The sequence below is a fragment of the Scyliorhinus torazame genome, chromosome 8 (assembly GCF_047496885.1).
Source record: "Scyliorhinus torazame isolate Kashiwa2021f chromosome 8, sScyTor2.1, whole genome shotgun sequence".
Lineage (NCBI taxonomy): Eukaryota > Metazoa > Chordata > Chondrichthyes > Carcharhiniformes > Scyliorhinidae > Scyliorhinus > Scyliorhinus torazame.
The window spans coordinates 30458291-30530379 of NC_092714.1; the positions used below are offsets into that span (position 1 = coordinate 30458291).

A 72089-nucleotide genomic window follows, 5' to 3' on the forward strand; every position below is an offset into this window, starting at 1 on the left:
ATAAAGTATATGCTTTCAAAAATAAAACAAAGATATGGGGCAGAGGATAATCAACCATCTTCTATGGACAAGACCCAGTAGGAGCAGGATCAGATTAGGAGCAATGGGGCACCCATTGGCAAACTAGCCACGTGCTACTTGCTCATGATGCCCAGAATATCTTCATAGCTCAGGGGTTTAGCCAGATAGGGAAAAATAAAAAGTGCAATCCTCAGTTGCCCGACCCCTACCCCCTGACCCTCCACTTTACACAAAATAGCCTTTCAATCAAGCATACACCTATTTCACTTTCTCCAGTAGGTCTCATCTCTTACTCAGATTCATAATGGAACAATTGTAAAGGTGCCTTGGCAAACATTGTTATACAAGCCCAGGAAATGGTGCATATTAATACATTTTAAGCAGCATTATATAAAAAAGGAAACTTTGTAACATAACATTTTGACAAAAACCCACTTGGTGAATGACGTTTGGTTTCTCTCACACTATGAGGTGCGTCCTGTATGGTTTCAGCAGTGCTGGAGCCAGGCTGCCCATGATCCCTGCCTTGATGCTGAGGTGCTCTTTGTCTGGGATTTGGAGCCCTCAAGGACTCCACCAAAGACTGCTTCACCTACACCTGTACAGAGGCAGACTTGGCCACTGAGAATGGAGACAGCATGATAGGTACTGGCTGACGGAGGAGGTGTAATAATGGGTGAGAAGTGGGACTGCTTTGGATGAAGCAATTGCAGAGAGTGTGGACGGCACATGCGTCGCCACCTGGCTAATTTGCTGATGCGCACATAGATTATCATAGAATTTACAGTGCAGAAGGAGGCCATTCGGCCCGTCGAGTCTGCACCGGCTCTTGGAAAGAGCACCCTACCCAAGGTCAACACCTCCACCCTATCCCCATAACCCAGTAACCCCACCCAACACTAAGGGCAATTTTGGACACTAAGGGCAATTTATCATGGCCAATCCACCTAACCTTCACATCTTTGGACTGTGGGAGGAAACCGGAGCACCCGGAGGAAACCCACGCACACACGGGGAGGACGTGCAGACTCCGGACAGACAGTGACCCAAGCCGGAATCGAACCTGGGACCCTGGAGCTGTGAAGCAATTGTGCTATCCACACTTATAGAAGTCTCTTTCTCAACAACTGGCATTCTACATCTGTATCCAGCTCAGGAAAGCTTGGAGAGAATTGCAGACCACACTCTCTACATCAGTCCTTGCCACCAGTGTCTGCTGTCCTTGCTTTTGAATTGTGAGCCACAAGGAGAAAACCAAACCTACTGCCTAACTGGATGCACCAAAATGTTTGTATTTTGTACAGCTGCACATCCTGTGGCAATGCAACCAGGGTAAGAATGAGCTCACTGAGGAATCTTCATCGGGCAGATCTGCAGATTAGTACTCAGTCATGGATGCCCTGGAAGGCAGAAGCAATCAGTGTACTCAGGCTTCTCATACTTCAGTGATTTATGAAATAAATGTTTATAAAATAATATATATTTTAAATTCTGTCACCAGGCATCTGTGAGTTTCCAGTCTCTCAGCCTCCAATTATTAGGGATGCAGAGGTGCCACTTATCTCCATGGCCTCCTGCTCTGCATCTGTCAGCTGCACAATTCGGGGCAGACAACCTTCAGTCCTCTCCCTTGCTGTTTACACCCTTTCCTTCTACATGTGGTGAATAAACAAACCTAGGAGTGTAAACAAACTTATAAGTGTAAGTTACTTATTGAGTACATTTGGCGAGGGTGACCATTGGAAAAATACATCCAATTGCATAAGGATTGGGAAGAATGGCATTGGTGGATGGATAAATGGGGAGGCAAGGAAGTTAATAAAAAGTGAAGGATGGATTATTTTAATACTTAGATGTGAGGAATGATGCAATAGAGAACACTGGCAAGAAAAAGTGGGAGGGGTGGCCATTGGATGCATAGGGTATATCTGAAGCGGCAACTTTACTTACTTTTCCTGACTTGGGGAGGTCATTAATTTCATAGAATTTACAGTGCAGAAGGAGGCCATTCGGCCCATCGAGTCTGCACCGGCTCTTGGAAAGAGCACCCTACCCAAGGTCAACACCGCCACCCTATCCCCATAACCCAGTAACCCCACCCAACACTAAGGGCAATTTTGGACACTAAAGGCAATTTATCATGGCCAATCCACCTAACCTGCACATCTTTGGACTGTGGGAGGAAACCGGAGCACCCGGAGGAAACCCACGCACACACGGGGAGGATGTGCAGACTCCGCACAGACAGTGACCCAAGCCGGAATCGAACCTGGGACTCTGGAGTGCTTCAACATCCAGGAATGGGAAACAAAACTCCTGTTTTGTTTACCTCCTGCATTACCTCCCACCTCACCTCTTGGTGAGGCCAACAAGTTATTTTCCTCCCATTGCTGTGGTACTTCCTGACTGAATTCACCATCACAATTATGGGAGCATCATTAAATCTCGCTGCTGGCGTTGATTGTCTTGAATCCCATAAGGAATACATTTCACTATTTACCTTCAAATATTCCAACCACGGTTGCATTGGTCTTTTAATACTGCAGTTTAGATTGTGACATTACACATCATGCCCACTGATCCAAAACCAGGAAGTGAAATTATAGTTAGACAGCCATGTTGAAATCAGACACTCTGAGCTGCGAAATTTTCTTCCAAGATCCGCCTGTACAACAATTTCCACACCTCCATCTGCCAGCCCCCCCCCTCCCACCCCCCTCCCCTCCCCACCTCCACGACCCACCTTGGGCTCAGAACCTACCTCAGTGTTAATATCCAGACCCATAAAAAGCAAGGAAGTGACGTCAAGCCTCTATACATCACTAGTTAATTTCTGGACTTGACCAGCATTCTCACACAGATTGCAGAAGTGAAATACTTTGATACATCGTCAACAGTACCACATACTCAACATGTGGGAGTAAGAGTGAAAAATGCTGACTGGTTCAAACCTAACCCCACTGTGATGAAACCTGTCCTTGAAGCCAAGTGGTCCACTCTCAGTAATTACAAGAGAAATTTGAGCGAGAAGACTCAGAATGCATTAAGAGCTGCTCAATTTTATGTCCAACAGACTGCTAGGAGGTGTGCTAATGACTACTGGTTACAATTTTGCAAAAATATTGAGATGTCCTTCGACACAGGGAATGCTAGGAGTCTGTATGAGGGGATCTAAAAGGCACCAGGTGCATCAGTAAAGAAGACAGCTCCACTGAAATCAAAAGCAGGGGAGGGCATCACCAATTGCAATAGACAGTTGGAGAGATCACAGAATAATAGTGCAGAAGAGGCCCTTCAGCCCATCGAGTCTGCACCAACGCATGAAAAACACCTAACCTGTCTACCTAATCATATTTGCCAGCACTTGGCCCATAGCCTTGAATGTTAAGATGTGCCAAGTGCTCATCCAGGTACATTTTAAAGAATGTGAGACAACCCGCCTCTACCACCCTCCCAGGCAGTGCATTCCAGACCTTCAGCACCCTCTAGGTAAAAAAGCTTTTCCTCAATTCCCCCCTAAAGCCTTCAAATAAGAGGAACAGCTGCACCCTAACCACTCTGCCCATGTCCCTGATAGTCTTGTACACCTCGATCAGGACACACCTCAGTCTTCTCTGCTCCAGCAAAAACAACCCAAGCCTATCCAACCTTTCTTCATAATCTAAATGTTCCATCCCAGGCAACATGCTGGTGAATCGCCTCTGCACCCGTCCAATCACATCCTTCCTATGATGTGACGACCATAATTGCAGACAGTGCTCCAGCTGTGGCCTCACCAAGGCTCTATACAACTCCAACATGACCTCCCTGCTTTTGTAATCTATGCCTCAATTGATCAAGGCAAGTGTCAGATATGCCTTTTCACCACCCTATTAACCTGCCCTTCTGCCTTCAGAGGTCTATGGACAAACACACCAAGGTCTCTTTGTTCCTCAGAACTTCCCAGTGTCAGGCCATTCATTGAATACTTCCTTGTCACATGATGCCAGCCAGAGTGTATCACTTCACACTTTTCAGGGTTAAATTCCAACTGCCACTTTTCTGCCCATTTGACCATCCCATCTATATCTTTCTGTAACCCAAGACACTCAACCTCACTGTTAACCACCCAACCAATCTTTGTATCATCCGCAAACTTACTGAACCCGCCCCCACTTAGTCATCTATATCATTTATATAAATGACAAACAATAGGGACCCAGCACAGATCCCTGTGGTACGCCACTGGGCACTGGCTTCCAGTCACTAAAGCAGCCGTCTGTCATCATGGTATGTTGCCTGCCCGGTGCTAGGGTGCAGGACATCTCTCACCGGCTTGAAAGGATACTGGAGGGGGAGGGGGAGGATCCAGTTGTTGTGGTCCATGTCGGTACCAACATCATAGGCAAGTCTAGGAAAGAGGACCTGTTTAGAGATTATAAAGAGCTAGGATTCAAATTAAAAAACAGGTCCTCAAGGGTCATAATCTCCGGATTACTGCCCAAGCCACGTGCAAATTTGCAGAGGGAGGCAAGAATAAGGGAAGTTAACACGTGGCTGAAAGAGTGGTGTGGGAAAGAGGGGTTCCTTTTCATGGGACACTGGCATCAGGTTTGCACCAGTGGGGACCTATACCGTTGGGATGGTCTCCACCTGAACCGAGCTGGGACCAGTGTTCTGGCGAAAAGAGTAAATAGGTTGGTCAATAGGACTTTAAACTAGAGATTGGGGGGGGAAGGGAAAGTCAGGGAACCAAGAGGTGAAGTAATCAGTGGGAAGCGTATCTGCTTAGGAATACAAAAAAGCATGAAAAGACAGAACTCAGGAGAGGTTACGATAGTCCCCATCTCACAAAATGTGGCAGTGTATGGAAAGGCTCAGTAAACCAAGGTCCACCACGCTAAGAAAACAAAAAGGGACGGTCAATAGAGAATTAAAGGTACTATATTTAAATGCGCGTAGTGTACGGAACAAGGTAGATGAGCTTGTGGCTCAGATTGTGACTGGCAGGTATGATGTGGTACGCATCACAGAGACGTGGTTACAGGGGTTCAGGCCTGGCATTTAAACATCCAGGGATTCACAACCTATCGAAAAGACAGAGAGGTGGGCAGAGGGGTGGGGTTGCCTTGTTAACTAGGAATGAAATTAAATCAATAGCACTAAACGACATAGGGTCAGATGATGTGGAGTCTGTGTGGGTAGAGTTGAGGAACCACAAAGGCAAAAAAACCATAATGGGAGTTATGTACAGGCCTCCTAACAGTGGTCAGGACCAGGGTCACAAAATGCACCACGAAATAGAAAGGGCATGTCAGAAAGGCAAGGTCACAGTGATCATGGGGGACTTCAATATGCAGGTGGACTGCGTAAATAATGTTGCCAGTGGACCCAAAGAAAGGGAATTCATTGAATGTTTACAGGAGGGCTTTTTGGAGCAGCTTGTGATGGAGCCCACAAGGGAACAGGCCATTCTGGCCTTAGTGTTATGTAATGAGCCAGACTTGATAAAAGATCTTAAAGTAAGGGAACACTTAGGAGGCAGTGATCATAATATGGTAGAACTCAATCTGCAATTTGATAGAAAGAAGGTAGAATCAGATGTAAAGGTGTTACAGTTAAATAAAGGTAACTACAGGGGCATGAGGGAGGAATTGACGAAAATCGACTGGGAGCAGAGCCTCGTGGGAAAGACAGTAGAACAGCAATGGCAGGAGTTTCTGGGAGTAATTGAGGACATAGTACAGAGGTTCATCCCAAAGAAAAGAAAGGTAATCTGAGGGGGGATTAGGCAGCCATGACTGACAAAGGAAGTCAGGGAATGCATCAAAGCAAAAGAGAAAGCCTAAAATGTGGCAAAGAGTAGTGGGAACTCGGAAGATTGGGAAGGCTACAAAAACAAACAGAGGATAACAAAGAGAGAAATAAGGAAGGAGAGGATCAAATATGAATGTAGGCTAGCCAGTAACATTAGGAATGATAGTAAAAGTTTTTTAAAATACAGTAAAAACAAACGTGAGGCAAAAGTAGACATTGGGCCGCTCCAAATGACGCTGATAATCTAGTGATGGGAGACAAGGAAATAGCTGAGGAACTAAATAAGTACTTTGCGTCAGTCTTCACAGTAGAAGACATGAGTAATATCCCAACAATTCAGGAGAGTCAGGGGGCAGAGTTGAATATGGTAGCCATCACAAAGGAGAAAGTGCTAGAGAAACTAAGAGGTCTAAAAATTGATAAATCTCCGGGCCCAGATGGGCTACATCCTAGAGTTCTAAAGGAGATAGCTGAAGAAATAGTGGAGGTGTTAGTTATGATCTTTCAAAAGTCACTGGAGTCAGGGAAAGTTCCAGAGGATTGGAAAATCGCTGTTGTAACCCCTCTGTTCAAGAAGGGAACAAGAAAAAAGATGGAAAATTATAGGCTAATTAGCCTAACCTGGGTTGTTGGCAAGATTCTAGAATCCATCGTTAAGGATGAGATTTCTAAATTCTTGGAAGTGCAGGGTCGGATTAGGACAAGTCAGCATGGATTTAGTAAGGGGAGGTCGTGCCTGACAACCCTGTTAGAGTTCTTTGAAGAGATAACAAATAGGTTAGACCAAGGAGAGCCAATGGATGTTATCTATCTTGACTTCCAAAAGGCCTTTGATAAGGTGCCTCACGGGAGACTGCTGAGTAAAATAAGGGCCCATGGTATTCGAGGCAAGGTACTAACAAGGATTGACGATTGGCTGTCAGGCAGAAGGCAGAGAGTTGGGATAAAAGGTTCTTTTTCGGAATAGCAACCTGTGACGAGTGGTGTCCCGCAGGGTTCAGTGTTGGGGCCACAGCTGTTCTCTTTATATATTAACGATCTAGATGACGGGACTGGGGGCATTCTGGCTAAGTTTGCCGATGATACAAAGTTAGGTGGAGGGGCAGGTAGTATTGAGGAGGTGGGGAGGCTGCAGAAAGATTTAGACAGTTTAGGAGAGTGGTCCAAGAAATGGCTGATGAAATTCAACGTGGGCAAGTGCGAGGTCTTGCAGTTTGGAAAAAAGAATAGAGGCATGGACTATTTTCTAAACGGTGACAAAATTCATAATACTGAAGTGCAAAGAGACTTGGGAGTCCTAGTCCAGGATTCTCGAAAGGTAAACTTGCAGGTTGAGTCCGTAATTAAGAAAGCAAATGCAATGTTGTCATTTATCTCAAGAGGCTTGGAATATCCCGTACCAGCCTCCCCGAACAGGCGCCGGAATGTGGCGACTAGGGGCTTTTCACAGTAACTTCATTGAAGCCTACTTGTGACAATAAGCGATTTTCATTTCATTTCATATAAAAGCAGGGATGTACTTCTGAAGCTTTATAAAGCACTAGTTAGGCCCCATTTAGAATACTGTGAGCAAGTTTGGGCCCCACACCTCAGTCCTAGAACTTCTGCTTTTTCTGTTTTAAAGACGCAGCAACCAGCCTGCTACTCTGCCTGGTTTGTAGTGATATCATTGCACCAATATCTGTCCTGATACCCTGGCTGCAGCCATCCCAGTATACCTCGGGTAATTTCATCCGAACAAATCCGTGAACGTCCCGGTTGTGGAGACCGTGGCATTGCCATATTTCCAGCAGTTTTTTTCAAAACATTACATTAACATGTTTCGGTTTTAGTTGGGGTAATTTTTACAATAATTTCATAGTGTCACTGTGTGACAGGGACACATACATGGTTCTTAACTGCAATGGGAATCCCCTCAATCCCTTTGTCCTTGTGATGCTGATTGTCCATTTTGTATGGGTATGGCCGCTTGAGCTGTTCTGCCCGGTTGTCCAGACACCAATGACACATACTCAATTTTAATTGTGGCCATGGGATATGGGGCAGTGATTCCCGTTGTTCCTCACACTCAGTTGTCTGTTCTGTTAGGCCGTACTAATCCCCATCCCTGTGTATCGCAGAGCCATTGGTGGCAAACCTGACATGACATTTCTCGCCTATTCTAACTCTTAATTTTGACGTTTATCAGCCAACATTTTACTTATCTTCTTACTTAACTCTACAAGTTGTCTTAAAATTCGAATCAATGCTTTATCATCTTTGTCTTTTTTCTGATTGTCCCACCATTTTCTCTGATCAGCGGGTGAGTCAAATAGTTTCCAATTGATCTTTATAATTTTGTCTATCAGTTTCTTATTTCTGCCAACCAAATGCCATGTCAGGGACCCCTAAAGTCCCCATTTGAGTTCCTCACTACTGGCCATCTCTGAGTAAGACAGTCGGGATAGTGTTGTCATCAGCTGTACGGTTTTGCCTGGGTCTCCTTGGACTAAATGTATTACTTGTGACTAATGCCAAATGTAATTATCACAATATGTAATACAAATGTTTCTACCCCACAGTTACCACCCTTGAACCATTGCCCGGAATCTAGGTATCGAATATGCGGGGCACCTGACACTTGTTGGAGTGGGACGGAGTCGAATTTAGTATGAATAGTATGAACAGACATCTACTCACACAGTGACTCGTCACAGTTCCACATCGGTGTCCTGCGTCCGTGGTATCCTGACGGCTACACCAGTCGACAGTTCCAAGAAATGTCCTGTTGTAAACTTTCAACACTCAGAGTCCAGATGTAATGTTCAAATGATTTTGTTCCGCATACAGGGTGCAAATGGCCATCCAGGTGCTTCTCCACTGACATTCAAATGAGCAGTTTATATATGTTTTCATTATCAGTTACAACACACCGATATTAAGTAGACAAAGGCCACAGCACAATGGCCTCTGGTGGGCTGATAATTGTGTTCCTGACAGTAATTGCAATGCAGAGACTTGGTATTGTCCTTCTGGAAACAGTAAAGGATTACAGGTTTCCTGTAATGTGCTTTGAGAACAACAAATGATGTGACAATGACCTTCCCCATTTCTTGATTAGGTTATCCTGTACATTGTTTGTGTATCTCCCATTTCTTAATTGCAACTGCTCTCATGTAAGGCTGTGATGGTCTATGTATATTGCAGCACCCTAGCTGCTGGTCCTGACTGGCAAGATAAATGCAAATGAATAAATCCATAAATGTTGCACTTATGCTCTACGCTGATGCTGCTGCACTAATGTTCCCTGCAATGGTAAGTGAACAGACTCTTTGAGTCTGTACAGAATTTGGTTTCACTATCAACATTAGGAAGATAAATCTCATGGCACAGAGCGTTGCCATGCACCATCCATCAGCATTGACAATGTGACACTGGAGGTTGTTGATAGCTTTGCATATCTAGGCTCCACAATCACCAGCAATCTGTCACTTGATATTGAAATTAACACATGCATCACAAATGTTACAGCTCGTGTGCAAGCAGAGAGTCTGGAACAACGGCAACCTGACTGAAAATGTAATTCCATCATGCCTGTGTCCTCAGCACAGGGATCTGGACAACAACTTTGCTGATATATCCTAGGCATCACTTGGTAAGGCAAGATCACTAACTTACAGGTCCGTGAGCATGCTAATTCCACCAACCAACGATGCCTGCACTAGTTTGGCAATGTTCATAAGATGGATGACAGTCGTACACTTAAAGACCTATCATATGGTGAAGCAGTCGCTGGGTTATGATCTTGTGGGCATCCATGCCCCCATTACAAGGATGCCTGCAAACAACATATGAACATGGCGGATATTGACACTATCAGCGGGGAGACAGTGGCCATTGGCCGTGAACTCTGGAGGCTGACTGGGCACTGGAAGAGGCAAACTGAAACAGAAAGCTCAGCTAGCTAGAAAGAGAGCCCAAGAAAACAGAGACCAGTGAATCCTGCACCGTCTCAACACAATGCCTTCCTCTGCATGCAGAGACAGTCATGCCAGGGTGGAGTTCCTGAGGCAAGCCATCATCTTACAAGGTGAGGTATTGCCACTGCAAGGTTAGGCTTTAGCTGGGGTACTGTGCCCAATTCGGAGCACAGCACTTTAAAAAGGACAGCAGGGGCTTGAAGAAACTGCACAGGGAATATGCTAGATCAATATCAAGGATGGAGGGCAGCACGGTGGCACAGTGGTTAGCACTGCTGCCTCACAGCACCAGGTATCCCGGGTTTGATTCCGGCATTGAGTGACTGTCAGTGTGGAGTTTGCATGTTCTCCCTGTGTCTGCATGGGTTTCCTCCGGGTTCTCCGGTTTCGTCCCACAGTCGAAAGATGTGCAGGTTAGGTGGGGTCAAGGGGATAGGGCGGGGAATGGGTGTAAGTATGGTGCTCTTTCAAAGGGGTGGTGCAGACTCGATGGGCTGAATGGCCTCCTTCTGCACTGTCGGGTTTCAATGAGGGACTTGTGTACTTTGAGGAGACTAGAGAAGGTGGGAAGTTCACCCCAGAACAGAGAAAGTTGAGGAAAAACTCAATAGAGGTGTTCAAAATTCTGAGGGGTTTTGGAGAGTACATAGAAAGAATCTTCCCGCGCTAGTAGGAGTAAGCAGAGAACATCGATTTAAGATAGTTGGCAAAAGAACAAAAGTGTTTTTTGATGCAGTGTGTTGTGATCTGGAATGCACTGTCTGCAGGGTGGTGAAAGCAGTTGCAAAGGTAACTTTCAAAATAGAATTGGATAAATAATCGATGGGGAAAACAATCAAGGTAAAGAACTCGAGTGTGAGGCTGAGTCAAATAAGAGCCAGTACTGACACGATGGGCTGAAAGGTCTCTGTGTTGTACAATTCAACATATTTGAAGTATAGTTGGCATACAAAATATGCACAGCTCAAAATTCCAGTGAAAAACAAGTGTGTGAATTTGGCAACTGCATTGAAAATTCACCAAATGCAGTCTTTATTTTTCTGAGAGGCAATCTTATTCCCGGTGGATCGCTGTTGGGTGCAAACCAGTGAATGGTTATCTGAATCTCACAGGGTGGGGGTTGCCACAACAAGCAGAAGGCAAAACCAGACCGGCGAGATAACCTTGTTTGGTGATGATTATGTTCTCGGCTCCTCCTCCATCTGACTTGGTCCAATAAAGGGAAACATACGGGGGTCAGAGAAGTTGGTGCGATTTGATGTAAAAAGGCGAGGCTCTGATATTTGTGGAGCAGATTGCTTAAGAGTGTGACCTCATTAAAGTTGGGGAACTTTACAGTGAAATTCCACCGCGACACAGCACTTCGCCTGTAATTGATATTCGGACAAGTCTTTTCTCGCCCTCGGATCTATCCAACTCACTCACCGGTTAAAGGGCGGTACTGGATTTTAACCGACCGTTCCCCGGGAAGCGAGAACTACACAAACTTAACACAGAGAAGTTCCAGTAAGTACACAATTCTGCTTTTAGGTCTTTGAGATTGCAGTGTATCCATTGGGGACAATGAGGTGAGCGACCTCTATTGTTAACCAGGGGCTGGTCTGTATGTTCCAGCTTCAGCATTGTTATAAGAAAATATTTGATTATTTCCGCCATGGAGGAGGTGACGAGTCAGTTGCTGCTACATTCAGTATGTTACAGCCTTTCAGCTTTCTGGCCGAACAAAGCGCTTGATATCCCGAGTGCTTCATCGCGGTGCCGGGTCCAACACGTTCACTGTATTATCCCGCTTGTGGGTGATCGGTGATCTGGCACAGCTCCGCCAGACTCTAGGGGACATTTTAACATCTGTGAGTAACAGAGTGAATGCACTGTGCAATGGAAGGTCTGAGTCCTGGCCCCACAGAGGCTTTGTTACAATCTGATAGATAGAAGGCACTGTGGTTCAAAATGCCCATCTCTATTCAGTTAAAGCAGCAAATTGAGAGAGTGCCTGGAGAGGAAAGGAGACCCTAACTCCGGAGACTTTTCCGAATGCACCCCACGGCTTGAGAGGTGTTATCTTCTTTCGGAGGCCAACTCACTGCGGTTTGAGCCTACAATCCAGGCTGCAACCTGGTGTATATTTTAAGAGATTGCCATGGATTCAGTCTGGGGGGGAGGGGGGGCAGGTATGTTCTTGATCATATGGGTAGTTTCAAGCAGTACAGCAGTCACCTGTGTATGGAGTTTGGATGAGTCTCCCTGCGGTTTACCATAAACACTCTAAAACGGTTTGGTGGAAAATGCATTGTTTATCGAGCCTTTGGAGTGAGTGCGAACTATTAGGATAGCTCTGATTATTTCTCACATTTTTATGTAAACAAATATAGAAATAGCAAAGTGAAGCCAGGGCAATGTCAATGTGATCCTTTTTGCCCCTGAGTGTGGGTTTGACATTTTAGTAGCGATTGAGTAGGTGTGACAACAAGAAGGTTGAATTAGTTGATCCAGAGTTGCTATGTGAAGAGGGGTTGGGTTCTAGCAATGAACAAAATAATTAATTTGCATAGTGTAACTCATTTTGTGACCCCAGGGCTCACAAAATACTTTACATCCTATTTTTAAATAAATCAATCTTTATTTGTGGCACAAGTAGGCTTATATTAACACTGCAATGAAGTTACTGTGCCATTGCTGTTGGTGGTAGACCATGTTCACACATCAAATTACATTGATTAGATAAATGGTGATGTTTGAGAGCTGCATCTCGGCCAGGATAGAAAGCAGGTCTTTTTTGTTAACTGGTGCCACAGTATTTTTAATATTCATCTGAGAGAGCAATTTGATATCTCAAAGGTGGCAACTCTCAACAGTGGAGTACATTCTGCATTGCACTGAAGTGTGAGAGTGGATTTGTTATCAGGGGCGAAATTCTCCTACCCGCCCCGCCACATTTCTGCGCCGACCGGCCGGCGGGAGTCTCCGTAACACCGGCCGGTCAATGGGGTTTCCCATTGTGGGGCACCCCCACGCCGGCGGAGAATGACGCCCCAGGTCTCTGGAGTGGGGTTGAATCTATGACTTCCAGAGTGAAAGGCAAGTACCCTGCCAAGGCTGGCAAATAAGACTGTGCTATATTAGTGTCTTCCCTGGCATACCTGGATCACAACAGGCCTTGTGATTTAGATTATTTAATTTACCACATGTATTTAATGCGTTACCATTTGAAGCAATCTGTTTTAGCCATGAGGGCTTTGTTGAATCTAAAAACAAAGGTTTGCTTCAACCAATTGGGAGATATACTTGCTAATATGTGCCATAACTGGATATATTATCTAGAGGATTCTAGATAAATGTTTGTGTATTTGATAGATACTCATGGTTCAATTTTGCATTAGTTTCTTTTTGAAGGTTCATTTTGCTTCATAAACATTTTTGTCAGATAAAGCCATCAAAGGGTAGGTCCTGCGCACTCTGTTAAAGAGTAATCCTGTTAGAACTTTCTTTCAAAGTCATCATAGAAGTTGACTTCATAAGTAATCTGCTAAATTGTTGACCCTTTCCCCATACTTTTGGCTGTATTAAACATTAATCTGAGTAATTGCTTTAAAGAGGTTAACTTGACCGGGCACTTAAGTTGTGGTGGTATTCAATTTGTCACTGGCCATAAACTTGCGATCTCTGGCAAGTAGTATGTGAGCCATATAAATCTGATTAGTAACATTATTAACCTCAACTTTTATTGGGCTTCTGATCGTGCATTCACCCCAATCATGTACTGGAAGCAGAAGGATAAGCTAATAGAGTCTGAGAAGGGCTGGAGAGATAAAGGTGGCATCACTCTCCCTTGGTTATACCATCATTCTAGAAATGAATGGGATACTTTCATATAGATTTTACATATTAAATGTTAGATGACAGATATGACATTCCAGGAATTTTGGCTGTTTCCTTTCAATAACATTGAAAGCAGAAAAGGTACAATGCACCAACTGGATTGCCTTCACCGAAGCATGCAATCTCAAATAATGGACCATTTAGTATTTGCAATGATACATGTCAAAAAATAATCAGCAAAATCTGTTTCTTTTGTAACTGGGGCTGATCTCCCCTTCAACCCTCCACTAATACCTGGAATGGGCAGGTTACCTTGAGAGGAAAGGTTGGACAGGTTAGGTTTGTATCCACTAGAGTTTAGACTAAGAGGCGACTTGATCAAAACCGTTAAGATTCTGAGGGGGTATTGACAGGGTGGATGTGGGGTGGATGTTTCCTCTTGTTGGACAATCTAGAATTGATGGGCACTGCTTAAAAAGAAGGGGTTGTTCACTTAAGACTGGGTTGAGGAGATTTTTTTTCTGAGGGTCGTGTGTCTCTGCTACTCTTCCTCAAAAGGCAGTGGAAGCAGAGCCTTTGAATATTTTAAAGGCAGAGCTGGATAGATTCTTGATTAACAAGGGGGTGAAAGGTTATTGCGGGTAGGCAGCATTGTGGGGTTGAGGATACAATCAGATCTGCTACAATCTTATTGAATGGTGGAGCAGACTCAAGGGGCCCAGTGGCCTTCTTCTATATTCATATGTTTGTATGCCCTCTTCTGCAATGCTCATATACACCCTATGTTCATAACTTGTTTGTTCAAACTTTTGTTACTGTAAATATACATTTCTTGAGAAGCTAGATAAGAACATGAAGGAAGAAAGGACCAGTATATACTGGATGTGGTTAGGTGAAGTAGGTTGGGAAGAGGTTCATGTGGAGCATAGACCAGTTGGGCCAAATGACCTGTTTCTGTGCTATAAGTTTCATGTAAAATAATTGACATTTTCATGTAAAATAATTGACATTTTCATGTAAAATAATTGACATTTTCATGTAAAATAATTGACATTTTCATGTAAAATAATTGACATTTTCATGTAAAATAATTGACATTTTCATGTAAAATAATTGACATTTTCATGTAAAATAATTGACATTTTCATGTAAAATAATTGACATTTTCATGTAAAATAATTGACATTTCAAAGAAAAGAGGTAACACAAAGGGAATAGTATTTTTAACCATAGATTCTGATCTGAATGCAGTGACTGAAATGATAGTGGGAACACATTCAAAAGTAAGTTTCTAAAGAGAATTGGATATATACTGGACAATGAAAATGTTGCATTGACGGAGGAAAAAGTGGGGCTAATGTGATCGTTTTGTCAAAGAGCAGGCACAGAATTGATGGGCTGGATAACCATCTGTGCTATAAGACTCTGTGAAATCTGGTGCAATATTGGCAATAAATTGTTCCTAAATACTTGCAAATTTGTTTTCATTGCTTAACCAATTATGTTTTGTGCAAATTAATTGTCAGTCGATGTTGCAGAGCTATTTTTTGTGTGACTATAGAAAGAGTAGAGACCCATAATGCTGAACACCCAACCATGGTGGGAAAGAGTAAGATGTTTAACCAGGTAAATGGAAAAGTAATACAAGAGCCGGGTTTTAAATGTCTGCCGGTTTTAACAGAAAAGGGAGAATGGGAGCAGTAAGGAGTTCCAATTTTCTTTATTGGGGAAAGATGACGGCAAGCATTCATTCTGGGACAGTAAGCACATGGCAAGCAAGATGGAAATGTAGAATGATTTTCTTATTGCAAAGTCAAATTTCTACAGAAATTATTTCATGGAGATTTCTTAATCTTTATAAAGACTACAAGGTTGTTCTGGATAAGGCTCCACATGAAAATCTACAACAAATTTGTTCCTCGGCTTTGAAATATTGACTTTAGTAGCCAATAATTGAAGAATGAGAAACAAAAATTATACTGTGCTAGCCCCAAAATTTGAACTGATTAATAACAACATGCTGCTCATCTACCAGGGAAGAACACTATGATGGTAGTCCGATTCATGATTTTACTTTTTTAGATAAGTTGAGTGTTATTGCTGTGAATTATTATTTTGACCAGACACCATGAACTTTCCTTGTGTAGTTGTGAGTCATAGCCTGAGGCAACTTGTTAATGCTGCGATTTCTGGGTTCCAGCCAGCATTCACAACTATTGCTGTAATCCTGCACCCTCTGATTCATAACCACCTTGTACATTCACCAGGTGCAAATGGAGTAAAATATCTCCCTGTCTGGTGCAGTTCAGACTTGTCAAGATGAGCAGCTTATCGAAGAAAAAAACGTATTGGACAGGTTCTAACCTGATAAAATCTTGGCTTTGGCTTTCCAAGAAAGGACAGAGAGTCGATTGACAAAGGAATGCACTTTATATTACAGAGCAATCTTTCTCTGCCCTCAACATGACTTGATATAATATAAACTGATATGAAGTTCATTCTAATTTCTGAGGGCACAATGTTTGTTTCAGTCAGTTTAATTGTCTTTTCTCCTTGTCCCCCACAGGTCAACATGTGTGATTACTTGCGAGATCAAGAAGCCCCTGTGGCTTTGGAGACCCCACGAGTACTTAAGGTAAGGTTTAATATGATTTCTGTAATGCTTTGAAAACTTCAAAAGCATATAAATAGGCTTTTCAAGTTCTGGTGACTATTGCAGCTTGTGCATTTTCTGTGAGCTAGTTACACCTTCAGCTTGCAAACCCATACAAAGAAAATGGGTCAGTGCAGGTGTGAAATGCAGTTCCCCAGTGATATCGTGGGGAAATAAATCTAAATCAAATGTTTGTAGGCCCATCTCTAGTGACCTTTAAAGTTGGGATGTATTGCAAATGTTTTTGTGTTTAAAAAATAAATAAATAAATAAATAAACTTTCAAGATCTCTTGAAATTTTCCAAGTTTCCCCAGCTTTTTTTTAAGTGCTGGAAAGCTTTTGTAAAGTTTTGCATCTTAAAGACTAGTAAAGAATGAATGTTTGTAAAGCAAACAACTTGCTTTGCATTTCAGATCAGTGTGGAACATCATTCCCCTCTGGTGGGTTAAGGAGATTAATACTGCACTCCAGTTTAGTAACCTGTATGTGCTGAAATTACCAATATTATTTGATAATTGACAAATTTCTTGTAATTCTCTCCCAAAAGGAAACAATTTAAATTCATGAGCTGGATTCATGAGTACTTTTACTTTGTATTTTGTTCGATCTTCATAGACCCATACAGCACAGGAGGCCAATTAGCATGTCAAGCCTGGTCTGACACTTTGAAAGAGCTACCTAATTAGTCTTGGAACATAGTGTAGAAGGAGGCCATTCAGCCCATCGAGTCTGCACTTAAGCTCTCATCCCCATAACCCAACAACCCTGCCCAACCTTTTTGGTCACTTTAGTGCAATTTAGCATGGCCAATCCACCTAACCTGCATGTCTTTGGACAGTGGGAGGAAACCGGAGCACCCGGAGGAAACCCACGCAGACACGGGGAGAATGTGTGACCCAATGGCGAATCGAACCTGGGACCCTGGCGCTGTGAATCCACAGTGCTATCCACTTGTGTTACCATGCTGCCCACAAACCGCTCAACAGCTCGTTCTGCATCGCCCTTTTTTTTTAAAAAAAAAGGCAAATGCATATTCAATATCTTTTTGAAAGTTGATATTGAATTTGCATTCCAGATCATAGCAGCTCATGCTGCATGATGTTTACCATTCTACATCACAATAACCCATGAGGAATTACGCTATCTTGGTATGAAGGTCATTACACCATGAGCAAACATTTTCATTGATCAGAGACCGAATGGAAAAAACCTCCCCAATTATGATCGACAGACTTTACTGGATGAGTAAGCGTGTAAATGTTTCACACGTAACATACTTGACTTTCCAGTTTAACTAATGTGTAGATGTGTTTTCGTTAGTACAGACTGGCAAAACTTGGAGACAGTGCCAGATAAGCAACATTAATAAACTGGAATCTAGCCATCTTTCCAAGCAAATTTTGCTGATATGCAATGAGACATGAGAATATTCATTCCTGTGGAATAGTTTACATGTTTTGTTACTGTTTAGTCTTGCCCAACATTTGATTTGTGTTTTTTCTTCAATTTAACCTCTAATTCTCTGTCATTGTGTTTTGATGAGGGACCAGGTTCAAATCCAGTTCATAATAATAGGTTAAAGATTACAATTTACCAGTGACTGTTTAATTCTGTAAAAGTAAGTGAAAACAGTTTCCTCCCCGAAAGACGTGCTTGTTCGGTGAATTCAATTCTGAATTCTCCGTCAGTGTACCCAGATAAATGCTGGAATGTGGCGACTAGGGGATTTTCATAGTAACTTCATTGCAGTGTTAATGTAAACCTACCTGTGACACCAATAAAGATTATTATTATTATTATTATTATTAGAAGTAAAAATTTGGTAACATGACATTAGCTGAATAGCACAAAACCAGTTCTTGGAGGCGTCGCACCGTATCGCAAAATTGCCCTTAATTTTGTCCAATTGGTAGAAGAAAATGATTTCCTTTAGAGAGATCACAGGATAATAAAATGTTACCTGTCATGAAATAGAAGATGCCCAATGGAGATTGGATTAAGATACATGATTGTGTAATTGAGGGAGCTTTATTCTGTAATTGACTATGGGCAGCATTTTACATCCCCCCCCCCCCGACTTAATTTTGCGCTTGGATGTACAGGGCATTCACCTATTAAGCCACTTGCCTTATCCGCCCCAATGTTTAGGCTGGCTGGTGCAGGATGGGTGGGAAACAGACATTTCCACCTTTGCCCATCTCGGGTGGTTTGGGAGAGGTGGACGCCTCACTCTGAAGGCCTCCTTGGAGTTGGGGCACCCTCCCTCCCCGGGATGTTGGAACTCAGGGAAATGATGGCTAGCCATCCTTACAATTCTACTCCATGTTTTAATTTGACTTGGAAGTGCTTGATGGCACAGAAACTGTTCCATTTTCAGCACTACTATCCTTTACCTCAATGAGACAAACATTGAATATACTGGCAGCTCTACTGTACCATTTGATTCTCTGCCAATGTGTTGGAAAAATTGTGAAACTTGTTAAAGCTCCAATTGTTGAAATTGGGTTGGGCATGGGTTAGCAGAATGAATGGGCAAAGCATCCTACAATTTGTTTGCAACATTTAAATGTCTGAGTATCCCAAGCCAATGAGTTTCGGTATTGTCACAATATATTTTTGGGCAGTTCTACACAAGTGAATTAAACTACAAAAAAACCATGCCCAAGTTTTTCTTATTTTGTTTCATTTTTTTTTCCAATTAAGGGGCAATTTCGCATGGTCAATCCACCTACCCTGCACTTCTTTGGTTGTAGGGATGAGACCCATGCAAACACGGGAAGAATGTGCAAACTCCACACGGACAGTGACCCAGGGCCGGGATCGAACCCAGCTCCTCGGCGCCGTGAGGCAGCAGTGCTAACCATTGCGCCACCATGCTGCCCAACTATGCTCAAGTTGAGGTATTCTGTTGACTGTGACAGAAGAGTCTGAAGAACCATCCACTTGCACTCAGGCTTCCAGTAAAAAGTATTTTATTTGATCTTGGCAAATGGCTACATTGACATTTATTGTCCATCCTTAGCTGCCCAGTGAAAGTGGTGGTGGTTGGCTGCACCTTTTAAATAAGGCAATGCTTAAGGTGATGTTCCCATAAGGGAGTTCCAGAAGGGAGTTCAATGTCGAATCCTGGGATTTTGACCCAACAAGGAAGGTGATACGTACCAAATCAAGGTGCTGCATGACATTCCATCCCTAATTTCCAGCTTTAAAAGCAATTCCAATAATATATATTTTTGTGATGCTAATAGTTGGTAAATTTTACAATATTCTGAAATTATTTTGATTTCAGCGCCAGTCAGCTTTTGACATCTATGACTCTACAGGACTCGATAGATTATTGTCGCATTTGGATGAAGAACAGAGTGTGCAAGAGGTTCCAACTGGCATGTCCTCCTTTTTATATGGTAAAATACTTATTAACTGGGACACATTTATAGTTAAATATTCTGGCAATAGTACTGAAGGCTTGTGGTCCGAACTTGTCGCAACTCTAGCTACAATGCTGGCATCTACTGGCAATGTGGAAAATTTGGCAGATATGTCCTGTGCACAAAAAGCAGGACAAATCTAACCCAGCCAATTACCACCCTATCCGTTTACCCTCCATCAATAAAGCGATGGAAATGGTTATCAACAGTTCAATTAAGCGACACTTGTTTAGCAATAATCTGCTCACTGACCTTTAGTTCAGGTTCTACCAGGGCCACTCTGCTCTAAAGGTGAGAGTGACTGCCCTTGACATCAAGGCAGCATTTGACCAATTGTGGCATCAAGGAGCCCAAACAAAATTGAAGTCAATTGGAATTGGCGAGCAGGATTGCGGAGGAACTCTGCTGGTTGGAGTAATTCCTTGCCAAGAGGAAAATGGTTATGGTCGTTGGAGGTTAATCATCTCAACTCTGAGACATCACTGTAGGAGTTCCTCAGGATAGTGTCTGAGGCCCAACCATCTTCAGCTGCTTCTTCAATGTTCTTCCTTCCATCATAAAGTCAGAAGATTGTAATCCCCAATGTTCAGCACTATTTACAGTGACTCAGATACTGAAACAGTCCATATACAAATGCACCAAGGCTTGGCGAATACCCAGGTTTAGGCTGACAACTGGCAAGTGACATTCGCACCGCACAAGTGCCAGGCAGTGACCATCTCCAATAAGAGAGAATCTAATCATCGCCACTTGATATTGAATGGCATTACTATCACTGAATTCTTCACTAGCAACATCCTGGGGGTTACCATTGACCAGAAACTGAACTGGACTAGCCATATAAATGCTGGCTATGAGATCAGGTCAGAGGCTGGGAATTCTGCAGTAAGTAACTCCCAAGCCTGTCCACCACCTACGAGGCGCAAGTCGGGAGTGTGATGGAATACTTGCCTGGATGAGTGCAACTTCAACAACACTTAAGAAGCTCAACACTATCCAGGACAAAGCAGCCTGCTGAATTGGCACCCCTTCCACAAACATTCACTCTCCCTCTCACTGACACAGTGGCAGCTGTGTGTACCATCTACAAGATGCTCTGCAGGAACTCACCAAGCCTTCTTCGACAGCACCTTGCAAACCAATGACGACTGCCATATAGAAGGACAAGAGCAGTAGGTGCCTGCGAACCCACCATTTGGACATTCCCCACCAAGCCACTCACTATCCTGACTTGGAAATACATCACCATTCCTTCACTATCGCTAGGTCAAAATCCTTGCGCCCCCTCCCTAACAGCACTGTGAATGTAACTACACCACATTGACTCTGGGGGTTCTAGATGGCAGCTCACCACCAATTTCTGAGGGCAAGGGATGGGCAATAAAAATGCTGGCCTAACCAGCAACGCTCTCATCCCACGAATTAATTTTTTTTTAAAATTCCCCACAAGCTAAATCTTGTAATATTTCTTGATTACATCAGGGCATCCTGAAACATTGTAAAACTAGTGTGTGGAATTTCAGCTATCTCGTATGTCTGCCTTGACATATAGATGTATTTGAGGTCAGTCTAAACTATCCAGTATGTCAGTTAAGCTGAATAAATGGGTGTTGGAACATGGCACTGGAGAGAACGCCATCTTCTTTTGGCTACTGTTCCAAAGTTTGTCTTTAGAAGAGATTATTAGTGAGGAGAATTAGAATGGGGAACTGTTGACAGAAGTTTTACCCATGGTAGAAGGACTTTTTCACTGTTCTTTTTTGCCTCTTGTCTGCAGATGTTGGAACGAATGAGGTTCCACTCTTGACGCCCGGTAGCAAAGCAGTCATGAGCCAGGCTCTAAAGGAAAGCTTTAGTGGCTTTGTCAAAGAACGATGTCGTCTTAGCATTCCAAAAGGTAACCAACCGAATACGGTCACCGTAGTTATGTTTGTTTCCTGACTTTTCTCCCCAAATTATTACTCTTCACCACTGTTCCCTGGGATAAGGTAGATGGTGATTGTAATGAATGGAAAGTATTTTGAGATTGGAGAATGCAGTCCAAATCGAACATCGAGGGCGGGACTCATTTTTTTTCTTACGGCCGCTTGGCCCATCCGGGCCGGAGAATCGGCGGGGGGGCTGCGTAGAGCGGCCCGCGACCGCGCCAACCATGCTGGCAAGCGGAGAGTCGCAGGGCGGCATGGCCCTGTCGCGGCGATTCTCCGGCCTGGCCCAGCGCTGGGAGAATCCCGCCCAGAGACTCTGAACAACACCTGCAAACTGCAACACCATTTATTTTTTAAAAAAAAAAACACCCACCAGAAGCAGTGACTTGGGTTAAATGTAACACCTACAGCAGAAAGCAGGCAGACCAGAAGGAATGCAAGCATTACCTATGGTCCAGGCTGGAGAGATCTAGATACCATAAGGGTGGCACAGTGGTTAGCACTGCTGCCTCACAGCACCTGGGAGCTGGGTTCAATTCCGGTCTTGGGTGGCTGTCTGCGTGGGTTTCCTCTGGGTGCTCCAGTTTCCTCCCACAGTTCAAAGATGTGCAGATTAGGGGGATTAGGCTTGCTAAATTGCCCCTTTGTGTCCCAAGATGTGCAGGTTGGGTGAGGTTGCAGGGACGGGGCAAGGGACTGAGCCCAGTTAGGATACTCTTCAGATGGTTGTTGCAGACTCCAAATGCCTTCTTCTGCACTGCAGGAATTTTATGGTAACTTGACATGGAATTCTCCAGCCGTTGGGATTCTCTTTTCCCACCGGCAGTGCACCCCCACCCGTGGGTTTCCAGTGACCTGGCATCAAAGGGAAATCTGATTGACTAGTGTCGGGAGTAGAGGAACCTACTACTGAGAAACACTTGGCTGAGGGCAGGGGGGTGGGGGGGGGGGGGGGGGGGGGGGGGGGAAATCTCATCCCTGGACTCCGTTCTTCTCGGGAGGAGAATACTGAATTATGGTAACCACCCCTGATTGTTGCATAGTAACATCTGCTGCAAAATGTTTGATTGTTGGGCGAGCCCAGGATTCGGCTTCGCTCATTCATGAGTAATGAACACTTGGGTAATTTACCTGAGGGGGCTGCTGCTGAATTACCTTGCCCACATAGATAGTGTGACTCAGCAACTTGCTAACAAGAGTTAGGAAGAATGATTTGGATGAAGATCATTTAATTCACTTTTGGATACAACAAAAGTCCTTCCCTTGAAGTGAAGGTTATCACATACATGTTACATGTATGGAATCTAAATGTCTTCATCCAGGCACGCCCACCTCATAGAAACCTTGATCTGAGCTTAAATGTAATCCAAGCATTTTGTCTTGGGGAAACTGGATGAGAAACATTAACATGTCTTGAGGTCGATTTTGTTACAAGTTTTAAACATTTTTATTTCTTTCCAGATCCTCATATTTGGACCGAGCAACATGTCAACCAATGGCTGCACTGGGCTGTGAATGAGTTCAGTCTGGAGAATGTCAATTTCCAAAAATTCTACATGACCGGTCAGGTCCTTTGTGATCTTGGCAAGGAACGCTTTCTGGAGCTGGCACCTGATTTCATTGGAGACATTCTTTGGGAGCATTTGGAACAACTAATGAAAGGTATGGGAGTGTTCAGAATTACTTTCCTTTAAAAGCAAGAAACAAATAGACCTAATTAATGCAGCACCTCTTAATTTGGACAAGTTGAGTGAGCGGGCAAATGAATGGCAGATGCAGTATAATTTGGATGAATGTGAGGTTATCCACTTCGGTGGCAAAAGTGGGAAGGCAGACTATTATCTGAATGATCATAAATTAGGAGAGGGGAATGTGCAATGAGACCTGGGTGCACCAGTCACTGAAAGTAATCATGCAGGTACAGCAGGCGGTAAAGAAGGCAAATGGTATGCTGGCCTTCATTGCAAGAGGATTTGAGTACAGGAGCAGGGGTGTCTTAATAGCAGTTAGATATAGCACTTGGGGCGAAGGGAATCAAAGGGGGGGGGGGGGGGGGAAGGTGGGATTAAGCTATTGAGTTGGATGATCAGCCATGATCATAATGAATGACGAGAGTGAGCTCAAAGAGCCGAATGGAATCCACCTACTTCTATTTTCTATGTGTCAAAATCCTCGTATATCAATCTCTACAATATTTACAAGCATTCGTGAACGAGCCTCTTAGTTTTGGCCAATCAGTATTGTGTCAAGAAGGGCAGCATGGTGGCGCAGTGGGTTAGCTTTGCTGCCTCACGGCACTGAGTTCCCAGGTTCGATCCCGGCTCTGGATCGCTGTCCGTCTGGAGTTTGCACATTCTCCCCGTGTTTGCGTGGGTTTCGCCCCCACAACCCAAAGATGTGTAGGCTAGATGGATTGGCCATGCTAAATTGCCCCTTAATTGGAAAAAATTAATTGGGTACTCTAAAAAAAAATTTTTAAGTATTGTGTCAAGACCATCTGTCACCTCCCAGTAGCTCACCCAAATGGTATTACTATGAATCTTCACACTTAATGTAGGCGTGGCTGTTCAATTGCAAATTGCATTACAACTATCCTCCATCCAGCATTACCCATACTTGGCCCTCCAGTAACTGTCCCTGAATATGAATCTGGCAAATTTATGTTTGTCTCCACCCACCCACTCAGTCTAACTCAAAAGCCAAATTTTAAAATCCATGCAATGGCTTTGATAAAGATCAGCAAACGTTAATACACCCCAGTGATCAAACGTTGGGCCTCTGTAATTTGTACAATTCAGTTGCTGACTGGCCAGGCTTTTGTGGGTTCCATGTCGGAGTCTGGTAATCGACATTTAACGATTCTGCTGATTGATGTAGAGGGTACTACTAGTGGTTTGTTCAATATTTTCCAATCCAGTATATCACACAGGTGCAAAGTAAATCTCCTCTCTCTGCTGCTTTAACAATCTCGCCTTCCTGCTACCTCTGGGATGCTGCAGAAATTCAGTGCGGCCTACTTTATGCTTCTCCTAGCAATCACCCTTGAGGCCGCTTGTTATTGCAATTAATTGTTTTTGATCTGCACTCCAAATCTACAACAGCCAAGAACTGGGTTGAGAGTACACAAGCCCATTTAATATAGAAACCACTGACGCCTATCATTCTAAGCTGTAAGGGGAGATGCTAGAGGAATAACTCCGTTCACTGACCTGTTTGGAGTACTATTCAGTAAGAATGATCGGTTGAATTGGATTTCATTTTAATTCCATCAGACTGTCTCAGTCTTTAACTACAGTTGAACAGATTATGGTGGGATATTTCTTGAATGTGGGTGCAAAAAAAAAAACCCTTTTTTATCTTTCGCATCATATGTATAAGTTTTCAGTTGAAAAAAATAATTAGCCTGAGCAACCCATTTCCTGTCGATGTCTGTGATTTTCCCCCACTGCTCCCACAGACATCGATTGTGTATGAGAGTGAAAGGTTCAGAGACGACATAACACTGCCAATCCAAAATACTTTTAAGGCCCGTCTAATACCTATCCTCCTCCTGTTCTGAATTTTGTTGTTGATGCAATAAACGGTGCACAATTCCGTTGGATACCTGCATCTTGAAGTCTGCAGAATGGTAGCATGCCTAGCTATGCCTGTGATTTACCATGTGCAGATTTCCTGTGCAGATTTCCTGATCTCAAATGGTCAGTCCGAGATGGGTGTCAAGCAGGCATGATCTGATTTCTGGAAGAGAGACCTGGGGTGAGATTCTCCGACCCCCCGCCGGGTCGGAGAATCGCCGGGGGCTGGCGTGAATCCCGCCCCCGCCGGTTGCCGAAGTCTCCGGCACCGGAGATTCGGCGGCGGCGGGAATCACGCCACGCTGGTTGGCAGGACCCCCCGCGCGATTCTTCGGCCCAGATGGGCCGAAGTCCCGCTGCTAAAATGCCTGTCCCGCCGGCGTAAATTAAACCACCTACCTTACCGGCGGGACAAGGCGGCGCGGGCGGGGTCCTGGGGGGGGTGCGGGGCGATCTGGCCCCGGGGGGGTGCCCCCACGGTGGCCTGGCCTGCGATCGGGGCCCACCGATCCGCGGGCGGGCCTGTGCCGTGGGGGCACTCTTTCCCTTCTGCCTCCGCCACGGTCTCCACCATGGCGGAGGCAGAAGAGACTCCCTCCACTGCGCATGCGTGAGAAGCTGTCAGCGGCCGCTCACGCTCCCGCGCATGCGCCGCCCGGAGATGTCATTTCTGCGCCAGCTGGCGGGGCACTGAAGGCCTTTTCCGCCAGCTGGCGGGGCGGAAATTCGTCCGGCGCCGACCTAGCCCCTTGAGGTTGGGGTTCGGCCCCCAAAGGTGCGGAGCATTCCGCACCTTTGGGGCGGCACAATGCCCGTCTGATTTGCGCCGTTTTGGGCGCCAGTCGGCGGACATCGCGCCGTTTCTGGAGAATTTCTCCCCTGGAACCAGCCAACCCTGCCTGTTCCCACTCCAAAATATTTTAAGTAAAAGTTGTTTTTTATATAAGTAATTAATTTGGATTCCTCTTTATCATTCATAGATTGCCAGGAAGCACCACAGCTGAACTATCTGGGAACCTCTTCTCTCATCAATGCAAACTCCCTTTGGGGGAATAATAATTCATTTGGTATGTCTTTTCAAATCCATTTATCGTGGTATTTTCTGATAATGTCCTCTTGGGCTGAGTAACCCAATTTAATGCTGGAGATTCTATTTAATGTTGTTGGTGAAAATCTGACAGCCAGAAATAGCAGCTCTTTTTATGAGCTATTTGATACCATTGTCTACTTTTTGAAGATCTGAAGCACTTTTGATATTCTGTGAGAATGCAGTTTTTGTAATTTTTTTCCCTGCCCACTGATTATTCGCAGATTTTTGGAACAAAATTCCTATATGTTGCTGCTATTTTCACAGATCATCAAAGTGTACGGCATCACAAGCATCTGCCAAAACATCCCGTTAACAAAACAACATCATGCGATTTTATTGTTCTCTTTGGTCTGAAATACTAGTTGATTTATTTTTACCCCTGTGGCAGTACACCCGAAGTCAAAAGCCTAGGGTTTTAAGGTGGAGGCAATTTGACCAAGGAATGCAGATGTAATTCAGCCCTGACTGTAAAGTCATGAAAGAGTGGGGGGTAAATTTCATCAGGGATTCTCTACTTAGTAGCTTTGGAAGAGAAATTGCAGAAGCCCCATGAAAACGGGGTAAACTTGGAAGGTACAGTACGCAAACAGTTGCCCCCATGAGATCTGTCATCCATCTTTTCATATCATATCCTGCCTTCACCCTGATTCCATGATGGCCTTCCAACCCCCTTGCTAAATAAGGCCCTTAAGTAGGAAATTTGTGCCCCATTAAGGGCCGCTTCCTGTCACGACTTTTATTCAACCAGCAGCCTCCAGCCCTCAATTAGTTACCTTTGGCCTGGATTATGCTGTGATCCTGGACTGCTATTGGGTGTCATTCTGGCAATAGCCATTGCCTCCCTGGTGGCGCTACTGAGCAGAAAAGACTGATTGGTCAACTGCTCTCAGCAGGTGTAACCAACTGCCCCAGGGATCCTGATCTCATAGAAGGTCGGTTGGTGACTCCTCAGCTGCCTGATTGGCTTGTAATTTGGCAGACCTTCCCTGAAAGAGGCCTGGCTCTCCAGCCGGTGTCCAAGACCTCTTGTCGACTGCATAAAATTCCCTGCTTGGTTTACATAGGCACATTCTGAGGTAAATCAGAATATGTTGCTGTCAGGAATTTTCCTAGCTTGGCGCTCCTTTAGACAGAGTTACCACTCAGAAAATAGGAATTACTGCCTTTTGAGTTGTGAAATACAGCAGACACTAGTCAAAACATTTAGTTTGTCAATGTAGAAGATGTGTTTATTTAGCGAAGTCTCAAAGATGATTGCAAATTCAAAGATGATTGCAAATTCAATCTAGTTTGTTTAGATTTGACCTGAATTAGTATCCTGGGCCCAAAATAAAACTCCTGGAGATTGTCTTTTTTTATCCTCCTTCCTACTTGGAAATTTGGAGCCAAGCCGGTTTTCACTTTATCCTTGATGAGAAAATTGAGGGTTTCCTCCCTTGACCCTGACTCCAGGTTTGATGGGCACGAGGTCAATGCAGGTAGAGTCAATCCAACTTTCCAGGCAGTGGTTAGTTGGTTGTCTGATTGACAATCAGTTGCAGGAAGCATGTAGCTCATAGATCATAGAATTTACAGTGCAGGAGGAGGCCATTCGGCCCATCGAGTCTGCACCGGCTCTTGGAAAGAGCACCCTACCCAAGGTCAACACCTCCACCCTATCCCCATAACCCAGTAACCCCACCCAACACTAAGGGCAATTTTGGACACTAAGGGCAATTTATAATGGCCAATCCACCTACCCTGCACATCTTTGGACTGTGGGAGGAAACCGGAGCACCCGGAGGAAACCCACGCACACCCGGGGAGGATGTGCAGACTCCGCAGACAGTGACCCAAGCCGGAATCAAACCTAGGACCCTGGAGCTGTGAAGCAATTGTGCTATCCACAATGCTATTGTGCTGCCATATGAACACGGCATTTTTGTGTGAGATATACAGGAGGCAAGTGGTGATGGTCATTATTGAACATCAAATAACTCCAGTACCAACCACTGTTTAAAATTTGATGTGACGGATAGGGGATGTGATTCTCCGTCCCATTCTCCGTCCCACCGCACCCATTTTATGGGCTGACAGCAGGATCCTCCATCTAGACAGCCGGCCCATGGGGTTTCCCATTTTGGGCACCCCCACGCCATCGGGAAATCTGCGGGCGTGAGTGCGCTGCCGGCAAAATGGAGGATCCCACCGACAGAGAATCCAGCCCAAGATCTTTGGATCCTATTGGCTGTATCCCAGTCAAAGGAAGTGGAGGAAGAGGTTTGAATAACATTCCTAATTTTTCTTTTTAAATATACTTTCAGAATTGCGCTCCAGTCAGTCCCAGTGTGGAGGACAGCTCGCTGATTTTACTGGAAGTTTCCTGTCAGAGCTTTGGCAGATCTCATCGGATTTAAGTAACCAGGATTTTCTCCGTTTGAACCAAGGCTTGCCAATTCTTGCGAACTCGCAGTCGAATAACGTGGAAGTGGGCTACTATTCCATGCAGCCAAAGCAAATAAAAACCAACACCCTGCACATTGGCATAATTGACCAGGGTAAGTGTGTGAGAGAGGGACTAGGGGCTGAGGTTGGGAAGCAAAATGCCCAATGTTGGTGGATGGGTGGAGGGCAACAACTGTTGGCCTTGCTGAAATATGGAGCCTGACTTTCCTAAGTGAATGCGTTTGAGTGAGTTAAAATCCTGTCACATGGCAGCACGGTGGCGCAGTCGATCGCACTGCTGCCTCACGGTGCCGAGGTCCCAGGTTCGATCCTGGCTCTGGGTCACTGTCCGTGTGGAGTTTGCACATTGTCCCCGTGTTTTTGTGGGTTTCGCCCCCACAACCCAAAGATGTGCAGGGTAGGTGGCTTGGCCATGCTAAATTCCCCCTTAATTGAAAAAAAAAATGAATTGGGCACTCTAAATTTATAAAAAATCCTGTCACATTCTGGTACCTCACACACCCCAAACCAAAACCACTCCAAGTCACTCACCACCCTGACTTGGAAATATATCGCCGTGCCTTCACTGTTGCTGGGAGAAAATCCTGGAACTCTCTCCCTAACAGCACTGTGGGTGTATCTACACCTGAAGGACTGCAACGGTTCAAGAAGGCAACTCACCACCACCTTCTGAAGGGCAACTAGGGATGGGCAATAAATGCTGGGCCTAACCAGCGACGCCCACATCCCGTAAATGAATTTTTGTTTTAAATGGAATGAGGTAGCAAAATAAATAAAATTAAGTTCAAGGGCGATGCTAGGTGATCAGCTTTTAAAGAAGACCGGAATAAGAAACTGTTATCATTTCCATTGTGTACTCTTCCAAACTTACCATTGTTTCCGTTTCATTTTCTTGTCAGTAGAAACCAGGAAGCAAGGATCTCTTGAAAGCATTGACAGCTTTGAAAGCACAGGTCCGCAGTTGGAATCCTGGAACAGTCAGTCATCTTTATGTGACATGCAGCGAGTTCCTTCGCAGGATAGTTGTGATGACGATTGGACCCAGCCCCTCTGTCCAAACAAACCAAATATCTCATTCAAAGATTACATGAGAAAAGAGCCACCGGAACAAGGGAAACCAGTCATCCCAGCAGCAGTCCTTGCCGGATTCACGGGTAAGGATTCCTTTTGGATCATCATCCCAGTCAAAAGGGGGAAAATGTATCTGTACTCGCCTTGCACCTGCTCGTCAAAGGGTTAACACATTCATAAAGAAATCTTGTGGTAAATGTTAGCTGGTTAGATTGACAAACTTTTAAAAGAAAGTCTCTGGGAGGATGCCCTGGAAAAAAAAGAAAATCGCTTATTGTCACAAGTACGCTTCAAATGAAGTTACTGTGAAAAGCCCCTAGTCGCCACATTCCGGTGCCTGTTCGGGGAGGCTGGTCCGTGCTGCTGGCCTGTCTGGGTCTGCTTTCAAAGCCAGCAATTTAGCCCTGTGCTAAACAGCCCCTGCCCTCTGTCAAAAGAAGCCACATAGGTCAAAAGGTCAGTGGTTCGCTGTGCCTTTGCTGAGTTAGCTAATCTCAGTCCAGGTGGTACAAATGACGCTGGCTTTTCCAGGAAATTACAAAAGTCATCAGTATTTCACCACTTGTACTATCTATAGAAACCTGCTGGCTAGCGGTGAAGGGAAAATTCGATAATGCTGTATGATCCTTTAGTATTTTTTAAAATAAATTTAGAGTACCCAATTATTTTTTTCCAACTAAGGGGCAATTTTAGCATGGCCAATCCACCTATACAGGGAGAATGTGCAAATTCCACCAGGACGGTGACCCGGGGCCAGGATCGAACCCGGGTCCCCGGTGCCGTGAGGCAGCAGTGCTAACCACTGCGCCACCATGTCGTCCCCGTATTAATAGTCCAGTTCATACATGCAGATTGGACACTTGTGAAAGAAATGGAGTGGTACAATGGTTAGCACTGCTGGCTCACAGCACCAGGAACTCTGGTTCAATTGCAGCATTGGTTTACTGTCTATGTGGAGTTTGCACATTCTCTGTGTATTTGTGTGGGTTTCCTCCCACAGTCCAATGATGTGCAGGTTAGGTGGATTAGTAATGCAAAATTGCCCCTTCGTGTCCAGGGATGTGCAGGTTAGGTTGCGGGATAGGGTGGTGTGGGGCAGTGGACCTGGGTAGAGTCCTCTTTCGGAGGATCGGTGCAGACCTGATGGGCCGAATGGTCTCCTTCTGCTCTGCAGGCATGCTATGAAACAGCAGACTACCTGTACCCATGAAAAGTGTACCACAGCAAGATCTGGAGGGAAGGGAGAGGAGGGAATTGAAGAAAAAAAAAATTGATAACCCTCTGACCTGTTCCAAAGTACATGATGGTCAGGTTTCCTGAAGAAATTCAACATGTAACAATACATTTGTCAGCTCCGAGACACCGGCATTCTTCCTGCACTGCTCAATGACTTAGTCATAATCAGATTTCCCGGGTAAGGTATCTTTTAAAGAACTTCAATCTAGGTTGCAATGCTGACTCACTGAACAAGAATGTAAGGCAGTAAGTCTTTTACAATAGATTACCACGCACAAGTCCAACTAGGGATCAGCCATTTTACTTGTTTTGATTTTCACAAGTTAGCCATGAATGAGAGACAATATTCTGGAAAACTATAATTTTCCAAGTTATGCTACTTCAGAATAAAATGCTTTGAGTTGAGAAACCACTTTATTTTGCCATTAGGATGCATGGTCTTTTGAGTATTCGCAAATATTATTTTTCTGCCTGGTAATGAGAATTGAATGCTCTGTGGCCTTTGGCAAAGGAAAATTGTATTCCCGATCTACAGCATTCAAACGGTTTTAGCAACACTTTGTATTTTCATTTTTAATTTGCATCCTTGATTTGTACAGGAAGTGGACCCATTCAACTTTGGCAGTTCCTCTTGGAATTACTGACGGATAAATCCTGTCAGGCGTTTATCAGCTGGACTGGGGACGGATGGGAGTTTAAATTGACTGACCCCGATGAAGTAAGAATCTCCTAAATTATCAGATTATGAATTTGTGAAAAAGGGGAGTTGGGATTTACTTTAACACTTAACAGAGCAAAATAAGTACTGTATATTTGACAGATCCTGGATATTTTCCGAGAAGGCTAAAATTTCCCAAGTATGCGAGTCTATTAAATTTAATAACTATTTATATTCAGTAAGTCTGAATATTTGATTTTGAATTTCCACAAACCGTTCATAATTTTAAAAGACTGGAACCCAAAGACATAACCTCATTGAGAGTTGATTCTTCAACAAGGAACATCTGAATGAGATGGTTATGTCTGTTTGAGTTCAGTTGGCTATTTGGGAATCTCCGACTTCTTAAGACTTCATGTGAGTGGCAGTGATGTCTCCCCAAACCTAGGATTCGTATTGGCAGCCCTCAGAAGAGTAGAAGGTGTGTCCTCATCCAGTGATTCCTGGCACCAATGATCATGATCCCAGTTGAACTATCTTGGGGAGCCAACAACCCAGAAGAGGGAACTCCACTGGAGAGGAGGGATAGACTAATGTTTGGGAAAAGGGCAACATTGACATAGCCTTAAAATAGGTCCATGTGCTTCTCACTACATTGGTCAAAGTGATGGGTTAGTACAGGGAGGCTTAGAGGAATTATGTACTGTGTATTAAAAGAAAGTGAGGAAAGAATCTGAGGTAACCGGTGCAGTTTGTTGCACCGTTTAAAATATCACCGGAAAATGCCAATTGCATTTCAATTTTGAGCTACTCTATTCTTTCCCATAAGAATGAGCTGTGGTTTTTCCGCAGTGGCAATCCTGAGTGCTAACAACCTTTACTTTCTTGCTGGGTCACAGGTTGCTCAACGATGGGGCAAGCGCAAGAACAAACCCAAAATGAACTATGAGAAGTTGAGTCGAGGGCTGCGCTATTACTATGACAAGAACATCATCCATAAGACTTCGGGCAAAAGATATGTCTACCGTTTTGTCTGTGATCTTCACAACCTGCTGGGATATACAGCAGAGGAACTTCACGCTATGCTCGGAGTCCAGCCAGACACGGAGGATTGATTGGTTTGCTGTACCTGTGTAGCCGCTCTTTCGTTTGTGTAACTTCCCTAGCGGTGAGAAGGTGACTGGCGGTGGTCAAATGATTTCACTGTGGATTGGTCTGATATGGTAGGTGACGTGTTGGTTCTACAGCAAGGAACGATGGCAGAAATGAATCTTTTGCCTTGTTTTGCCAAAGGTAGCAACTGACAATGAAAACCTTTCTTAATACACTTGCTGTTCACCTGGTAGAGGTGTGGAAGTATTGATCTGTTACATCAATTCAGTGTAGCCATGTGCTTTTCCTTCTGATTGCAAATTGCCTACTTAAAAAAAAAGTTTCCTTTCATCTTTTGTTAAATTTTGATGAGTACTGATACAAACTATCTAATGTCAGCAATAAATTGTTTCACATGGCATGAGTTAGGGTTGTATAGTTTCAGACCAAAGGTTGCCATAAAATGGGAGTATTTAATTCTCACTCTCGCAAGAACAACACTGTCCTTTGTGCGATGCCTTTCATCTCTAGCTAGTTAATATTCATCTGCTACATGAAACAGTTCAATTTCCTATGTTAAGAGATAGGTTAAGAATGTAGATACAAGTTGCCAGAGCTCCATAAGATAGTCAGGTCTCTGAAAATATCGACTGTAGCCTATGCTAGAGTTCTCATTTCTGTATATTTGTTTGGTAAATCCAAATTGTTCCTCCGAGACCAAAGGCCAATGTCTGCTGAACAAAAACATGGAAATGTTAAACTGTTGCTTAGCAACTATCAGGAAATATTTTAACATGCAGTACAATGATTAATCCATTGCAATGGTAGCCACATCTGCAGCCTGTAAAACCAAAGGTTTCCATCTGTTATCGTTTGTGCCGATGGTTCTGAGAATTAGTGCTTATCTAAAAGATTGTCATTTTAGTAGGTGCATGAAAATGATGGGTATTATTTTAAAAAGCGGAGTTTAAATATTGCAATGTAATTTAACAGCTTTATAAACAGCTCTGCCAGCTGTTTCCTATCACTTAGCTATCATTCTGTTTGCTGCCAAGGCTAAGGCATTGTGAAAGACTGTTGGAGAGGCTCAAGTGGAGGAGTTGCACAAATGCAATGATTTTAGGAGACAATAAAAAAAAAATGTGCAGTCTTTCTACAGCAATGTTCTGGGGAGAGATTCCGTCACTGGTTCTTTTTAATTTACTGTATATTACGAGGTTTCTGTAAAAATATATATGTGTATATATTATTTGTATGGCTTACTCGCAGGGATGCAGCAACTATTCCTTTGGTATCACTCGGCACTCGAGCCTACCTTACAATAATTCTGTTGGTTATTCAATGAAAAATTAATTTAATCAATTTGTGTATGACTGGGTCATGGATTGAGACGGGTTCCAGCAGCTAGATGCTCATTTAATGGAACTGGTCTTTCATTTTAATCAAGCTTTTCTTGCTGTTAATAATTCTGATACCCTGGAATGCCACAACCAAGTTTAACAGATTTTATGTGGCCCTCTGGCTAATGGGTATGCAGAATTGGGCTCTGGTGCTGGGTGAAGAGGACAGTGGATTAGTGGTAATGTCACTCGCCTAATAATCCCGAGGCCCAGGCTAATTGGCTGGGGAGGGTATGGGTTCAAATCCCAGCACAGCAGCTGATGGATTTTAAATAAAGTTATTAAATCTGGAACATTAAGCTTAGCTTAGTAACAGCAACCATGAAACTATCATCTGTTGGTGGTAAAAACCCATCTGGTTCACTAATGTCCTTCAGGGAAGGCAACCGTAACTGGTCTGGCCTAAACGTGATTCCAGATCTACAGCAATGTGGTTGACTCTGAACTGCCCTTTGAAATGGCCAAGCAAACCATTTGGACGGGCAACAAAATGCTGGCATTGCCAGTGGCACCCACATCTCATCTCAATGCAGAATAAAGAGAAAAAGAACGAAATCATCTGACGAAAAGAAAAAAGCCAATTAGTCTCCCGGTGGTTTTAACTCGTTTTATTTTGGGACGGGTACAAGGGGATTAATTTTATATATAAATTATAAGCCACCTCAGAAGGGTTGGTGTTGCAGCTGGTTACCTGCACTGAATTTGAGAATTGTTGAAAAATGAAACTAGCTTGGAAAATTTTGGAGGTTTTGTGAATGATGCAAAATGTGTAATTTCCTGTACAGTGAATTTGTAATATTAAATATTGATGTTTTGTATAAACGGTTGTGGTTTCAATATATTTTTGAAATAATAAATCAATTTCCTGATATACTTTATTTTAGTTGTTCTTATTCACAAAATAATTCTGGACATTAAATGACCCCAGGCAATCACCCTGGGTGCTCTAGAATTGTTCAAGGAGGGAGTACCAGGTTTTTGATGAGGGAATAAGGACCTCTGTCTGAGTTGGGGTGATTGTGACTTGGAAGAGAGTCCAGAGGTGGTATTCCCATACACCTGTTTCCTTTGTCCCTCTGGGTGGTGAAGATTGTGGGTTTGCGATATGTTGCCTCAGAAGCCATGGCAAGTGCTACAGTGTAGATAATAAAAACTGCAGTCCCGATAGGCTGGTGGTGAAGTGTTGACCCAGCAGGCTGCGCTTGTTGAGATGTATCTGGCCCCATCTTTTTTTCTAAATTAGAGAACCCAATTCACTTTTTCCAATTAAGGGACAATTTAGCGTGGCCAATCCACCTACCCTACACATCTTTGGGTTGTGGGGGCGAAACCCACGCAAACACTGGGAGAATGTGCAAACTCCACACGGGCAGTGACCCAGAGCCGGGATCGAACCTGGAACCTCGGTGCCGTGAGGCAACAGTGCTAACCCACTTTGCCACCGTGCTGCCCTTATCTGGCCCCATCTTGATAAATGGAGAGTATTCCTGGACATCTTCCTGACTTGGGAAAGGGTGGGTGAGTCAGAGTAGTGAGCTAAAATGCCTCCGAAAACCTGGCCTTTGCAGCAGCTGTGACATCTTAACGTGGCCAGTCCAGTTGAGTTGCTCGTAACCAATACCAGCTTGCAGTTATATCGCCCCCTTTATAACAATATCCTGGTGGTGGGATTCTCCAGCCTCCCAGCCCAGGTTTCCCGGTGGCAGGATGTGGCGTGCCGTTCCTGGCGGCGGGATTCTCCGGCCTCCCAGCCCGGGTTTCCCGGTGGCAGGATGTGGCGTGCTGTTCCTGGTGGCGGGATTCTCCGGCCTCCCAGCCCGGGTTTCCCGGTGGCAGGATGTGGCGCGTCGTTCCTGGCGGCGGGATTCTCCGGCCTCCCAGCCCAGGTTTCCTGGTGGCAGGATGTGGCGTGCTGTTCGCTGGTGGTGGGATTCTCCGGCCTCCCAGCCCAGGTTTCCTGGTGGCAGGGGGTGGCGCGCTGTTTGCTGGTGGTGGGATTCTCCAGCCTCCCAGCCGGGTTTCCTGGTGGCAGGAGGGGGCGCGCTGTTCGCTGGTGGTGGGATTCTCCAGCCTCCCAGCCGGGTTTCCCGGTGGCAGGAGGTGGCGCGCTGTTCGCTGGTGGTGGGATTCTCCAGCCTGGTGGCAGGAGGGGGCGTGCTGTTCGCTGGCGGTGGGATTCTCCAGCCTCCCAGCCGGGTTTCCCGGTGGCAGGAGGTGGCGCGCTGTTCGCTGGTGGTGGGATTCTCCAGCCTCCCAGCCGGGTTTCCTGGTGGCAGGGGGTGGCGCGCTGTTCGCTGGTGGTGGGATTCTCCGGCCTCCCAGCCGGGTTTCCTGGTGGCAGGAGGTGGCGCGCTGTTCGCTGGTGGTGGGATTCTCCAGCCTCCCAGCCGGGTTTCCTGGTGGCAGGAGGGGGCGCGCTGTTCGCTGGTGGTGGGATTCTCCGGCCTCCCAGCTGGGTTTCCCGATGGCGGGAGGTGGTGCGCTGTTCGCTGGTGGTGGGATTCTCCAGCCTCCCAGCCGGGTTTCCTGGTGGCAGGAGGGGGCGCGCTGTTCCTGGCGGCGGGATTCTCCAGCCTGGTGGCAGGAGGGGGCGCGCTGTTCGCTGGTGGTGGGATTCTCCGGCCTCCCAGCTGGGTTTCCCGATGGCGGGAGGTGGCGCGCTGTTCTCTGGTGGTGGGATTCTCTGCTCCTGCCGCTGTCGAGAGGAAATTCCCATTGAAGCCACCCCACGCTGCCAGGAAACCCACGAGCGAGGGTACACTGTCTGCAGGACCTGGGAATCCCGCTGCCAGAGTATGGTGGAGAATTTCAGCCAGGATGCTGACAGTAGGGGACTAATGGTGATGCCACTGAATGTCAATAGGTGGATTGGTTTGGACTCTGCTGAAGTTGCTCATTGTCTGGCACTTGTGTGGTGTGACTATTGTTGCCTATCAAACCCAGAGCTCAACATATTTCACTGAGGATGATTGTAAATGCTTCAACCTTTTAACGGCAATCTTGGCCACTTCGTGTGCACTGTTACAGCTACTTGCTTTCAGCCCAGATTGCTTTAAACTAGCTGTTCAGTACCATTCCCACGAGTGGAAAGCTAGGGACTGGTTTAGCACAGTGGGCTAAATAGCTGGCTTGTAATGCAGAACAAGACCAGCAGCGCGGGTTCAATTCCGTACCAGCCACCCTGAACAGGTGGCGACTAGGGGCTTTTCACAGTAACTTCATTGAAGCCTACTTGTGACAATAAGCTATTATTATTATTATTATTTGACGGTGGAAAACATCACCACCAAAGCCATCCTATCCTCACTCCACACTTGCGGTTTCCAGCAAAGTGATCAGATAAGGGAGGGGGGGTGGAGGTGGAGAGAACCCGTAATAACTCCCCGGTCACGAGTCACTGAGGGGAAAACTGATGACCAATCAGCTAACTCGAGACGAGAAATCGAAGTTGGACCCTGTTCAAAATGATGCAATGTACTGAAAATTAAGTGTTAATTCATTTTTATCAAGGGTAAATAGGCCTTTTGACCACTGCAAAGAACAAAACAAGAATGTGGTGGAATATACTTCACTCTCACTTAAATTTATGTTGGAGCAGAGGAAGAATACCATGATGGGTGTGCCAGCATAGCTTGGATGAAATTATATTTTCTTAGGTGGCATTGTAAAAACTGGCACACTTCCTGCAGGCAAGTGGCAGTGGATCCTGAGAATGGAACAGTAGTACAGGAACTAATTATGAAATGCGTGAAAAGACGGTAGATTGACTGAATTTGGACAGCTATTTCACACACTGAAGCTCGATCTTGAGAAATAACTCCTCCCATTCCATTGTGCCTAAAAACTTCTGGCATGGGAGGAGTTAGAGTGCTTATTACAAAGAGAAATTGTGAATAGATTGTGTCACTGCTATTGTTAATGGTATCAACATCAATGTACGCAGGCAGCAAATGAAAATGTACAATTGTGGAAGTTCCCAAAGTCAACATTCATCAGTTTTGTGCAAGAAGAACGATGGCGCTTGCCTTCACTAAGATATCCTGATTGTTTTGTATGTATTCTATCTGAACTCACAGTTCTTATTATCATTCTTGCCTTCAATTATTATTATTAATATTATTATTAATAGTTCTTATTATTATTCTTGCCTTCAATTATTCTTGCCTTCACTAAGATATCCTGATTGTTTTGTATGTATTCTAATTATTCTATCTGAATTCACAGTTCAGATAGATCGATTTGGGACGTGAAGCGTTTGAATTCTGCCAAACCTCATTCACCCGAGTCTCATACAGACTTTCATTCCTCAAAAGTGACTGAAATGAGCGCCATTTATTAAATGTCAGGATGAAGCAGATGGACTGAAAAGTACTTGTAGTATCCCCTAGCTGTTGAGCAGTAAAACAAGAAAAAAAGGGCATTCTCATTGGCTATTTTGTGTCTAATCTGTGGCCCAACATCTACAAGTTTATTTCTCTGTCTGTCTCTCTCTCTCTATATATCTCAGCATGCACTAGCCAATCAAATCACATACAGGAGAGTACTTTGGACAAGGTCCGATGCAGTCTCACTGCTTTGAAATTGAGTGGGATTTTCCAGCCCTTCCTGCAGTGGGACCTAGGCAACCCCCTACAGTGGGCGGGTAGGCCAAACAAAATACCGGGACCAGAAGATCCCATCAGCAGCTAAAAGGGAGATGCCCCCATGGCGTAAAACACACTGACCTGGGGGGAGGTTGGTGGAATCCTGGCCTGTATCTAAAGTAAGGAGCAAGAAATATAGCGGGGATGTGAGGAAAAACATTTTTACTCAGAGGGAGGTGGGAGTTTGGAACCTACCTGAAAGGGTGGTGGAGGCAGAGACCCTCATAACATTTGAAAAGTATTTAGATGTGCACTTGTGATCCCAAGGCTATGGGCAAGTGCTAGGAAATGGGTTTAGAATAGATAGGGTTGTTTGTGTCTGGCACACACTCAATGGGCCGAATGGCCTTTTCTGTGCTCTTGAGCCTAAAACCGACAAACTAGAAATATTAACCAACTGTAATGTACGATTGAGACTTCAACCACTGGCACCTGAAACATTCACAAGGCTGTCATGTCAGTCTCAGGACGCTGAGTTCCATGGCTTAGTGGTCAGCACTGTTGCTTCACAGCTCCAGGGTCCCAGGTTCGATTCCCGGCTTGGGTCACTGTCTGTGCGGAGTCTGCTCGTTCCCCCCGTGTCTGCGTGGGTTTCCTCCGGGTGCTCCGGTTTCCTCCCACAGACCAGAGATGTGCAGGTCAGGTGGATTGGCTATGTTAAATTGCCCTTAGTGTCCAAAACGGTTAGGTGGGGTTACTGGAGGTGTCGGCTTAAGTAGGGTGCTCTTTCTAAGGACCGGTGCACACTCGATGGGCCGAATGGCTTGCTTCTGCAGTGTAATGTCTGTGAAAACTGCCTCTGGGTCTTGTTATGCAATTATGGAGGTGTAGTGAGAGGGAGTTTCTGGATCTGTCAGAGAATGTTTCTTTGCAGCAGACCTTTTGGCCATCAAATTACATACAATGTAAAGACCTTGATATCTAAAACCAGCTTCCAGTTCCAGATTTTAATTGAATTTAAATTAGCTTCAGCTAATTTCTATTTATCACTTGGCAAGTGATACATTGTTTGTGTACCAATACTATTCAACAGATTAGATATTTTCATTTTTGGGCAGCATGGTTAATACTACTGCCTCACAGCGCCAGAGACCCAGGTTTGATTCCAACCTTGGGTAAAGGTCTGTGTGGAGTCTGCACATTCTCCCCGCGCTGGGTGGGTTTCCTCCGGGTGCTCCATTTCCTCCCACAGTCCAAAGATGTGCAGGTTAGGCTATGCAAATTTCCCCCTTGGTGGGTTTACGGGGATAGGGTAGGGGATTGGGCCTGGGTGGGGTGTTCTTTCAGAGGCTCGGTGCAGAACTCGATGGGTAGAATGGCCTCCTTCACTAGGTGTTCAATCATCAAAGGGCATCACGGAGGCACAGTGGTTAGCACTGCTGCCTCACAGCACTGAGGACTGGGGTTTGATCCCGGCCCCGGGTCACTGTCCATGTGAGGTTTGCACATTCTCCCTGTGCCTGCCTGGCTCTCAACCCCAAAACCCAACAAGATGTGTAGGGTAGGTGAATTGGCCACGCTAAAATTGGCCCTTAATTGGGTACTCTAAATTTATATTAAAAAAACAATTGCTCACCTATAACCAATGCACCACACTGAGTACAGAATTCTCCCGATCCTCCCACAGTGGATTTGGTTGCAGGCGAGAGCAGAGAATCTGACGAGAGCCAGAAATTCAGAAACCCGCCAGTGTAAAATCACATTGCAATTCTCACAATCGTGTGTTGATCTTCTCGCTGGCAGGTGATGCAAACACCATTGTCATCTCATGAATGCTCATTATAATGGCTGCCAACCAGCGTCCCATCAGGCCTTCCAATCCTGTGTCATACCAGTGGAAAATCGTGTCGGCATCAAACCCAATTGCCAAATAGTGCCATGCACAATGCGGTTCTCAGTCCACCAGAGATTGCAACAAAGTCTTTCTGCCATAGTGCTCTTCATGATGCGCTGTACACCACTCTACAGAGACAGACCGGATCCTGTCCTCCATCTCCATGCCGAGCTGGTCTTCATGGCAGCACCGTGCTGCTGGGCCCATGGACCCTCCTGTCACTGTCTTTGTTCAGTGCAGCGTATGATTGGGGAGTACAGGGGTCCCCTCTCTCCCACATAGCAGTGACCCTAATTAAAATTCAAACATAAATCACACTGTATTCTTCACGATTGCTCTGATGTATCATAGCATCAGCAATTATTATAGTTCAGTTATATTTCAATTTTATTTTTTGGGTTGACACTTAACAGTGTTGATCTAAAGGTGTTGGTACATCTTTATACATCAGGCAACAGTTTGAACGAAAACCTCGTTCAAGCCATCATTTTGTAAACTGAGACCCACCCCTTGGTGTTTCGGGATTTTACAATGTGGAGATGGCAAGATGTGGCAGGGCTGCTCATCATTATTGCAATAGCACATAAATCCACCACAACAGCTGGGGAATTTAAATTAAATTAAAATCTGGAACTAAAAGATAGCTTCAGTGATGATGACCTTGAAACTATCATCAATTGTCGCAACAACAAAAAACATCTGGTTCACTAATGCCCTTTAGGGAAGGAAATCTTCTGTCCTTACCTGGTCTGGCCTACATGCGACTCCAGACTCAGTTTAATGCGGTTGACTCCTAACTGCCCACTGAAATGGCCCAGCAAGCCACTCAGTTTAACAGCAAATAGGGATGGGTAAGAAATGCCGGCCTTTGCCGGTGATGCTCGAATACTGTGAAAGAATAAGGAAAAATCAGCGTGCATTTGCATAATACTGCAATGTAAACTAACCCCCCCCACCACTCATCTTTAGCCATAAAGTAAATATTCCAATTTGTCTTTCTTGAACCAAAGTGGATGACAACACCATTCCTCTCATCAAACTTATTGGGCTAGGCTTTCCTGTGGGCTTCGGAACTCCAATGTCAGGAAAAAATGGGAGCCCCAAGTTCACACTTGCTGGCAGCAAGACCCGTGATGCAATCTCCAGAAGGCGGCCTTAATTGGTCAATTGAGTTTTTGCTATCATATGAAAGACGGCAGGCGGGTTCCTGATACGACAAGAACCCAGCCACTCTGGAGCCTTAGCTGTCCCACCAGGAAAGGTGGGCTCAGCTGACGTAGGTCAGGGACCACAAGGGTACCTCAACATAGAGTAAGCCTCACCAGCCAAATGTACTGAAGACTCCCAAAGCTGGGTGGGACATCAGAGTGGAGGAGGAACCCCTCCACAGGTCTAATCACTCATGGGGCTACAGCCGTTCATCCTTGTCTCCCCGTTACTGGTGCATGAAATGCCTGGCTTCTCTGATGCACCGCTGAGAGGTGAGGAGGGGGAGCACAGAATGTGCCGGAAATACAGCCATGGCTCAAAATGGCACCCAAGTTGGGCTTTCATTCCATTAGTTAGAATGAAACGGGGCTGGTCTAGCTCAGTTGGCTGGACAGCAGGTTCATGATGCAGGCTAAGGCCAACAGCATAGGTTCAACTCCCGTACCAGCTGAGGTTATTCATGAAGGGTCCACTTTCTCAACCTTGCCCCTCACCTGAGGTGTTGTGATCCTCAGGTTAAATCACCGCCAGTCAGCTCTCCTCCTCAAAGGGGAAAGCAGCCAAAGGTCATCTGGGACTTTGACGCCTTTATTTTAATTACCGACAGCCTGTCTCTCTGTCAAATCAGCAAACATCCACTTTATTCCTGCTATCTATCTGCTGTTTCTTAACCAATTCCCAAGATATTCCACCCAGATGTTTTCTTAGATGTGTTTGATTTCAACCCCACTAAAATAAATCCTGCCCCATTCTTCAGCCTGCTGCTTAAATAATTCCCTGTTGAAGCCTGTCTGCCCTTTCTCGCTGGAATGTGGTTGGCAATCTCTTTATAGATTCAAGATAATCTGTGTCTGTACCTGTTCAAAACTTGTGGAGAAAAAGTGGTACAACAGCACGTTTCGACAAGATACAAAGTTCATTGATGCAACTAAATAAATATTTTGGCATCTTTATCACTATAACTATATAAAAATAAGAATGGCAGCCAGAGTTTAATGGCAGGGACACCTGGGCTGCTTTTCACCTTTCCATCTGAACATAAACACTAAGAAAGTCAGACTTTCAAGGGATTTTGTATTTGGAATCAATTCATTTTAGCAAAAAAGAACGATCGTGCCGGAGCTTTTCTGATTTGTGATGCAGTGCAGCCGTCCCTCAGCTGTTATGGGCTGTCCTAACTTTGTAAAAGTGACCCCTGGTTACCATGAGACACACTAAATAAAGGAAATCAGGGAGTGATAAATATCTTTATATAGCAAAGCCCATGTGCTGAAATCATGCGTTTCTCAAGCTGAAAAGCGGAGGATATGTCAGAGCTGTGCTCCTGCCATACAAAGTCAGCTTTGATCATTGATCTGTGATGAGTTAACGACGCAAAAACAGCCTTACATTGGGATGAACTTCAACCACTCTTCTCCACCCGGGGGTGGGGAATCTCAGTGGGGTTCCTGTGCCTGATCACTATGCAGTTGGTAGTGCTTGATGACTTGATCAATATGTGTTACATTATCGTGTTCTGTCCTTCACCAAGGGAATGTAGATCCAAAGAATTGAAGGCTGGGCAGAGCAGAACAGGTCAATCCATTTACATTATGCAACATAAAAGGCCACATTTGACACATTGGTGTAAAATATATTCTATTTCACCGGGTATATGTGATGGTAACTATCGGGATACAGGAAGCTATGATTATTCAATTGGATCAAAGTTTATAGGGTCCCTTAAGAATGATTAAATCTAACTGTGTCTTTTTAGAATCCGGACAGAATTAAGACTCAAACTCCATGTAAAATACTTTAAATTGGTTCATTATGCCACACCCTGCCCATGGCAGGAGGCAGACTTAAATTGTTCCAGGTTGCAGTCTTTTGTAATAGAGGGCAGGTTAAGGACTTTAGACTTAACTGCAAGCCAAATTCCTACACTACGGAATCATATGTTTTACAGTATTTTAGCGTAAGGCAGATGAACAGAAGGCTTGGAAAAAGAATTCAGAGAGTTCCCGCAATGTTCAATGAGTTTAATCAGTGAGTTCTTGAGGCAGGCTGACCTTAGATTGGCAGCGCTTAGTTCACTAAACGTGGCAATTTACATAGAATTTACAGTTCAGAAAGGCCATTCGCACCATCAAGTGTGCACCGGCCCTTACAAAGAGCACCCCACTCAAGCCCACGTCTCTACCCTATCCCCGTAACCCAGTAACCCCCACTTAACCTTTTTTGGACACTAAGGGCAATTTATAATGGCCAATCCACCTAACCCGCACATCTTTGGACTGAGGGAGGAAACCGGAGCACCCGGAGGAAACCCACGCATACACGGGGACAACGTGCAGACTCCACACAGACAGTGCAATGTCTGGAACACTACAAGTAACCTCACATCTCCTAAACAAGGGAGGTGAAAAGTAAACCCATAAGTGTTTGCAAATATATTCAATGAGATTGTGGTCTAAGAATTCTCTGTCTTTCACCAGCTCACTGAATTCTTCAAAAGAGTCTATGCTGAGCCTATGGAATAGGTATTCCCAGAGCTGATGGAGATGATAGGGGGTAGACATTCAGAGGGAGATGTCAACAACACTCCAGAAGATCCCTGGTTGATTAGAGGACTCCCAGAGGCTATGGGCACAGGAGATGTTGCCAGCAATGCATAGCACCGAGGCCAACATTACGAAGGTGGCGACGACAGTGGAAAGCCTGGTACATGACGTGGCAACCATTAGTGCAGGCGCCCAAGGCGTCGTGCAGTCGGTGATGGCCATGGCTGAGGGTTTCAGCAGAATGTCCTCCTCGCTGGGCGATGTTACCCAGTACTAGGCTGACCCTGATGAGGTTCTGTGGACCCTTCATGTCCCACTCTCAGAAAGAAATGGCCGAGGCGCTGCGGAGCTTGTCCCAGTCGCAGGTGGGCATTGGCGAGGCGCAGCAGAGCATTTCCCAATCACTGAGGAGCATCGCCGAGGGCTTCGACACAATGGTGCGGACCATGGGAAGCTGTCAGGGCTGGCAGAGCCAGATGATGCAGCGGCAGCCGGTGCTCAAACCAGCTGCTTCTCCATCCCATGGTGAACCCCCGGAACGGGAGGAGGGGGAGCTGGGTGGCAACCCAAAATCATCCCATGAAGTGGCGACGGTGGCCACCAGCTCCCAGAGTTCCACCCCACTGATAAGGCTGCGTCTCACAGTCAGCACACAGGACAGGGTGGCACTGCTGTCCATGTGCCGCCGACAAGTGCGCCGAGGTCCTCCGGCACCACAGCCCACAGAGGGCGCCCGCCAGGGGCATTGAAGGCCATGGGACGTGCTAAGCAGCTGGCTGCCTCCACCTCAGATGTGCATCCTGGGGACATATCCAGACGTAGCAGTAGAGTTAGGAAAGTTCATTGAGGATTACTGAGGGTACCGGGGGAGGGGGGGAGGCAGCACCATTGGGAGAGTGGGGGATTGTAGAACACTACAAACACCCTTATGCACAACCAGTATGATGCCTCTGTCATCTGCGGGCCAACGTCCGAACCATTGACCCATCTCTCCAGGCACACCACGGGCAGGTGATGGGTATGAGCGGGCACTTCAGCAGACAGGCAGTGGTCAGACTGTGCCATAGATTGAGGAGCACCGGCTCTCTGTGGGTTATCATCACCCTCCTGCCCTCGACAGTGACCCGCTGACGGTGCCGAAACAGTCCCAGCATCCTGGAGTGATGTAATACATATCCTGGGAGGGTGGGAAATGGGGGTGGGGGATGGGTAAGGTAGTGATGACAGACCAGGCCACATCCTAAGTGAATTGGGCGAGTATGAGGGCATCCCTGACCCTCACCGCTGCCACCTGCTCTTTAGCCTCCGGTTGGTCATCCGGTTCCTCCCGAGGCTCGTCCTCCAGCCCCTGCTGGTCTGGCACCACCTCACCATCCTCCTCCTTCTCCTTCTCCTTCTCCCCGGTGGCCACATGTTCCTCATTATCAACCTCCACCTTATCGCCCCGCTGCTGTGCGAGGTTGTGGAGGCCACAGCAGCGGGCAACCCTCCAGGGGCTGTGCAGGAGTGAACCACGGAGCGGTCGAGGCATCGGAAACTCATCTTGAGGAGTCGGATGCACCGCTCAATGACATGGGCCTCGTAGTACCGGGTCTCCGCTTCGGTCAACGGCCTCTGTACTGGCGTCATTAGTCAGGTCCTAAGCGGGTACCCCTTATCCTCCAAGAGCCAGCCGCCCATCCTGGGGTGGTCCTCGAACAGGCCAGAGATGTCTGACTGCCCCAGGATGTAGCTGTCGTAGGCGCTCGCCTGGGAAGCGTGCACACACGTGCTTTCACTGTCTGTGTGGAGTCTGCACGTTCTCCCTGTGTCTGCATGGGTTTCTTCCGAGTGCTCCAGTTTCCTCCCACAAGTCCCGAAAGACTTGCTGTTAGGTAATTTGGATGTTCTGAATTCTCCCTCCGTGTACCCGAACAGGTGCAGGAATGTGGCGACTAGGGGATTTTCACAGTAACTTCATTGCAGAGTTAATGTAAGCCTACTTGTGACAATAACGATTATTATTATTATCTTCATCTGGTAGTTGCACCCGAGCTGTATGTTGATGGAGTGGAACCCCTTTTGGTTAACGTAGGGCATTCCCAGATGACCCGGTGAGCGCAGGGCAACATGCGTACCATCTATTACCACTGCATCTGGGGCATCCTGATGATGGCGGTGAAACATGCTGCAGGACATCTTGCTGGGCTTGGTCCAACGTCAAAGTTGATGTAGCCTTCCGCCCAGGCAAACAGGGCATCCGTGACCTGTCGGATACACCTGTGGGGTGTGGCCATCTAGGGCCCCGCTCGTGCCCTGGAAGGATCCTGAGGCATAAACGTTCAGTGCTGCAGTCAGCTTGACGGCCATCGGGAGCGGGTGTCCTCCTCCTCCATGATACCGCATGACCAGAGGCCTCGGCAGTTAGTGGGGGTTATGGGTGTTCGGTGGGGCAGGCGGGCCGAGACAAGGATTGCCCCTGGAATGGATACACACGATCCAGGGGTTGGCATGGTGGTGCAGCGTGCGGTTGCCTCCCGATTGCACCCCTACGCCTTCCCACCAACCTACCTTGGTGGCCCATCCCTGTGGAGGGTCCTCCACCCACAGCTGAGGGTCCCCACAGCTAGTCTCACTTTAATGTACAGCTTCCCATTGTTATCCAAAGCGTTGGAATCTATCCCCTTCGCCTCGGAGACCTCTGCCGAGCGCCATTCAGTACTGGATTCCACAAACGGGGACTAGATGGAACGGCACTGGTGAGGGTCTCCCAGGCGATTGGAGGCCCTCAGGTGCATGCCCATTTAAAAATGGCATCCTGTCTCTAGCTACACTGAGGAGATCCAGCAAGCGGAGCTCCTCAGTGAATAAAACGGGGTGTTGTGCGGCTTCCGCCGTGCGTTTCCCGCTGAAGCCCCCGATCTAACCAATTGTGTTTCTCGGCGCTGCGAGCACTGGGAAACACTCGGCTAAACTCGCTCGATATGGGACTTTATTCCCAATTAGATGAATCCCGCCACTAAATTCTGTTTTTTTTTTAAATTTAGAGTATCCAATTCCTTTTTTCCAATTAGCCTGGCCAATCCACATCTTTTGGGTTGTGGGGGCGAAACCCACGCAAACACGGGGAGAATGTGCAAACTCCACTCGGACAGTGACCCAGAGCTGGGATCGAACCTGGGACCTCGGCGCCGTGAGGCAACTGTGCTAACCACTTGCGCCACCGAGCTGCCCCTAAATTCTGGGTTAATGTCCAGAAGAAGATGTCTGATTGGTCACTCCTCCTCCTTAGCATATGATTAAAGAAGCCCATATCACTCCAGCCACTCTTTCAATAGGAGTGAAAATATATGGAAAGAATATTGTTGTCAGGCTATTAATCAGCTGCTAATCTTTCCACTATTTCACATTATTTTCCAATGAAGTGAACCTCCAATCCATCCTATGCTGTATCTTGGAAGATTTGCGAGTTTTTAAAAATAAAATGTTGCAATACAAGACTTGCAAAATGGGTAGTTTATCAATGAGTTGTGCCACTAGATCAGCCTTGTGAACTCTCTGATGGGGACGATTCAAAGGCTTGGCCCTGAGCCCAACCTGTTAAATTTAAGTGTGGGTGTTGTTCGAGTTCAGGGTTACTAAGTCAAGGCAAAGTACTTTAAGTTGCACAAAGAACATTGGTTTTTAAATATAAAATGGGACATTTATCAGATAAATGTTTAACCCCTGGAGTGGAATGTCCCTATTGCTTTTGGATATCTGGCCATTCACCTCCTTGTTGTTTGTGGAACTTGTTGTACACCGCGGTATTGGCTGCTGTTTTGCTTACAAAAGCAGAGTGACGAGAGCAATTATTGGCTCTGACAGCTCTTGAACTTTAACAGCAATGAGATAGGATCATAGGATCTTACAGAACACAAGGATTCCCGTACAATCTTACAGGATAGAGGGAGGCCACTTGATCCGTCATTCCAATTCTTTGAAAGGGCCATTCGAAAGTAACCATGGTTACATCTTTTATTACCGTATTAACGGAGAGTGTTCAAAAGATTTAGACATACACACAATCTCCACTCCACTCCCCGAAGAGTTCTCCCACCCTGGCCCACATCGGACTGGGGTTTTTATACCAGTCCCTTGTCAAGAGGAAGCCTCTCCCACTTTAACGGGGATGCTCCTATTCTGCCGAGGTCATGGGAACCTCCAAGAGGGTGATGACACAAAGCCATTTGGAAATGTTCAGAAAACAACTTGCAAAGTCATACTTGGCCCTAATTACGATAGTTATTCAGACACCTTATACGATTGCAGTCTGGAAAAACTAAAACAGACATGATCAGCTTTGCCATTCATTCGTGAGATCGCTGTCAATCTCCAAACTTCTCCATTTGTTCCTTGCAGATAGATATCACGGCAGCTACGTGCTACAGAAATCAAAACAACTACCATAGAACCATAGAATTTACAGTGCAGAAGGAGGCCATTCGGCCCAACGAGTCTGCATGGGAATTTGGATAGAGCACCCCACTTAATCCCAGACCTCCGCCCTAGCCCTATATCCCAGTAAGCCCACCTCACCTTTTTGGATACTAAGGGCAATTTATCATGGCCAATCCACCTAACCTGCACTTCTTTGGACTGTGGGAGGAAACCGGAGCACCCGGAGGAAACCCACGCAGACACGGGGTGAACGTGCCGACTCCGCACAGACAGTGACTCAGGCCGGGAATCGAACCGGGGCCCCTGGCGCTGTGAAGCAACAGTGCTAACCATTGTGCTACCGTGCCGGTGTAGAACAACAAGATTTAAGAACAGTTCAATGACATATTTCATTTCCACAACAAACAAATTCGAATGACTGTTAAACTTTGAGACTTGATAACATACAGACCCTAATTTGGTGATTGGTACATTTCCTATTCTGTTCTTTTTACTACTTTTTGTATTTCGCTTGGAATGATTGATTGGAAAACTTGCCTCAATTCTGTCCTTGGCCCTAAAAATGGAAGTTGCTTTGTAAATAAATAAAGCTTTGAATTGAATTTAACCCCAACCTTTCTCTTCGTAACCCTGAAAATGACTCTTCTTCAAGTAGGTGTCTGCAATGAAATGCTGAAAAATGCTGGCGTTCCTCTGCTGGTCAGGTAACACCTATGTGTCGAGAGAAGCAGCGATAACAGGATGAATTTTAGCATTGAGGAGCAAATGGGTTTAGATGTAGATGGCGATTTGGTTTATCAGAACATTTTTAAAAATTAATTTACAGGATGTGGGCATCGCTAGTCAGACCAGCATTTCTGCCCATCCCGGGTCATCCTTCAGAAGATGCTGGTGACTTGCCTTCTTTTTTTTTCAAATTTAAGGTACCCAATTCTTTTTTTCCAAATAAGGGACAATTTAGTGTGGCCAATCCACCTCCACATGGTCAGTGAAGCTTGGCCGGGATCGAACCTGGGTCCTCAGCGACGTGGGGCAGCAGTGCTAACCACTGCATCACCATGCTGCTCAGTGACTTGCCTTCTTTTTTTTCAATATCATGGATGTTAAAAGGACAGCTTAATGATTACTTAGTGTTGTATTCTTTGGGGGTTATATTTGAATTAATGGTTGCTAAGACGCTCACTGTATGTTTTAAAAAGGTTAACTTGAGTTCATAGAATAAACATTGTTTTGCTTTAAAAAATACTTTTCCATTTCTGCTGTACCACACCTGTAGAGTGGGCCTTTCCCATAACAAATTGGGGGCTCGTCCAGGATAAAAGTCTATCTATTGGATTGGCTTAGTGAATTTAAAGACAGTGAGGGATGAGCATATTGTGGTTGCTTTTCATGTGTGGTATTTTAGTTTAAGTAGGGAGTGTGTTGTGGACAATGGCTCTTTCAGAGGCTCTGAAGTTTTTGGGGGTGGAGACGGTCACACGCAGTACCTTACAGACAGAGGCTAAAAGTGGACTGTTATATTTGGCAAAAATATTGCAGTTAACAATCCTTGACAAAATGCGAAAAAATGAGGTAATTATGGCGGAGGCTAAGCATTTAAAGTTGCCTGAGATACAGTTTGACACATTGGAAATGGCAAAGATCTAGTTGCAGATTAAGCAACTTGAACATGAAAAAGAATTAAAGCAGCTGGAATATGCAATGAGAGAAAAAGAAAGCGAAAGGGAGATACAGATCAGGGAAAAAGAAAAGGAGAGAGAAGAAAGAAACAAAGAAAGAGATAGAGAGGAAAAGGAAAGAGAGAGAGAGGAAAGGGAAAAAGAGAGAGAGTTTGAACTTCAGATAATGGCTATGAAACATAACAGTCAGTTAAAATTGGGAGACGTAAAGGGAAACGTACAGTTGGAGGATAGTGATGAGGATAGTGAGAAAGAGCGTCATAGTCGAAGGCTTGGTGGGAATCTATTTAAATATGTCCAAGCATTGCCAAGGTTTTACGAGAAGGAGATAGAAGCCTTTTTCATTTCATTTGAGAAGGTAGCTAAACAAATGAAATAGCCACAGGACATGTGGGTATTACTGATTCAAACAAATCTGGTAGGTAGGGCGAGTGAAGTGTTTGCATCACTACCGGAGGAGGTATTTGGGACGTATAAGGAGGTGAAAAAATCCATCTTAGGTGCATATGAACTAGTGCCTGAAGCCTACAGACAAAGGTTTAGAAATTTAAGGAAAGAATTTGGTCAAACATACATGGAGTTTGAAAGGCTCAAACAGAGTAATTTTGATAGGTGGATAAGGGCTTTGAAAATAGACCAAACGTATGAAGCTCTCAGAGAAATTATACATTTGGAGGAATTTAAGAATTCAATTCCTGATGTAGCGAGAACTCATGCGGAAGGGCAGAGGGTTAAAACTGTGAGATTAGCAGCAGAAATGGCAGATGATTATGAATTAGTTCACAAATCAAAGCTTGGTTTCCAACATCAGTTTCAGCCGGTGAGGGATAGAAACTGGGGACATGAGAAATACTCAAGTGGTAAAGGTAAAGGTGATCTGATGGGAGATAATAAGGAGGGTATACCTCAGATTAAAACAGAAATCTAGGAGGGTGGAAGAAACATGAAAAGTTTCAAATATTTTCACTGTAATAAACTAGGCCATGTAAAGTCACAGTGTTGGTGGTTGAAGAAAAGCACTGGGAAGGCTAATGTGGTAAAACAGGATAAGACAGTGGGGTTTGTTAAAGTGGTAAAGGAAAGCCCAAGTGAAGTGAAGGAGGTGCAAAAGATTGTACAGCGTGATGAAGAGGTGATTGATAAGAAGGTGCCAGATCTCTTCAAAGAATTTGCTTGTGTGGGTAAAGTTTACGCATGTGTATCATGAGGAGCACGTAAAGAAGTCACAATTTTAAGAGATACGGCGCTGGTCAATCTTTAATGGTAAGAGATGAGGAGTTATGTAGTTTGGGAAGAATGTTGCCAGAAAAGGTGGTAATATGTGGAATTTGGGATGAGAGGAGTAGTGTTCCATTATATAAGGTAAGGTTAGAAAGTCCAGTGAAGAGTGGTGAAGTGGTAGTAGGAGTAATAGAGAAACTATCTTGTCCAGGAATACAGTTTATCTTGGGTAACGATATAGCTGGATTGCAGGTGGGAGTGATGCCTACTGTGGTTGATAAGCCAGTGGAAAATCAGACAACTAAAGTGTTGAAGGACGAATATCCTGGGATTTTTACGGATTGTGGAGTAATAAGGTCGCAAAGTCACAGGTTAACACAAGAGGAGAAATCAAAGAGTGAAGATGAAGTTGAAGTGCAATTGTCAGAAACGATTTTTGATCAGATGGTTGAAAAAGAACAAGAACAGGTGGAGGATGAGGCGGATATTTTTAGTTCAGGAAAATTGGCAGAGTTACAACAGAAGAATGTAGAAATAAACCGGATGTATCAGAAAGCATAGACGGAAGAGGAATATGCGTGTATACCAGAGTGTTATTACCGTAAAAGTGATGCCTTGATGAGAAAATGGAGACCTTTACGGATGAAAAGTGGGCAGAAGTTCATCAAGTAGTATTGCCGGTAGGGTATAGAAAGGAGGTGTTGCGAGTTGCACATGAGGTATCAGTGGGAGGTCCTTTGGGAATAAGGAAAACTCAAGCTAAAATCCAGAAACATTTTTATTGGCCTGGACTATATAAAGATGTCGTTAAATTTTGTCAATCATGTCACACATGTCTAGTGATAGGGAAACCTCAAACAGTGATAAAACCAGCACCCTGAATAACCATTCCAGCATTTGAGGAACCTTTTACAAGGGTCCTAATTGATTGCGTAGGACCGCTTCCTAAAACAAAAAATGGGAATCAATATCTTTTGACAATAATGGATGTGTCTACTAGGTTTCCAGAGGCCATTCCAGTACGTAATATTACAGCTAAAAAGATTGTGGAGGAGTTACTTAAATTCTTTACTAGATATGGACTACCCACAGAAATACAATCGGATAAAGGATCAAATTTTACCTCGAGGTCATTCGAAGAAGTTATGGATAGCTTAGGAATAAAACAATTTAAATCAACTGCATACCATCCAGAATTGCAGTGAGCGTTAGAAAGGTGGCATCAGATATTAAAGACAATGTTGAGGACTTATTGTAAAGATTATCCAGAGGATTGGGATAAAGGAATTCCATTTGTACTGTTTGCAATTAGGGATGCACCTAATGAGTCAACCAAATTCAGTCCTTTTGAACCAATTTTTGGTCATGAGGTAAGAGGACCACTTAAATTGATTTCGGAAAAATTGGTGAGTGAGAAATCGGAAATTACATTATTGGATTACATGTCAAATTTTAGGGAACGATTATATAGAGCAGGTGAATTGGCTAGACAACATTTGAAAGTTGCACAAAATGTGATGAAACAGGTCGCGGACAAGAAATCCAAAGTTCGTAGTTTTGCCAGTGGAGATACAGTTTTAATGTTGTGACCAGTGGTAGGTGAACCGTTAAAAGCTAGGTTTTGTGGAGCTTAACAGATTGAAAGGAAATTAAGTGTGGTGAATTATGTGGTAAAACCACCAGATAGAAGGAAGACTCACCGAGTGTGTCATGTGAATATGCTTAAAAGGTACTTTGAAAGGAAAGGAGAGAAAAAGGAGGAGGTTTTAATGATTCTAACTCAAATCCAGGTGACTGTGAATTTGACATACCTCAAATTAAATTGGAAAAGGAGAATGTTCTTAACAATTGGGATAAATTGTTGAGTTACCTTCCAGAGGAAAAATGAACTGACCTGAAAGAGTTATTGATACCACATGGGCAAGTTTGTGGAGATAAATTGGGAAGTACTCAAATGGCTATACATGTTGTAGATGTGGGAAATGCTGTTCCAATCAAACAGCATCCATATAGACTTAACCCTTTAAAATTGGCACAGGTTAACAAAGGGATTGAGAGTATGCTTGAAAATGGCATAATTGAAGTGGGTTGCAGCCAATGAAGCTCACCCAGAGTGATGGTACCTAAACCAGACACTACCCAACGGTTGTGTGTGGACTATAGAAAGGTTAATGCAGTTACAAGAACGGACTCTTATCCTATCCCATGTTTGGAGGATTGCATTGAGAAAGTGGGACAATCAGCTTTTATTTCCAAACTGGATTTACTGAAAGGTTACTGGCAGGTACCCTTATCTGAAAGTGCGAAGGAGATTTCAGCTTCTGTGACTCCAGATGGTATATACCAATTCAAAGTTATGCCATTTGGCATGAAAAACGCCGCAGCCACAATTCAACGGTTAACTAACAAAGTTGTTTCAGGATTACCCAATTGTGCAGTGTACATCGACGATCTGGTAATTTTCAGCCAGACATGGAAAGAACATTTAAAACATCTGATGAAGTTATTTGATCAACTTCAGGAGGCGGGTTTAGTGATAAACCTAGCCAAAAGTGAATTTGGAAAAGCCCAAGTCACTTTCCTTGAGGAGTTTCCGATACCCTCAACACAGAGGGACATAATGCGATTTCTTGGCATGAGTGGATTTGATCGAACATTTGTGAAAAGTTTTTGTAGCGTGGTTGCTCCACTGATAGACTTGTTGAAGAAACGTCAAAACTTTCAGTGAACAGCGGACTTTCAAAAGGCATTTGACTGCCTGAAAGCTGTGATAACCAATGCTCCTGTGTTGGAGACTTACAAGGGACTTTGTATTCAGATTGAACTAAAATATCTGACTTTAAAGAGAAATGGACGGATCGTGCAGAGACCTTCTTGTTCAAAGAGACTGTCAATCGAGAAAGATTCCAGTTGGAGGAAAAACAAAAAAATGGACTATACTGTTGTACCTGTTTGCGTGTGTTGTTTTTTTTAAACAAAAAATATATTTACTGTGTGCATTTCTTAAATGATAGTGAAAAGATGAAAAATGAAACCATCTTGAAGTTGATGTTTTTTTTTTCATTGGGGGGAGGTGTCATGTGAGAGTACCTTTACAAAATGGGTGTTTATCAGTGATGTCAGAATGTGGGTGGAGCTGGGCTGTCTGTCAGCTTTTTACTTTCGTTTTCGGCTGTTTGCTGCAGGGTGTTTTTTAGTTTCGTTTTCAGAGCTGGATAGCTGCAGTCACAGCCAGGTGTTTGAGTCTCTCTCTCTGTAATCTAAATAATGTAAATCGATCCTTTGGTGCTTTAAAAATAATAACTGCTCTCAGTATTGACTTTAACCTGACTTACTTCTGTTTAAAGATTTTTTTCAATCTTATGGATGTTAAAAGGACAGCTTAAGGATTACTTAGTGTTGTATTCTTTGGGGTTATATTTGAATTAATGGACACTAAGGGACAATTTAGAATGGCCAATCCACCTAACCTACACATCTTTGGAAAGCAGAGCACACGGAGGAAACCTACGCGGACACGGGGAGAATGTGCAAACTCCACACACAGTCAAAATTTAAGCGTGAGTTTTTAAGGTTGAATGATTTAAGAAACTTAATTCCTGAGTTGAGATTTTACTTCCACAACCAGAGTTATATGTGTAAATTCTTTGGAAAAGGTTTTTACTGTACAGCCAAATGACATAAGAGAATGCTGCAGTGTAGCGGAATTCTGATTGTTTATGGTTGAGTGTTTTGATAAACTACATTCTGAGTTCAGATTCTGGTTCAGGTTCAGGTGCCACAAGTATGTAGAGACCGGAAAGAATTATCCCCAGAAATACCATGAAACAGAATTAACACAAACTCTCCCAGTGACAGCAATAAAACCTACAAAGCACTGCCAATCTGCTCGATTGTTGCTTAAGGAAGCAAATGCCATCAAACTGATGAAGTAATTCTATTATTATTGTGGAACATGTTCACAATAAAGATTCTTTGTAATGCAAGACTTGGTTGAGATCTGTCTCGACTGCATTCATTGCAAGTCAAGATAATCAGACCACTGCAGACAATTGAGATGCCATCCCAGATTTCCAACCATGAGATGCCATCCCAGAGCATTCCAACCATGCAAATAATTCCAAATTCTGCCACAAAGGTTATCATGGATAACCTTGAAAATGCCATAGAGAAACATTGCAAAATCCATGATGTACTGTGTGGTTATCCGCAGTCTCAGAATCTCATTGTTCTCTTGTGTTGAGCAGTCAAAACAATCACTGATAGGAGTGTAAAATAAAGGAAGTACAACACAGTCAAAATCTAAGTACATAAGAACTCAGAAGTATAGGGTGGAATTTTCCCCAAAAAATGGCTAAGTGTCCTTTTCGGTGAGAAAATCGATGTTATTCCTGCCTTGAAAGCAACTCTGATGAGATCTCGGAGGAGGACACGGATGAAGCATTATAGGTAACACACACACCATCGCAGAGAGACACCTCAGTGAGTGAACTCAGCAGGCAGGCTTCTGGATCACTATCTGGTGAGCAGCAGACTGCATCTAATGCACATCAGGTGGAGGCAAGAACATCCCAGGGATAGGACAGTCGGAGATCTGCTGGATCCCAGGATAGAGCTGTGCCCCAGCCAGGTGCCGTACCTCTGGACACATTCATCCCTCAGCTATGGAGCAGCAAAGGTCCAGCTGGGAATACCAGGAAGGGGTATCAGCGACACTCCTGCGATGCAAGGCTCAATGAAGGAGTCCCAAAGCCTCCTGTCACAGAAGATGTTGCTGGTTAAGCATACACCCAGGCCAACGCTGCAAGGATGGTGTCCACAGTGGAAAGCCTGGAGCAAGACATCAGATGCGTGACTGCTGAACTTCGAGGCATTGCTCAGTCCCTGAGGACCATGGCTGAGGGGTTCAACACCATGGTGCAGACAATGGTGGGCCTCCAGGACTGGCAGTTGACATTGAAGCTTCTGGAGCTCACTTCAATTGCTCCTCCATCCCTTGGAGATGCTTGCCAAGGACACCTCAGGCAACAGGTTGGGAAAGGCAGCAGGCCACCTCCACCTCTGATGTGCATCCTGGGAACACAGAATCGCACAGTGCAGATGGGCGCCTCGGGCCATTGAGTCTGCACCGACATGTGAAAAACACCCGACCTACCTACCTAATGCCATTTCCAGCACTTGGCACTTAGCCTTGAATAGAACAAAGAACAAAGAAATGTACAGCACAGGACCAGGCCCTTCGGCCCTCCAAGCCCGTGCCGACCATGCTGCCCGACTAAACTACAATCTTCTACACTTCCTGGGTCCGTATCCCTCTATTCCCATCCTATTCATGTCTTTGTCAAGATGCCCCTTAAATGTCACTAGCGTCCCTGCTTCCACCACCTCCTCCGGTAGCGAGTTCCAGGCACCCACTACCCTCTGTGTAAAAAACGTGCCTCGTACATCTACTCTAAACCTTGCCCCTCTCACCTTAAACCTATGCCCCCTAGTAATTGACCCCTCTACCCTGGGGAAAAGCCTCTGACTATCCACTCTGTCTATGCCCCTCATAATTTTGTAGACCTCTATCAGGTCGCCCCTCAACCTCCGTCGTTCCAGTGAGAACAAACCAAGTTTATTCAACCGCTCCTCATAGCTAATGCCCTCCATACCAGGCAACATTCTGGTAAATCTCTTCTGCACCTTCTCTAAAGCCTCCACATCCTTCTGGTAGTGTGGCGACCAGAATTGAACACTATACTCCAAGTGTGGCCTAACTAAGGTTCTATACAGCTGCAACATGACTTGCCAATTCTTATGCTCAATGCCCCGGCCAATGAAGGCAAGCATGCCGTATGCCTTCTTGATTACCTTCTCCACCTGTGTTGCCCCTTTCAGTGACCTGTGGACCTGTACACCTAGATCTCTCTGACTTTCAATACTCTTGAGGGTTCTACCATTCACTGTATATTCCCTACCTGCATTAGACCTTCCAAAATGCATTACCTCACATTTGTCCGGATTAAACTCCACCTGCCATCTCTCCACCCAAGTCTCCAAACAATCTAAATCCTGCTGTATCCTCTGACAGTCCTCATCGCTATCCGCAATTCCACTAACCTTTGTGTTGTCTGCAAACTTACTAATCAGACCAGTTACATTTTCCTCCAAATCATTTATATTTACTACAAACAGCAAAGGTCCCAGCACTGATCCCTGCGGAACACCACTGGTCACAGCCCTCCAATTAGAAAAGCATCCTTCCATTGCTACTCTCTGCCTTCTATGACCTAGCCAGCTCTGTATCCACCTTGCCAGCTCACCCCTGAACCCATGTTACTTCACCTTTTGTACTAGTCTACCATGAGGTACCTTGTCAAAGGCCTTACTGAAGTCCATATAGACAACATCCACTGCCCTACCTGCATCAATCATCTTTGTGACCACCTCGAAAAACTCTATCAAGTTAGTGAGACACGACCTCCCCTTCATAAAACCATGCTGCCTCTCACTAATATGTCCATTTGCTTCCAAATGGGAGTAGATCCTGTCTCGAAGAATTCTCGCCAGTAATTTCCCTACCACTGAAGTAAGGCTCACCAGCCTGTCGTTCCCTGGATTATCCTTGCTACCCTTCTTAAACAGAGGAACAATATTGGCTATTCTCCAGTTCTCCGGGACATCACCTGAAGCCACCCTTCTCCAGACTCAACATCTACCAATTCCTTCTCTTTGGTGAATACTGATGCAAAGTATTCATTTAGTACCTCGCCCATTTCCTCTGGCTCCACACATAGATTCCCTCAAACACCCGCCCCCAATCTAGGTTCTTCAGTTCCCGCCTAATATTGTTATAATTTGCCTTCCCACAATTTAGCACATTCACCCTAGGACCACTCTTATCCTTGTCCACCAACACTTTAAAACTTACTGAATTGTGGTCACTGTTCCCGAAATGCTCCCCTACTGAAACTTCTACCACCTGGCCGGGCTCATTCCCCAATACCAGGTCCAGTACCGCCCCTTCCCTAGTTGGACTGTCTACATATTGTTTTAAGAAGCCCTCCTGGATGCTCCTTACAAACTCTGCCCCGTCTAAGCCCCTGCCACTAAGTGAGTCCCAGTCAATATTGGGGAAGTTGAGGTCTCCCATCACCACAACCCTGTTGTTTTTACTCTTTTCCAAAAACTGTCCCCCTATCTGCTCCTCTATCTCCCGCTGGCTGTTGGGAGGCCTGTAGTAAACCCCCAACATTGTGAGTGCACCCTTCTTATTCCTGATCTCTACCCATATAGCCTCACTGCCCTCTGAGGTGTGCTCCCATAGTACAGCTGTGATATCCTCCCTAACCAGTAGCGCAACTCCGCCACCCCTTTTACATCTCCCTCTATCCCGGCTGAAACATCTAAATCCTGGAACGTTTAGCTGCCAATCCTGCCCTTCCCTCAACCAGGTCTCTGTAATGGCAACAACATCATAGTTCCAAGTACTAATCCAAGCTCTAAGTTCATCTGCCTTACCCGTAATACTTCTTGCATCAAAACATATGCACTTCAGGCCACCAGACCCACTGTGTTCAGCAACTTCTCCCTGTCTGCTCTGCCTCAGAGCCACACTGTCCCTATTCCCTAGTTCTCCCTCAATGCTCTCAGCTTCTGACCAATTGCTCCCATGCCCACCCCCCGCCATACTAGTTTAAACCCTCCCGTGTGACACTAGCAAACCTCGCGGCCAGTTTAGATGAAACCCGTCCTTCTTATATAGGTCACACCTGCCCCGGAAGAGCTCCCAGTGGTCCAGATAACGGAAACCCTCCCTCCTACACCAGCTGTTTAGCCACGCGTTTAGCTGCTCTATTTTCCTATTTCTAGCCTCACTGGCACGTGGCACAGGAAGTAATCCTGAGATTACAACCCTAGAGGTCCTGTCTTTTAACTTTCTGCCTAGCTCCCTGAACTCCTGCTGCAGGACCTCATGCCCCTTCCTGCCTATGTCGTTAGTAACAATATGTACAACGACCTCTGCCTGTTTGCCCTCCCCCTTCAGGATGCCCTCTGCCCATCCGGAGACATCCTGGACCCTGGCACCAGGGAGGCAACATACCATCCTGGAGTATCTTTCACGTCGACAGAAGCACCTATCTGTGCCCCTGACTATAGAGTCCCCTATTACTATTGCTCTTCTGCACTTTGACCCTCCCTTCTGAACATCAGAGCCAGCCGTGGTGCCACTGCTCTGGCTGCTGCTGTTTTCCCCTGATAGGCTATCCCCCCCGACAGTATCCAAACTGTATGCCTGTTTGAGAGGGGGACAACCACAGGATTCCTGCACTGACTGCCTGCCCTTTCTGGTGATCACCCATTTCTCTGCCTGCACCTTGGGTGTGACCACATTTATATAACTGCTATCTATGACGCTTTCCGCCACCTGCATGCTCCTAAGTACATCCAATTGCTGCTCCAACCGAACCATGCGGTCTGTGAGGAGATCCAGTTGGGTGCACTTTCTGCAGATGAAGCCATCCGGGACGCTGGAAGCCTCCCGGACCTGCCACATCTCAGTCAGAGCACTGCACCCTTCTAACTGACATTGCGTTAATTAATTAGTAAATTAAAGTTAAAAGTTTTTTTAAAATGTAAAGTTACTGTTAACTATCTGTTTCCTAGCACTAGATTTCTACTATAAATGTGAAAGCTAAATATAGTACTCTCCGATCTCTGGCTTAGATACCCCTCAAAATTATAATTAAGTAATTATGTTTAATTAGTTACCAATGCTTAATTTTTTAAATTTAGTGTAGATTCCCAACCAGCCACTCAGGTCGCAGCTTTTCTGTGATGTCACTTCAGTATTCCCCCACCCCCCCCCCCCCCCCCCACACAAACACACAATTTGAAATGGTAATAAAAGTAAAAATGACTAAAAATCACTTACTTACCTTCTGAGGGTCTCAGATGTTCTCAGGTTCTCTCCCTGCTGATTAAAAGTTACAACCCAAAGAAAGAGAGAGAGAACAAAACAGTAGGGAAAAAGCACCTTCTCCCACTCTGCACCGAATTACCTCACTGCACCAAATTACCAAGTTTCAAATTCTCACTCTGTCTGTGTCTCACTCACTCTGGCTGTGTCTGTTTGACCTGCGCAACGCTTACTAAGTGCGCTTTCTGTCTGTCTTTTATACAGACTTTAGGATGACTCACACTACTTAAACTTCAAAGAGAAGTGTTGTGATGTACCTAGTTCTTATCCAGGTATTTTATTAAAGGAGATGAGGCAACCCGCCTGGACCATCCCCCAGGCAGTACATTCCAGCACATACGTTCCCCAACCGGAAACCATGGCTCGATCGTGAGATTGACTCCCTACTGAAGGACAGATCTGAGGCGTTCAAGTCAGACGTCCCTGACCTATACAAGAAATCAAGGTACGACCTCCGCAAAGCCATCCGAGATGCCAAGAGAGAATATCAGACCAAGTTAGAGTCACAGACAGACTCTCGGCGGTTGTGGCAAGGACATAACAACATAACGGGCTATAAAGCGAAGCCGAGCAGTATCTCCGGCAGCAGCGCACCCCTCCCCGATAAACTCAATGCATTCTCTGCTCGGTTCGAGCAGGTAACCAACAATCCGCTGTCGAGTGCCCCAGCAGCCCATAATTCACCCATACCTACCATCACAGCTTCCGAAGTCAGATTGGCCTTCCTGAAAGTGAACACTCAGAAGGCGACAGGCCAGGATGGGATCCCTGGTCATGCACTCAGAGCCTGCGCTGGCCAGCTGGCAGAGGTGTTCGCGGACATCTTTAACCTCTCCCTACCCCACTCCGAGGTCCTCACCTGCTTCAAGAAGACCACCATCATACCGGTGCCAAAGAAGAACCAGGCAACGTGCCTCAATGACTACCGTCCAGTGGCCCTGACTTCAGTCGTAATGAAGTGCTTCGAGAGGTTGATCATGAAGTGCGTCACCTCCGTACTCCCAGAACGCCTCGATCCACTGCAATTTGCATACCGTCGCAACCGGTCCACATCAGACACCATTTCCCTGGCCCTACACTCATCCCTAGAGCATCTCGACAACAAGGACTCCTACATCAGACTCTTATTTATTGACTACAGCTCTGCCTTCAACACCATAATCCCAGCTAAGCTCACTTCAGAGTTCCAAAACCTAGGACTTGGCTCCCCACTCTGCAACTGGATCCTCGATTTTCTGACCAAAAGACCACAATCAGTAAGAATGAACAACACCTCCTCCACAATAGTCCTCAATACCGGGGCCCCGCAAGGCTGCGTACTTAGCCCCCTACTCTACTCCCTGTACACACACAACTGCGTTGCAAAATTTGGTTCCATCTCCATCTACAAGTTTGCAAACGATATGACCATCGTGGGTCGGATCTCGAATAATGACGAGTCAGAATACAGGAGGGAGATAGAGAATCTAGTGGAGTGGTGCAGCAACAACAATCTCTCCCTCAATGCCAGCAAAACGAAAGAGCTGGTCATTGATTTCAGGAAGCAAAGTACTGTACACACCTCTGTCAGCATCAACGGGGCCGAGGTGGAGATGCTTAGCAGTTTCAAATTCCTAAGGGTGCAAACCTCCAAAAATCTGTCCTGGTCCACCCACGTCAACGCTACCACCAAGAAAGCACAACAGCGCCTATACTTCCTCAGGAAACTAAGGAAATTCGGCATGTCCACATTAACTCTTAACAACTTTTACAGATGCACCATAGAAAGCATCCTATCAGGCTGCATCACAGCCTGGTATGGCAACTGCTTGGCCCAGGACCGCAAGAAACTTCAGAGAGTCGTGAACACTGCCCAGTCCATCACACGAACCTGCCTCCCATCCATTAACTCCATCTACACCTCTCGCTGCCTGGGGAAAGCGGGCAGCACAATCAAAGGTCCCTCCCACCCGGCTTATTCACTCTTCCAACTTCTTGCATCGGGCAGGAGATGCAGAAGTCTGAGAACATGCACGAACAGACTCAAAAACAGCTTCTTCCCCGCTGTTACCAGACTCCTAAATCACCCTCTTATGGACTGACCTCGTTAACACTACACCCTGTATGCTTCATCCGATGCCAGTGCTTATGTAGTTACATTGTATACCTTGTGTTGCCCTATTATGTATTTTCTTTTCTTCCCTTTTCTTCTCATGTACTTAATGATCTGTTGAGCTGCTCGCAGAAAAATACTTTTCATTGTACCTCGGTACACGTGACAATAAAGAAATCCAATCCAATCCAGGCCATCCCTACCCTCTGGGTAAAAATGATTTTCCTCAAATCCCGCCAAACCTCCTGCCCCTCACCTTAAACATGTGTGGCTTCATGACTGACCCTTCAACTAAGGGGAACAGCTGTTCCTATCAATCCTGTCCATGCCCCTCATAACCCTATACACTTTGATTAGGCCACTCCTCAATCGTCGCTGCTCCAACGAAAACAACCCAAGCCTATCCTACCTCTCTTCATAACTTCAGTGTTCCATCCCAGGCAACCTCCTGGTTGTGGTGTTGGGTGCTCTGGTGCACAGATGAGCCAACACAGTTGTATGTGGTACAACTCTATTTTATTATAACTCTTATAATACAGTTCGTTCTGGATACTCTGCACGTGCTGTCTCCCTGAGTGTGTTTGGCAATAGATGTGTCCTGGTTCTCCTCTGCAGCTAATACTGACCACCGGGGGTCGTGTCTGTGCTTTTATATCTTTCTGTCATTGGTTGTGGTGTTGTGTGTTCTGATTTGTCTGTTGGTGTGTCTATCATGATGTGTGTGTTTGAATATCATGACATCCCCCCTTTTTACAAAGATATGTGCCTACGTGGTTATAAATATAATTGTGTCGTGAGTGCATCGAAGAGTGTGTGTGTGTGTTATGTACAGCGTGTGTATATGACGTAACTATTTACATGGGGCGATGTCGGGTGCGTCACACTAACAAGGTTGTACCATAACAAAACTTGGATGCGAGAGAAAAAAAAACTTGAACATTGGTCTGGTCAGACGATATCTGGAACAATAAACAACAACAGGTTATAATACAGAAGTGTTTGACTTTTTGAACGTATGAACAGCGTTATAAGTCCAGTCTAATGGGTGACCGCCTCAAGAATGGGCTGGTCCTCAAGCCGGTTCAGCTGTGGAGATTTGGTTCTGGTGGCGATGGAAGGGGCATGATCCGTGGCATCTCCACGAAGTCATCCTTGAGAAGCAGTGGAGGATCCGGCGTGTGCGTACGGTTCAGTTGCGAGCGTGGAAGGCGGCGCAAAGCTCGCTGATTGCGCCTACGCACCAATCCATCCGCCCTGCATGCCAGGAACAAGGTGGAGTCTTTTTCTTTTTATGTTTGTGGTGGACGGCATCTTGTAGCCGATGGGTCGTTGCCATCGAAGTAGCACCATCACTAATATCATGCAAGGCGATGACTGTGCCAGATGTGGAAGTTGGCCGAGACCGTGTACGCTGGTTCCGGCCACCTGCTGTGCCGGAAGGGCGACTCCGCAGAGAAACGTCGAAGCATGTCGCCTTGGAGAGAGAATTGTTGCTCGCATCAACGTCTGGCGATGGCGCGAATTGGTGTGTCCATCTTGGACCGCCGGTGCTGGTTGCCACTGCCGACCCAGTGGGACTGCCACGCGATCCATTCCCTGTCGCCGTGGCATCCGCCGTCACCCTGAGCGTGCCATCACCGAGGCCGCGACACCGCCCGTCCGGAGCAAGGTCTGGCGTGCGCGAATCAGAGTCGGCGCTTGGCTGCTCCCCATCTGGAGTCCGGTCTGCCTTCCGTCGATGCCCCCCGTCCGGAGTCCCAACAGGTTCACTGGAGGCAGCCGAGATTCCCTGAAGCTGCACTTCTGGAGTCGGAACATGCAGGAATGCACCAACCAGTGGAGAGGGTCGAGCCATCGAGGGTGGAAGCGGTGCGCTGCCACCGCAGTCGTCAGTGGTCCCACCGTGATCGTCGAGTGCCTCGGTACGCACTAGGCGAGGTCTGTCACCTTGCACCTTTTGCATGGGAAGTGGGATGCTGTCGTCACTCGTCTCACATCCCGTGGATAGATCCTCATTAGCAGCTTGCTGTTCACTAGGGTTGGGTAAATTGTCAGAGTTTTCATCTGGTGGTGCACACCATGTCGGTGGACTGTCATTGTCTTGCCGTTGTCCTTCATTTGGGCTTTTCTTCTTTGGAATTTTAAATCTTCCCCCAGACATTGCAGAACCTTGTTTATTACCCCCAAATTCTCCCATAGGTATGGTCTCGAATATAGGATCCAATGTTTCTATCGACATTGTACTATTTTCCAAAGAACATTCCGTTTCACTTTTCTTCTCAGGTGCCTCATGTGTATCTTTGTCTAATGTACATGCCTTCATGGTCTCTGGGTCTGATTTTGCTGGGACTGGCATGGTCACAGTCTCTCTTTTACTGTTCTCAATTGCCCACCTTATACTCCCCATACATAACTGCTTAATCACTGGGGTTAGTGTGGTACAATGGATAATCGGGTCGACCTTATCTGCATCTTCACCATTAGTGGAAAGCACACTTGGTTCACTTGACACTGCTGTGGGTTTTAAATTCGTTATCTGGCTACTCGATGTCGGTGTCCTCAGGATTCTTGCTCCAATGTTCTGCTCAATAATCAGTGGAGCGTGTATAGGTTCAATGCAATTAATGTTCCCCTCAAGGTTTGAAGAGTCATTACTGACTAACTGCTGGTCTCCGAAGTTGGGATTTTGCGGTGTTGTGTTGAAGGGAGACATTTGTCCCTGCTGTAGATATGATTCAGGTTGTGTTATTTCCATTACCTGAGGATCAATGTCTTGTCCATTTTTTCGATCCGTACTAAAACACTGGCAATTCTCAGTCTGCTCCTTGCAAGTTAAACATTCAATTAATTTCGTTAGCAAATCCTCAGCATCCTTCTGTGGCCGTGCAGCATTATTAATCTCTGTTCGGCTATAATGATCCTGAAGGTCAGCGCATAAACCTTTTTTCTTCGGGCTTGGACGAGGCGATTCCTTTGGCTTGTCTTCAGTTGGGCTTGAGCAGTCTTCAGCGCTGTACCCTTCATTGTAGCATGAGAGACCGTCATGGTCATGCTGCTGTGTAGTGGAGCATGGTAGGCTGTTATAGCCTTCTTGCTGTTCACGTGAGCATGGCAGACTTGCATCGTCTGCCGCTGGTTGGTCAGGAGAGGTTGCTAGACCCTCATGGTCTTGTTCCTGCAAGGACTGCGCTTTGGAGTCTTGCGTTCCTTCCATCGTGGAGTCCGTCCACAAGCTCTCTGTGGAGGCTTGTGATACTGGAGTCACTTCTTGTTCGTGCAAGGACTGCGCTCTGGAGTCTTGCGTTGCTTCTATCGTGGAGGCTGTCCACGAGCTCTCTGTGGAGGCTTGTGACACTGGAGTCACTTCTTGTTCGTGCAAGGACTGCGGTCTGGAGTCTTGCGTTGCTTCTATCGTGGAGGCTGTCCACGAGCTCTCTGTGGAGGCTTGTGACACTGGAGTCACTTCTTGTTCGTGCAAGGACTGCGCTCTGGAGTCTTGCATTTCTGCAATTGTGGAGTCTGTCCACGAGCTTGCTGTGGAAGCTTGTGACACTGGAGTCACTTCTGGTTCATGCGAGGACTGCACTCTGGAGTCTTGCATGTCTTCTTTCATAGAGTCGGGAACGTTGAGCGGGACGTGGACCACGCTCTGTGTGGCAGCAGGGCACTCTCCGTGTGCTTGCACCGCTCCCTGTCTGTTAATGTCAGGCTGCAGCATCATCCGGTACTGATAAGTTGGAACGTCATATCTGCTGGATTGAAGATCCTCAAATCCGAAAAATGAATCCGCATCTGCGTCGGATTCAATGTGGGGGCCGCCAATGTGCAACACGAAAGGTTCGTCCGAGTCATAGTCATATAGGACCACGGAGCTATCATTGGGCTCGCGAGGTCCGGAAACACTGTAAAAATCGTCATCGAAGTATTCAAGGTCGGAATCATCGGCTTGTGCGTAGGTAACTGCTTGTCGGAGGGTTCTTCGGAGGTCAAATTCATCTCCTGGGTCAATTTGCGGCACTGTGCTGTCATTCCAGGTGAGGGAAGGTTGTTTTACAGCTTTAACAGATTTTTGTTTTTTTGATTTGGGACATTTCCCTTTTAAATTGGATTTGGGACGTTTCCCTTTTAAATTGGTGCAGTCTGGGGCCTCTGACACCCTGACGCTCGGTATGTAGCACGTAGGAAGCGACTGCGCATGCTCAGATCGCTGTTCCTTTACCGATGGCCGTTTTCTTGACTGCGCATGCGCAGCATCTCGCGCATGCGCAAACAAAACTTCCGGTTCTGCGCACTTCTCGCGCAACTGTGCTAGCGTTATACCTTTAGCAAGATGGCCACCGACCTCGACCCAGCCTTCTCTCAGGCCCGGGATTTCGGCCTCTGGGAATTCGGGCTCCGGGATCCCAGCCACGAGGTGAGTACTGCAGCTTTTCTTACCTTTAAGTGCCCATTGGATTGCGTATTCTTCACAGTACTTGGAGAATTTGCCCAGGACTGCCTGGTAATCGTACCTTTGCTGCCTCCTGAAGAACCTGAACCTTCTGAATATTTCTCTTGCCCTTGCACCGGCGACGGTGAGGAGAAATTCAATTTTTTCCCTATCAACCAGGTCTTTGAGTTCAGCTGCCACCAGGAACAATTCGAAATTTTGCCGGAATCGCCGCCAGTTTTCGTGGAGGTCGCCGTGGCACTGGAGCGCCTGCGGAACCGGGAGCTCGTACATCATGCCTGGGCACTGCTGGTTGTCTGTGTACACTGAGGTATGCCGGCAGGTATCGATCCACTCCTGTACCATGTGGTGTTGGGTGCTCTGGTGCACAGATGAGCCAACACAGTTGTATGTGGTACAACTCTATTTTATTATAACTCTTATAATACAGTTCGTTCTGGATACTCTGCACGTGCTGTCTCCCTGAGTGTGTTTGGCAATAGATGTGTCCTGGTTCTCCTCTGCAGCTAATACTGACCACCGGGGGTCGTGTCTGTGCTTTTATATCTTTCTGTCATTGGTTGTGGTGTTGTGTGTTCTGATTTGTCTGTTGGTGTGTCTATCATGATGTGTGTGTTTGAATATCATGACACTGGTGAATCGCCTCTGCACCCCCTCCAGTGCAATCACATCCTTCCTATAATGTGGTAACCAGAACTGAACAGTACTCCAGCTGCGGCCTCACCAAAGTTCTATACAACTCCAACATGACTGCCCTGCTTTTGTAATCTATGCCTCGATTGATAAAGGCAAGTATTCCATAAGCCTTTTTCACCACCCTATTAACCAGCCCTTCCGCTTCAGAGACCTAGGGCCAACATGACAACATGGTCCCCTTGTTCCTCAGAACTTCCTCGTGTCATGCTGATCATTCAATTCTTCCTCGTCACATTACTCTTTCCAAAGTGTGTCACCTCATACTTTTCAGGGTTAAATTCCACCTGTCACTTTTCTGCCTATTTGACCATCCCATCTATATCTTACTGTAACCCAAGACACTCAACCTCATTGTTAACCACCTGGCCAATTTTTCTGTCATCTGCAAACGTACTGATCCTACCCCCAAATAGTCATCTATTTTTAAAAAAAATTTAGAGTACCCAATTCATTTTTTCCAATTCAGGGGCAATTTAGTATGGCCAATCCACCTATCCTGCAGATCCTTGGGTTGTGGGGGCGAAACCCACGCAAATACGGGGAGAATGTGCAAACTCCATACGGACAGTGACCCAGAGCTGGGATCGAACCTGGGACCTCGGCGCCATGAGGCAACAGGGCTAACCCATTGCGCCACTGTGCTACTCACCATATATTCATCTATGTCGTTTATATAAATGACAAATAATAGGAGACCCAGATAGATCCCTGTGATATGCTATTGGACACTGGCTTCCAGTCACTAAAGCAGACGTCTGTCATCATTCTCTGTCTCCCAGAACAATGTCAATTTTGAATACACCTGATCAAGTTACCCTGTAACCCATGTGCATTTGCCTTCTTTATACGTCTCCGATGAGGGACCTTGTCAAAGGCTTTTCTGAAAATCCATGTAAATTAAAACTACTACACTACCCTCATCTGCACACCTGGTCACCTCCTCAAAAATTCAATCAAATATGTTAGGAAGGCATGACCTCCCTCTGACAAAGCCTTGCTAACTATTCCTGATTAAAACTTGCCTCTCCAAGTAGAGATAGATTCTGTCCTTCAGAATTTTCTCCAATAGTTACCCTACCACTGATGTGAGACTCACTGGTCTGTAGTTTCCTGGCTGATCTCTACAACTCTTCTGAAATAGTCGAACCACACTGGCTGTCTTCCAGTCCTCTGGCACCTCCAAACAGAATGGGAGGGTTTGCAAATCAAAGAAATTGTAGGGGCACAGAGTGGGCATGGATGAAGTTAGGCACAGATAGCTCATCAAATGTCACAATTGCACATGTAACCACTTGAAAAATGCTTGTTCTTCACAATCTTAAGGTCTCACTGTTGTTAACCCTCCTCCCAGTGGGATAGTGCTTCACCCCATCTGGACACAGCTCTTTTCTCAGGTCTTCAATGTCAGCCAAACGGTTTGGCCCACTCAAAGTGAAAATAGCATAATCCCTGAAAGGACTCAGGCATTAATCAGTGAGCCCCTGGCCTGCATCGCTCACCCCCCCAATGTAGCAAAGGGATCTAGGGACGAACCTCATTCACACATGAGCCGGGGAATCAGGAGGCTGGCAGCTTACAGGCAGGAGTCAGACATAAGCAATAGCTGAGGAGCATCACAGAGTTTTCCTCATTGCGAGTTGTCATTTCCCTCCTGCATTGACTGATCAGCAGGCACAAGGACTTCCTGGTCCCAACGCCCTGATGACAAAGATTTACTGCGACCCTCCTTCCGTGGAAAGGGTTAATACGGTCTTGGAGGGTGAGGGTCTTCTTGAGCTGTCGGTAGCATGGTGTTCCTATAGCATGAGGCACTGTGGGCATCCCTGGTTCTCCTGCCCATGCGAACCCTCACCCCCCTGTCCGGCCTCTTCCTCCACTCCCTCCTGGTCTTCCTCCTCTTTAGAGGAGACGTTCCGCTCCTCCAGATTTTCAACAGTATGGTGGTAGCTCCGCTGCTGTGCCAAGTTATATAGGGCACAACAGACCACCATGATGCGGGAGTCCCGCTGGGGACTATACCGAAGGGTGCCACTGGACTTTCCAAGGCAGTGGAAGCGCATCTTCAGAAGCGAAACGCACAACTTAATCACAGACCGGGTGACACAGTAAGCCTCGTTGTAGTGGGCCTCTGATTTAGTCTCAGGCCTCCACACTGCGTCACCAGCCAAGATCTCAGCTGTTCCCTAAACACCCTCACAGCCTTGGTTGGCCTTTGAATATGCAAGGGACTTGCGATTGTGCAAGGATGTAGCTGTCATGCACGCTCCCTGGAAAATGTGCAGGCACGTGCACGAACATCATCTGGCGGTAATACGTCAGCTGCACATTAAGGGAGCAGAACCCCTTCCTGTTGCTGAACGGGGACTCCCTGATGCCACTGCGCACATAGAGCAATATGAGTGCAGTCGATCACCCCCTGCACCTGTGCAGACCAGCTATGGTGCCGAATCCTGTAGACCTCACATCCTGCTGGGCCTGGTCCAGATCAAAATGAATTAAATTCGATGACCTTTCATAGAGTGCATCTGTGACCTCAAAGATGCATTTATGGGCTGGTGACTGTGAAATTACCACAGGAAGTAGTTGATGCTAAAACTTTGAATATATTCAAGAGGCAGCTGGATAGAGCACTTGGGGAGAATGGGATCAAAGGCTATGGGGAGAAAGCAGGATTAGGCTATTGAGTTGGATGATCAGCCATGATCGTGATGAATGGCGGAGCAGGCTCGAAGGGCCAAAAGGCCTCCTCCTGCTCCTATCTTCTATGTATCTACGTAAATGCCACACAGGTCGTCCGTGGAGCCCTGGAATGAGCCCATCACATAGACGTTGAGGGCTACTGTGACCTTTATGGCCACAGGGAGGGGGTGCCCTCCATGACGCCACGTTTGACAGAATGTGGCACAGGTACCGCACTGTCTCCCTGGTGAGGCAGAGTCTCCTGAGGCACATGTTGCCTGACAGCTCCATGAAGGACACATGTGTCCTGTATACCCTTGGTCTCTTTCTTCATCTTTGAATCTCCTGTTTGGCTGCTGCTGCCTCCGGCCGTTGAGTCTGCCCTGCGCCCCCTAGTCTCCTGGTACTGGGTGTTCGCTGGGTGTCACCGCCCGTTGTAGCTGGTGTCTGTCCTCCTCCAACGCAGTAATTAGCAGAATTTCCAGCTGCACTGGCTCCATACCAATATCTCTTGGTAAGCTGTGGGTGTTGGGAGGAAAAGAGACAGTCACGTTTGGTGTCGCAGGGCGACGTGTAGTGCAGTGGTTAACACTGGGACTGTGGCGCTGAGGACCCGGGTTCGAATCCCGGCCCTGGGTCACTGCCCTTGTGGAGTATGCAAAGGGGGCATGTAGTGCAGTGGTTAGCACTGTGACTGCGGTGCTGTAGACTCGGGTTCGAATCCTGGCCTTGGGTCACTGTCCGTGTGGAGTTCTCCCCATGTCTGCATGGGTTTCACCCCCACAATCCAAAGATGTGCTGGTTAGGTGGATTGGCCTGTAATTAAATTGCCCCTTAATTGGAAAAGAAAAAGAATTGGCTGCTCTAAAAAAAATTTTTTTTAAGTTTGGTGTCGCAGCTGTTTAACTTCATTACTTCCCATATATCCATTGGCCTCTGAGTCCTTGAAGCAGCCAGTTCTACACCTTATTCAGTAGCGAACACTCACTCACATCCCAGGCGCTCTGTCATTGCCAATGCTTGACCGTGCACGGTCAATGCCCACGCCCCTTCAGAGTCGCCTCTGGCCTATTGACTGGTTGTCCGCTCTCTTAATCCTTACATCATTCGGGTTTCTGACAGGCGGTTTCAATGGTCACCCATCCGTCATGGGCAGGGTCAACCGGATGGTGATGTCCACCTTGGGGGCTAATAGATCGTCAATGGCAGGCACTGCGTTCCAGCACTTATGCAGACACAGTCTTTCTCAATCCTGGGCGCCCAAGCATTTATCCTTGACAAATGAATCATCACCCCTATCCTTGAATTTCAGATTGTGGGCAGTTGACTTAAAAAAAAATTTAAAATTTAGAGTACCCAATTATTTTTTTTTCCAATTAAGGGGCAATTTAGGGTGGCCAATCCACCGAATCTGCACATAAGTCCATAAGACATAGGAGCAGAATTCGGCCACTTGGCCCATCGAGTCTGCTCCGCCATTCAATCATGGC

General features: G+C 45.7%; 1 protein-coding gene across 3 annotated transcripts; it reads left to right on the forward strand.

The window, feature by feature from the left end:
* Window positions 1-11010: 11010 nt before the first annotated feature.
* ets2 (v-ets avian erythroblastosis virus E26 oncogene homolog 2) lies at window positions 11011-35045 on the forward strand. Of its 3 annotated transcripts, none has more exons than XM_072513253.1 (10): window positions 11011-11282; window positions 16162-16230; window positions 19539-19653; window positions 21455-21574; window positions 23067-23267; window positions 26161-26247; window positions 28574-28807; window positions 29618-29869; window positions 31622-31740; window positions 32580-35045. In XM_072513253.1, exons 2-10 carry the CDS (start codon window positions 16168-16170, stop codon window positions 32793-32795), a joined length of 1407 nt encoding a protein of 468 aa, XP_072369354.1. In that variant the 5' UTR covers window positions 11011-11282; window positions 16162-16167; the 3' UTR covers window positions 32796-35045. The 3 variants fall into 3 exon arrangements, with proteins under 3 accessions (XP_072369354.1, XP_072369352.1, XP_072369353.1); XM_072513251.1 differs by having other exon boundaries at window positions 11012-11282; window positions 29615-29869; XM_072513252.1 differs by lacking the exon at window positions 11011-11282 and adding an exon at window positions 11514-11626 and having other exon boundaries at window positions 29615-29869.
* Window positions 35046-72089: the final 37044 nt, after the last annotated feature.

Excerpts from the sequence above, each read along its gene's own strand:
- ets2 (XM_072513251.1), top strand. The coding sequence starts at position 16,168 with ATGTGTGATTACTTGCGAGATCAAGAAGCCCCTGTGGCTTTGGAGACC. Across the intron at positions 26,248-28,573 it reads GGGGAATAATAATTCATTTG|AATTGCGCTCCAGTCAGTCC; the intron begins GTATGTCTTTTC and ends ATATACTTTCAG. Across the intron at positions 28,808-29,614 it reads CATTGGCATAATTGACCAGG|TAGAAACCAGGAAGCAAGGA; the intron begins GTAAGTGTGTGA and ends TTTTCTTGTCAG.